Source organism: Folsomia candida, unplaced genomic scaffold, assembly GCF_002217175.1.
Source record: "Folsomia candida strain VU population unplaced genomic scaffold, ASM221717v1 Fcan01_Sc068, whole genome shotgun sequence".
In the NCBI taxonomy this organism is placed as follows: domain Eukaryota; kingdom Metazoa; phylum Arthropoda; class Collembola; order Entomobryomorpha; family Isotomidae; genus Folsomia; species Folsomia candida.
Window position 1 is genome coordinate 1,243 of NW_019091260.1, and position 72,089 is coordinate 73,331.

Here is a 72,089-nt window from a genome sequence, read left to right on the forward strand (position 1 = left end):
TTAAAAGAGGAGGAGAGGAGAGGCAAAAACTTCAACAAAAACACAAATTGAGGAAGATAAAATGTGCACAAAACTCAATTATCTGTAGACTGACTGGAGCCGGGTTCAAATTTCCCTACCGGACTCCAGTCTCAAAACCATACAAAAATCTCATATTGCCATGTCATGAAAATATTCATTATCATTATCTAGTCAATTTTTATAAAAATCATGATCATCATAATCTAGTCAATAGTCATAAAAATAATTATTCTAATCGACCAGTATAAATACCCCAGAATTATTTATGGGGTTCCTGCTTTTTAGAGGCTATTAGTTGTTTTGCTATAAGTTGTTTTTACTAATCTTATGCAGCCACTCTCACCATCGTCCGTGAAAGACATTATGCCAAGTTTTATAGCATTTGGGAATAGGTTTTTGAGTTAGGTATGTATGCTTCTCATAAAGAATTATTTAGCGATCTACATACAACATAGCGTAGCAGTAAAATTATCTGGGTGGCGGAGATGTGGGGAGCTTGTTTAGTACTTTTAAGTGCACTTCCTCACCTTAGAATTAGAACCATTTACTTTTTCAAGCTATATTTTTATTAAATATGAATTCCTACGGTATATCAATATTTTTTATTAATTGAGAACTCTGTCTTGAGGAGTTGAATGCACAGTGTGCTAAAACTAGCTAGAGGCTTTCAGATCGTTGGAGATAATAAAAATTTGACAAATGCATTTCAAATTTGAATAAATACCGCAAGTCAATTTTTAAATATTATAAGGCAAATTAGTGTGTAAAATCTTGAAAGGAAGCGGGGGTTTCTAACATCCGAAATGGAAATTTGAATGGCGAAACATAAAATTGTTAAGGGAGTTGAAAGTAAGATTCAGTCTAGTCTCCAATAAAATAAACCCGAAAAAACGAGATTCTTATGTGAGAGCAAGTGTAACGGAAAGTTTAAAACAAAACTATTAAAATGATAATCCATTATTTGCATCACCACCCGCTGTATGTTTGATACCACTAAAAAGTTTTAGAAGTTTTTCGTCACATTTTTCGAATTCGTAACAATCTGAAATTATTCGTCGAAATGTGTTTCACCCGATGAGCGGATTTGCGGCCCGTGTTGAACTTAGAGAGCCAAAACCTGTAAAGTGTTGTGCTTTGTATATTAACTAAGTTTTAATTGAATTTATTATTGAGTAGTTGTTGCAATGTCCGGAAAAGATAATCCTATAATTTTGACATAAAGTATATGGCACTTGGTCTCTCATGCTGCGCAGGTGGTGCATACTAATTCGGCCTTTTCCTCCTTTTCCCTTTATTTTGCACCCTTGGTGCAAGAATATATGACAATTATGATCTCTTTTGTCGGCTTATTCCGCACCTTTGGTGCAAAGTTATGTCCAAATCATTATGAACCTTATTTTGCGCCTTATTCTACACTATTGATGCAAAAAATCTCAAAATTCTACACCTACATATTTCGATTATAATGCACCATTGGAACCAAATTATAGAGTTTTATACTTTTGTTGTGCACTTATTCGGCACCATTGGTGAAAAATTATATACATCCTTATTTATATTGCAGGGTGAGGTACTTCTAACGTTACTACGGTTTATTTTATTTTGCAACTTTTTTAATTTTTTTTTAATTCATCAATTAACAGGGGTGCATGGCATAATGATTTGCTGGCATTATTACCACAACAGCGCCCAATGCTGGGAAACTTCCAACCGACTTATCTCAGCCATTTGATTACCGATTTTTTTACTCGCGGAAGCAAAAATATAGCAATAAATATACGAAAGAATATTTTTTATGTTTGAATATTGTCAGAGTTCTGGTTCACAAAATTACTCTATCGAAATTGTTTTGGGAGGAATCCTCTAAGAAACATCCTTCTGGAGGGTGTTTTTGGCCCATAAGTCAGAAAAAAATCATCTACTTAAAAATGGAGTCGTCAAAAATTGCGTACTCCCTATCCCCAATAGTGTGCAAAATTTGAGCAAAATCAGTTGGAAATTGACAAAGTTTTTCTTGTGACATATTTTTCGAGGTGACCTGTAAATGCACACTTCTGCAGGTTATTTATACCTTGGCCACAGCCAAGAGATTAATTTGCATGACCTTAAAAAAGGATTCCTGGAGACTATTTAGATTGTCAAGGAACAGTCGAAAAAGACATTTTTGAAACCCACAAAACCCAGTCAAGTAGAATGCCCTGAAGGCTTCAATTCGAAGCAATCCACGAAGAACTTTCGAAACCTAGCTACATATTGGTTAATGTGTCAAGGGAGACGCTCAAATCGAACATTTTGTTGAAGACTTTGCAACATGACACTGTAATACTAATTATTCCCTGAAAGATAGCCATTTTTAACAAATGTACGACTCCCCGATGCTACGGGTCGCTAGAAAGCAAATGACCTATTTCTGTGGTTGTTTTGGCCCGCGTGAGCTGGTTGGCTATAGTTCACATAAATCTACTTCATCGAAAAGAGGTAGAAGATAAATGCGTCAAATAACTTATGCATTACATTACGTATGCTATAAGATTCTTGAATTCAGTGGGTGCTTTCACCGAGAACTGGCTCTGTGGGTCTCGCCTTCAACGATGCATAAATGGGGGAAAGCACTTTCGAAAAATTGATTTCAAATCGGAAGCTAACTGGTCCTCAAGATCAACAAGAAATTTGTAACATGAGAACTCTTGCAGTTACGCAGTTCATTCCTCGTATATACAGTTAGCTCTGCCATACTGACTACAAAATACTTCTTATCAAAAATACTGAAAGCATTAGTTTGGTAGTAGTTTCTACTCTTTACTACACTCAATTAAATTCTAAAATCTCCTATCTATGTACATGCAGTGTTGATCTGCTCTTTCGCGGGACTGAAGATCAACGCTGAGAAATATAACAAAACTTGCTGCTTCTTATTCCCACAAATCAATATACGTAGCATCAAATGCAGTGTAATAATAGAAGCGCATGGTAATTACAATTAGTAAACCAACCACCAAGTAATTAGCTAAGTACTATTGTATTGTCCAAAGCGTTTGTGAGAATAATTACTATAAAGGTCACTAAATCGGGAAATTTTTGGGACCGGGAAATTTTTTGGCAATGTTGGATACCGGGAAGAAAAAGTTTTTTCCACCAGCGCTTTCTTGTCCGAATCATTAGCCTGCGAAGTTTTTGCCATATGCATATTGGACGATGTAGGAAACAAGTTCAAGGGTAGGCTACATCGGTCATCTAGTTGACCTGTTGGGGTCATATTGGTGGATTGGGGGAGCAAAGTGTAGTGAGTGTAACCATAGAGAAGGCGACCCATACCAATTTTTACAAAATACTAGTTTCATCTGAAATGAAGTCTGCACTGTAGAAATTTAACTTTTAATTTTAAAACTTATAAAATTGTTGAAATTCTGGAAAAAGTAGAAAAATACCCGTTATTTTAAATATATAAATATTACCCGGTACCCGGCCGGGTAGCCGGGTACCCGGCCAAAATTTCGGGCCGAGTACCGGGTAGCCGGGTACCGGGTAGTACCACTACCCGGGGCAACCCTAGACTTATTGCTTATCTGGAAATACAAAATCAAGAAATTTGTCTTCGTTTAATTTTTTTTTACAGATTTTTCATCCACCATGTCCTGCCTTATCTGTTTACGCGTTATCCACGACGACGACGACACGGCACAAAATTCTATCCAGAAAATGAGCATTTCAACCCTTTGCAAACTCAAACTCTTAGCACCCATCAATAAATCTGAATTTGACGATGATGACGAAACGTGTAACCTTTGCACCGACTGTTACCCTCTTTTCGCCAGAATGGAAGAAATTAAGACCCAAATTTCTCTCCTGGAGGAAGAAATCTTGTCAAAAGTTGGTCAAATCCAGGCCACAATTTTCCACACTGCCACCCAACTAGAAAATTATGGGGATAACGATGAAAGGCAAAAAATTACTCAAATTCGTGCCATGCTCCTTCGTGTGGCAGGTGAACAGTCAATTAATTAATCCCTTATTTTATTTACATTACAAAATAACTATTATTTTAATTAGGAGCGAATGCAGAGCCACATGACGAAAATTGCATGTCTGACGAGGTCCAAGTCAAAATAGAACATGATGACCCTGCTGATGCTGATGATGTTGATCCCCTCGGCGACGTGGTCGACCAATTCGCGTGCGACGATAATTTCGCCTCCCAGGGAATTAGTGTCGAAAAATTAGTGACGAAGAGATGGATGGTCAAAATACCGATGACGATGTCGACAGTGCCTTTTGTATTACTCCTACTATCCTAAAGAGACCTAAAAGCACAGCAAAAGTCATGACAAGAACGCTCGGGTATTTTGGTGTATTTTTAGTCCGTCATACTTTTTTGCAGTAATATTTATAAATTTTAGCACAATTAAGACTAATCTTTGTATTAAATTTGCAAATATATTCTAGCACTAAACGAAAGCGGGAAGATTCTCCCTCTTCTGAAGAAGAAGAATCAAACATAATTTGGACGCCATCCTCCCCCCGCATCGAAACCGCACTAACCGCTCCACCCACAGGGGTCGAACTCGAAGAAACTTTTTCACCGAATCCTTCAATCGAAAAAAAATCTTCTTTAACATCAAGCTCAGACGAGGATACAAGCTCTGATGACGACGACAACGATTCGACCCCCAAAATCGAGCCCGACGCCGACATCAGCAAACCTTCAGACGATAATCAAACTGACATAGTTTACACATATGACATCACTCGTCCCCACAAGTGCACCTTTTGTCTTAAATACTTTCCCACCGAGGTCATGGTCAGCGGTCATATCAAACATTACCACAGCGTAGTCTGCACCGTGCCCTTATGCCCGGCCCGGTTTAGCAACATAAAATCGAGGAATGACCACTTGAAGCAGACTCACGACGGGCTCACCCCGTATCAGTGCCAAATTTGCAAGAAAAGGTTTCTTTTCGAGGGCAAGCTCGCTGCGCACAAGGTGATAAAATTGGTCCTACAAGAATATACTGGTCGTGCCCAAATTCAGACGATATTAATTATTAATCAAAAATTAATTTGACAGGTGATGCGCCATGAAGAAGGCGAGAAGAAGTTTTTCTGCGCCAAATGCGGGAAAGGTTTCTGCCTCGAGGATAATTATGCGAGACATGTCAAGCTTCATGAAGTCGAGGGGATAAAACCGCTAGTTTGTGACGTGTGTGACGACCGATTTGAAAATGAGGCCCGTTTACAGCGACACTTGAAGACACTGACGCATTTTAACCCGTTCGAGTGTAGTTTTTGTCCTAAGCGGTGCATCAGTAAGACAGCCCTGGAGAGGTAATAATTATTTATCTGTATTATTATTAAGGGTACTGCAAACTGGTATTGCAAAATTTATTTACAAAGAATTTGCAGAAAAAATCATTCTTCACAAAATGTAAAAAATGAAAAACCGCCACTTCAATGGGTAAATTTGTGAATACAAGTCTTTCCTAAATAATTTAGTGAAGTAAATTTGCGAACAAAAATCGTACATTTATCTAGAGAGTTTTGCGAAATTTTGCAAAAGATTTGCAAGAGTTGCAATTAATGACGTGAATACGCCCAGAGTTTTGGAATTAATCCCTAAAAACTAACTAATCCGAAGAATCAATTATTCTTTCTCCAGACATTTACATACCCACAGTAAAGAAAAAAGGGAAAAATGTCCCCACTGCGACTACACCGTGGGCGATAAGGTCACCTTGGAGCGCCACATCGCCCGCGCCCACACCGCCGGCCCTTCCACGCATATTTGTCCCCACTGTGGAAAAGGGTACTACCACCGCTACGATCTTACGGACCACGTGAGAGAGCGCCATGTCGATGGACCGCCACGACCTGCGCCAATGCGACAATGTGACCTTTGTGGCGAAACATTTTCAGCATTTTCCACCTTCCAAGCCCATCTTGTCAAGGAGCACGGCGGCGACCCGTTTGTTTGTGATCAATGGTAAAGACGATTAGATTTGTTGAAAATATATAAATATTTATGGTAACAATAAGTTTTTGACAATTTTGCAACAGCGGAGCCAGACTCGTATCGAAGGCAGGGTTGGACCGACACAAGCAGATCCACGAGGGCGACAAAAAGCATAAATGCCAGGTAAAAAAATTACGCTTTTCGCACATTTGTGTTGAAAGTCTTGCAAAATGTGATTTCACAAAAATTTGCAAAATTCACTACAAACAGTCCTCTTATTCTGTTTTGATTTACTTTCTATCCATTTTTTTTGGCTTTTAATGGAAAGGATGAGCTTGCGAAATTTAAAAAATGTAAATTGGATAATGCTAAGAAATGACAATTTGAAAAAAATGAAATGATAAAAATCACACATGTTTCTAGAAAAAGTTTACAAATTTATCAAACCTTCAATTCTATTGTTATGCTCAATTTGCGTACATATGATAAGTACATACTTATCTAATCAACGAATTCTATTGTCCTTATCTGTAGACTTGCGGCGTCTGTTTCGTCCGCAAGATTGAACTAGCGGCGCACATGGGAACCCACCGCACAGAGCGACCATTCCCCTGCCCCCACTGCGCAAGAGCTTTCAAAACAGGTGGAAGATTGGGTCAGCACGTGAGAGATAGTCACACTCCGGGCTACGTCATCCCCACCCACAAATGCCCCCAGTGTAGGAAAGAATTTCGATTTCGTAACAAGCTGGACGCCCACATTCGCGCAATTCACACGGGAGAGCGACCCTTCACCTGCGACCAGTGCGGAAAAGGGTTCGTGATTAATTCGGCGCTAAGACTGCATTTGAGAGGAGCACATGGCGTCGCTTTGGAGTCGAAAGATAGACTGCGAAGGTCGAAAAAGCGTGTGGTCCAGAGAGGAGATGAAGAAGTGACTACTTGAATATTACAGAGTATTGTTAAATTTTGATTTTATGATGATATTTATCGTTAATTTTATATAATTACGCAACCGTGATTAATATTATCTCCGTTACATTGTTACTGATGTACATATATTAATATGGAAATTATGAAATGTACATACATATATCTATGCAAAATTGAATTGCGTATTTCTGCATATATGTACTTGCCAATTTTGTATACAAATATATTAGTGCAAATTATGTGGAATTATGTGTGTATTTACATACAGGGTTTGGCACTTTGGTGGATACGAATTTGACCTTGAATAACCCCGGAACGGTTTGTCGTAACGGTTCAAAATTTTGAACAGACGAGCATGTTATCCTCAGATAGTTGTGTGCAAAAATTCAACTCTCTACTTTCAAAAATGCCTCCCCCACAGCCCCCAGAAGCTGAGACAGTCATTTCAACTTCAGAAAAAATCTCCCCGTGTTTGCAAAAAATGTTATTTAAATTTTCTGTTCAGGAATAAGAGTGCGTTATTGGTGGCAATTGACGAAGAACTATTTTCCCTACAAGTTACTAATTGGGTTCGAAGAGCTTAGTACACGACAAATGCCGAAAAAAATTCAAGAAATTTGGTGGTTTTCAGTGAGGAGAACTTTTTCAAACATTTTATGGTTGTGGGTGCAATGTCCGGTCGTGGTATCCTCCCACTTATCAAAGTCCCCCAAAAAGTGAACGTATCTGCAAAGTATTATGTGGACCGTGTTTTGAAATCACTTTTAGAATAACATTTTCCTAAATTACACGGTGAAAAAATAAATAAGGTGATTTTTCATAATGACTCAGCGACTTCGAAAACGACAACGTTGACTCAAGATAATGCAAACGACCTTGAACCTAGAATGGGGATAAAAATCATTTCGAATAGTGAAATACCTGTAAAATGCCCTGACATAAGTCAAATAGACTTTTTTGGGTTCGAAGACTTGAAAATAAATTTTTTTCTATGGAGACCAAATTTTTGAGACGGAGTTTGGAAAAAGTTAAAATGACTCTCTCAACTTCTGGGGGCTGTGGGGGAGGCATTTTTGAAAGTAGAGAGTTGAATTTTTGCACACAACTATTTGAGGATAACGTGCTCGTCTGTTCAAAATGTTGACCCGCTACGACAAACTGTTCCGGGGTTATTCAAGGTCAAATTCGTATCCACCAAAATGCCAAACCCTTCTGTATTTGTGCTAGTCACTTCGTTTGCATATTTTGACGCAGTCGCGAAAGACATGAATTTTTTTCGTTTTGCAATATTTTATTTCATTTCACCCAGTACATTTTAATGATAACAGTTTAGTGATGGATATGATAAGAGATTTAATGGTCAAGCCTCTTATCATACTAGTCCCCTTCAAAACAATGCATTACAACGACACCGAAATATCGGCACAGTTTAGCACGACTTCTTGCGGTCCGCAACACATGGCGCCAGGGGGATTTGGACAATCACAGACACCGTCACACTCTCCCCAATCCTTACCTATTTATACACAAATTTTAATAATTCTCTCAAATTTTCGCCAAAAAGCTACCTCACTACCAGTGACCGCGGAAGCGATGGGGACATTAACATTACAGGATAGTTGAGGGAGGGAGGGGTTTGTATATGAAACATGGGAAAATGATGGGGACTTTAAATAATCGTGGGAACATTGTCCCTCTATCCCCACCCTTCCGCGGCCACTGATTAAATAAATACTTACATGATCTATAGTACAATCTGAGCACGCAGTACTGACAACTCAAATCCGGCGGTAACTGGACCGTCGTATTCACGAAACCTTGCCTGTTCGTAACATCAATTTTCGTCGTAGTTCCTCCCGCCAGGGGAAGGAAGCCGCGTCGCTGAAAGCATTCGTGCGACTCGAGCGTCAAATCGTCACAAATTTGTACGGAAAAGTAGCCATTATGTTGCGCCGTTAGTTCGAATGCGATCGGGATTTCTTCACCGCGTCGATACCGTCCGGTAATAATGCCATTCGCGTACGTTCCCCCGTTCTCGTTGGGTCGGGGTCGCGCCACGGAAAATCCGTCGCCACAGACGCCACACGCCTCCGCTGCGTAGTCCTGCTTCTCACCGGCGCACCATAACCCGCCGTCATCGTAGTTTGGGGTGGGATTTAAGGAGGCGAAACGCTCATCCCGCCAGACCGACGACCTAGCGGAAAGTTTAAAATGGTCACTGGTCAAAACCTGGTTATGTGTGTTTCAGCTAGCCCAATTTTTTATAAAAACCAACAAAAAGCTTCAGCAACCAACGCATTTGGATTCCGAACCCTGACAAAAACCTGGTATGAAATTGGACTCGCTATGTTTACGAATTTTGATGTAAAATACGGAAATAATGAGTATATTCACAATTGTCTGTATACATATTCTTCGTATCGTAAAATAGTTTAAGAAAATAAAATAAGGGGTCAAGTTTCGTAAAAAAATCGTAACCCTAGTAACGTGTGTTTTACCAAATCATACCACATTTACAAACTCTTGCAACCGCTGTAACTTATTTTACGATAGTAAGAATATGGTAGGAAGGACACGAAAGAGTCATGAATTACCTTCGTTCAAAATTTCAGAAACATTTACATAAAATTTGATTACAAAAATTAAAACGGACTTTTTTCACAACTTTTTCTGTATTTATCAAACTGGATAACATTCTATTTCAGAATTTTTAGCTGTGTATCTATGTAGAGCATCAATTACGTAATTTATCTACCTTTGCGGAGGTTCCCTTAAGGTGCCATGTCCCTCCACGTAAAAAAACCCGGCCGAGCAGACGACCCCAAAAATTAGCAGAATCTTCATAATTACAAGTTATCAATAACTCGAGGGAAGGACGAATGAGACAAATTTGCTCCTTTTTCGACTTATAAATCACCAACTAATCAGAGGACACCAGATAAATAATGCACTCGAACAAACAATCGATAGGAATGTTGCCGATCTGTTGGTCGAGTTCCACATCGAAGCTTTACAAATATTAACATTTTATAAATAGTAAATTGTTGCATTCTTTCCATGTATATGTAAGATGTTGCCAAATCGTTAACTCTACAGAGATGACATCATCATAATAAATCGGTGCAGTACTGTTTCACCATCTGCGATTTATTATTGATTGACTTCTTATATTTTATTTGTCTGATTTCTATTTTACTTTATAATTTTTGTGTACAATTCTATCTATTTATTTACATATTCATATTCATACGTACATTGCAATTACGTTGCAATACTTTTATGTATGTAAATTACATACATAAAAGTATGATTTACATGCACAACATATGGTATTTGATGAGACAAAGTTTTGGTGCGAGTTTCCATTCCATGTGATCTTTGTAAATATTTCTGATTTCGGAAATTCGGAGACTGAAATTTGAAATTCCATGTTTGGTTCCAGGTAGAATATTTAGCAGATGTCATACAATTATGAAATTTCGTCGCGGTGGACATTAACATCAGCGGTGGACGGCATCTAAAGATTGGTACAATTTGCTAGGTATTTATTTTATATATACATACACTTAAATGTGTAATACACAATAATTGTGTATTAAACTATTAAAACTATTTTATATGCCACAATAATTTTATATTTTGCACTATAAAACGTTTAATGAAATGCTCGTTGTAGCATAATATTATCTGACTTATTTAGGGTTGCCCCGGGTACCGGGTAGTTACCCGGTACCCGGCATACCCGGCCTGTTTTGGGATACCCGGTACCCGGCCGGGTAGACTTAAGTACCCGGTCTACCCGACCGGGTAATTTAAATATTCAATTTTCTTACTTAAAATGCAAAATCTTAAAAAAATACAAAAAATACCGATGGGTTTCATTTTTGTACTTGGTATCAAATAATATGTTTGGAACGAATAAGTACAACTTTGGCTAACACTTATTTGGAAGTTATCATACAAATTTTAAAATTACTTTGAGTGCACTCGCGTCAACGAATTTTAAATTAGTCAATTAGCATATCTCGCACATTACGCATAACTTGCGAAGTTTTTAGAAGGTTTCAAAATTTCTCAAAGCTTTTGCTAAACAGCTATTGTTTTTTTGTAAAATTATTTCGCAGATTCATCCTCGCGATCATCAGCGAGAGAAATAGCGAACGTCCATGACAAAAAGACCAGGACAGACCTCTTTCGTTCATTTGCAAGACTTTCGAAATGCTATCTTGCTAATAGATTCGCAGGATAGCACCTCGAAAGTCTCGCAAAATTTGTTCTGTGCGGGGATTCGAATCCCCTCAACAATTAACTTTTTTAAGCCTCACATCACAAGTTTGTTAAATGATTGCTATGATAAATAAGGATGATTCTTTCATTTATGTAATATCCACTTTCTTGCGCTGGTGGAAAAAATACAAGCGGGAAGAAAAAAAAGGGAAGGAGGGAGAAAAATTAAAGAAAAAAATACGAAGCGGGATGGAAAAACGGGAAGGAGGGAGAAAAAAGGCAAAAAAATACGAAGCGGGAAGAAAAAAAACGGGAAGAAGGAAGAAAAAAGGGTGAAGAGATACGAAGCGGGAAGGAAATAAACGGGAAGGAGGGAGAAAAAAGGGCGAAAAAATACAAGCGGGAAGGAGGGAGAAAAATTAAAGAAAAAAAATACGAAGCGGGAAGGAAAAAACGGGGAAGAGGGAAAAAAAATTAAAGAAAAAAATACGACCGAAAAAAATACGAAGCGGGAAGAAAAAAATTGCGAGGGAGAAAAACCACCGATAAAAAGACGACGCGGGCAGAAAAAAATTGAGAGGGAGGAAAAACGGACGAAAAAGAGGAAGCCGGAAGGAAGATGAGAGAAAATGGAAGACAGAAATACAAAGCGGGAATCGAAAACCTACCGAAAAATTTGAAGCGGGTAGAAGAAATCAATTGAAAAATTTGAAGCGTAAAGGAAACCCCGTTTTTCTCTCTCGTTTCTTTTAGGTAAGTTTTTAACAAATCTAGGAAAAAATGGAAAGCTGAATGGAGAAGCGCATGGAGTTGAACAACCGATGAAAAATACGAGGCAGGAGGATAAAATATGAATTCGCAATTTTTCAGTTGACGGGAAAGAAAAAAACGGGTGAGGATCCAGTATTGTAAAGATTTGGCGTGATGGGACTGTATATATTTGTATGTGTGACTGTGTGTAACTGATGGTGGCGTAAATGTGACCGTTAAAACTGTGCAAATGAGGGCGACGTGGTCACAAATAGTTGCTCTTCAGTGTCGTATTTATTATCACACATAAACCAACTATTACAAAATTTAAGAGTGTAAATGAGACGAGGGGACAATTTAGAGGTACGGTGTTCTCCCTCGGAATGGTGAGCCGACACTGGGCAATTTTCACAAATGGTCGGGATTATCACACACAAGAAAAGATGCTACTTTTACAAAAGGAACCTCCTCCTCTCCTCCTCTTGACCAATGACAAAAGGAGACCTTCAAGTTAATTTAATTAAAAGAGGAGGAGAGGAGAGGCAAAAACTTCAACAAAAACACAAATTGAGGAAGATAAAATGTGCACAAAACTCAATTATCTGTAGACTGACTGGAGCCGGGTTCAAATTTCCCTACCGGACTCCAGTCTCAAAACCATACAAAAATCTCATATTGCCATGTCATGAAAATATTCATTATCATTATCTAGTCAATTTTTATAAAAATCATGATCATCATAATCTAGTCAATAGTCATAAAAATAATTATTCTAATCGACCAGTATAAATACCCCAGAATTATTTATGGGGTTCCTGCTTTTTAGAGGCTATTAGTTGTTTTGCTATAAGTTGTTTTTACTAATCTTATGCAGCCACTCTCACCATCGTCCGTGAAAGACATTATGCCAAGTTTTATAGCATTTGGGAATAGGTTTTTGAGTTAGGTATGTATGCTTCTCATAAAGAATTATTTAGCGATCTACATACAACATAGCGTAGCAGTAAAATTATCTGGGTGGCGGAGATGTGGGGAGCTTGTTTAGTACTTTTAAGTGCACTTCCTCACCTTAGAATTAGAACCATTTACTTTTTCAAGCTATATTTTTATTAAATATGAATTCCTACGGTATATCAATATTTTTTATTAATTGAGAACTCTGTCTTGAGGAGTTGAATGCACAGTGTGCTAAAACTAGCTAGAGGCTTTCAGATCGTTGGAGATAATAAAAATTTGACAAATGCATTTCAAATTTGAATAAATACCGCAAGTCAATTTTTAAATATTATAAGGCAAATTAGTGTGTAAAATCTTGAAAGGAAGCGGGGGTTTCTAACATCCGAAATGGAAATTTGAATGGCGAAACATAAAATTGTTAAGGGAGTTGAAAGTAAGATTCAGTCTAGTCTCCAATAAAATAAACCCGAAAAAACGAGATTCTTATGTGAGAGCAAGTGTAACGGAAAGTTTAAAACAAAACTATTAAAATGATAATCCATTATTTGCATCACCACCCGCTGTATGTTTGATACCACTAAAAAGTTTTAGAAGTTTTTCGTCACATTTTTCGAATTCGTAACAATCTGAAATTATTCGTCGAAATGTGTTTCACCCGATGAGCGGATTTGCGGCCCGTGTTGAACTTAGAGAGCCAAAACCTGTAAAGTGTTGTGCTTTGTATATTAACTAAGTTTTAATTGAATTTATTATTGAGTAGTTGTTGCAATGTCCGGAAAAGATAATCCTATAATTTTGACATAAAGTATATGGCACTTGGTCTCTCATGCTGCGCAGGTGGTGCATACTAATTCGGCCTTTTCCTCCTTTTCCCTTTATTTTGCACCCTTGGTGCAAGAATATATGACAATTATGATCTCTTTTGTCGGCTTATTCCGCACCTTTGGTGCAAAGTTATGTCCAAATCATTATGAACCTTATTTTGCGCCTTATTCTACACTATTGATGCAAAAAATCTCAAAATTCTACACCTACATATTTCGATTATAATGCACCATTGGAACCAAATTATAGAGTTTTATACTTTTGTTGTGCACTTATTCGGCACCATTGGTGAAAAATTATATACATCCTTATTTATATTGCAGGGTGAGGTACTTCTAACGTTACTACGGTTTATTTTATTTTGCAACTTTTTTAATTTTTTTTTAATTCATCAATTAACAGGGGTGCATGGCATAATGATTTGCTGGCATTATTACCACAACAGCGCCCAATGCTGGGAAACTTCCAACCGACTTATCTCAGCCATTTGATTACCGATTTTTTTACTCGCGGAAGCAAAAATATAGCAATAAATATACGAAAGAATATTTTTTATGTTTGAATATTGTCAGAGTTCTGGTTCACAAAATTACTCTATCGAAATTGTTTTGGGAGGAATCCTCTAAGAAACATCCTTCTGGAGGGTGTTTTTGGCCCATAAGTCAGAAAAAAATCATCTACTTAAAAATGGAGTCGTCAAAAATTGCGTACTCCCTATCCCCAATAGTGTGCAAAATTTGAGCAAAATCAGTTGGAAATTGACAAAGTTTTTCTTGTGACATATTTTTCGAGGTGACCTGTAAATGCACACTTCTGCAGGTTATTTATACCTTGGCCACAGCCAAGAGATTAATTTGCATGACCTTAAAAAAGGATTCCTGGAGACTATTTAGATTGTCAAGGAACAGTCGAAAAAGACATTTTTGAAACCCACAAAACCCAGTCAAGTAGAATGCCCTGAAGGCTTCAATTCGAAGCAATCCACGAAGAACTTTCGAAACCTAGCTACATATTGGTTAATGTGTCAAGGGAGACGCTCAAATCGAACATTTTGTTGAAGACTTTGCAACATGACACTGTAATACTAATTATTCCCTGAAAGATAGCCATTTTTAACAAATGTACGACTCCCCGATGCTACGGGTCGCTAGAAAGCAAATGACCTATTTCTGTGGTTGTTTTGGCCCGCGTGAGCTGGTTGGCTATAGTTCACATAAATCTACTTCATCGAAAAGAGGTAGAAGATAAATGCGTCAAATAACTTATGCATTACATTACGTATGCTATAAGATTCTTGAATTCAGTGGGTGCTTTCACCGAGAACTGGCTCTGTGGGTCTCGCCTTCAACGATGCATAAATGGGGGAAAGCACTTTCGAAAAATTGATTTCAAATCGGAAGCTAACTGGTCCTCAAGATCAACAAGAAATTTGTAACATGAGAACTCTTGCAGTTACGCAGTTCATTCCTCGTATATACAGTTAGCTCTGCCATACTGACTACAAAATACTTCTTATCAAAAATACTGAAAGCATTAGTTTGGTAGTAGTTTCTACTCTTTACTACACTCAATTAAATTCTAAAATCTCCTATCTATGTACATGCAGTGTTGATCTGCTCTTTCGCGGGACTGAAGATCAACGCTGAGAAATATAACAAAACTTGCTGCTTCTTATTCCCACAAATCAATATACGTAGCATCAAATGCAGTGTAATAATAGAAGCGCATGGTAATTACAATTAGTAAACCAACCACCAAGTAATTAGCTAAGTACTATTGTATTGTCCAAAGCGTTTGTGAGAATAATTACTATAAAGGTCACTAAATCGGGAAATTTTTGGGACCGGGAAATTTTTTGGCAATGTTGGATACCGGGAAGAAAAAGTTTTTTCCACCAGCGCTTTCTTGTCCGAATCATTAGCCTGCGAAGTTTTTGCCATATGCATATTGGACGATGTAGGAAACAAGTTCAAGGGTAGGCTACATCGGTCATCTAGTTGACCTGTTGGGGTCATATTGGTGGATTGGGGGAGCAAAGTGTAGTGAGTGTAACCATAGAGAAGGCGACCCATACCAATTTTTACAAAATACTAGTTTCATCTGAAATGAAGTCTGCACTGTAGAAATTTAACTTTTAATTTTAAAACTTATAAAATTGTTGAAATTCTGGAAAAAGTAGAAAAATACCCGTTATTTTAAATATATAAATATTACCCGGTACCCGGCCGGGTAGCCGGGTACCCGGCCAAAATTTCGGGCCGAGTACCGGGTAGCCGGGTACCGGGTAGTACCACTACCCGGGGCAACCCTAGACTTATTGCTTATCTGGAAATACAAAATCAAGAAATTTGTCTTCGTTTAATTTTTTTTTTACAGATTTTTCATCCACCATGTCCTGCCTTATCTGTTTACGCGTTATCCACGACGACGACGACACGGCACAAAATTCTATCCAGAAAATGAGCATTTCAACCCTTTGCAAACTCAAACTCTTAGCACCCATCAATAAATCTGAATTTGACGATGATGACGAAACGTGTAACCTTTGCACCGACTGTTACCCTCTTTTCGCCAGAATGGAAGAAATTAAGACCCAAATTTCTCTCCTGGAGGAAGAAATCTTGTCAAAAGTTGGTCAAATCCAGGCCACAATTTTCCACACTGCCACCCAACTAGAAAATTATGGGGATAACGATGAAAGGCAAAAAATTACTCAAATTCGTGCCATGCTCCTTCGTGTGGCAGGTGAACAGTCAATTAATTAATCCCTTATTTTATTTACATTACAAAATAACTATTATTTTAATTAGGAGCGAATGCAGAGCCACATGACGAAAATTGCATGTCTGACGAGGTCCAAGTCAAAATAGAACATGATGACCCTGCTGATGCTGATGATGTTGATCCCCTCGGCGACGTGGTCGACCAATTCGCGTGCGACGATAATTTCGCCTCCCAGGGAATTAGTGTCGAAAAAATTAGTGACGAAGAGATGGATGGTCAAAATACCGATGACGATGTCGACAGTGCCTTTTGTATTACTCCTACTATCCTAAAGAGACCTAAAAGCACAGCAAAAGTCATGACAAGAACGCTCGGGTATTTTGGTGTATTTTTAGTCCGTCATACTTTTTTGCAGTAATATTTATAAATTTTAGCACAATTAAGACTAATCTTTGTATTAAATTTGCAAATATATTCTAGCACTAAACGAAAGCGGGAAGATTCTCCCTCTTCTGAAGAAGAAGAATCAAACATAATTTGGACGCCATCCTCCCCCCGCATCGAAACCGCACTAACCGCTCCACCCACAGGGGTCGAACTCGAAGAAACTTTTTCACCGAATCCTTCAATCGAAAAAAAATCTTCTTTAACATCAAGCTCAGACGAGGATACAAGCTCTGATGACGACGACAACGATTCGACCCCCAAAATCGAGCCCGACGCCGACATCAGCAAACCTTCAGACGATAATCAAACTGACATAGTTTACACATATGACATCACTCGTCCCCACAAGTGCACCTTTTGTCTTAAATACTTTCCCACCGAGGTCATGGTCAGCGGTCATATCAAACATTACCACAGCGTAGTCTGCACCGTGCCCTTATGCCCGGCCCGGTTTAGCAACATAAAATCGAGGAATGACCACTTGAAGCAGACTCACGACGGGCTCACCCCGTATCAGTGCCAAATTTGCAAGAAAAGGTTTCTTTTCGAGGGCAAGCTCGCTGCGCACAAGGTGATAAAATTGGTCCTACAAGAATATACTGGTCGTGCCCAAATTCAGACGATATTAATTATTAATCAAAAATTAATTTGACAGGTGATGCGCCATGAAGAAGGCGAGAAGAAGTTTTTCTGCGCCAAATGCGGGAAAGGTTTCTGCCTCGAGGATAATTATGCGAGACATGTCAAGCTTCATGAAGTCGAGGGGATAAAACCGCTAGTTTGTGACGTGTGTGACGACCGATTTGAAAATGAGGCCCGTTTACAGCGACACTTGAAGACACTGACGCATTTTAACCCGTTCGAGTGTAGTTTTTGTCCTAAGCGGTGCATCAGTAAGACAGCCCTGGAGAGGTAATAATTATTTATCTGTATTATTATTAAGGGTACTGCAAACTGGTATTGCAAAATTTATTTACAAAGAATTTGCAGAAAAAATCATTCTTCACAAAATGTAAAAAATGAAAAACCGCCACTTCAATGGGTAAATTTGTGAATACAAGTCTTTCCTAAATAATTTAGTGAAGTAAATTTGCGAACAAAAATCGTACATTTATCTAGAGAGTTTTGCGAAATTTTGCAAAAGATTTGCAAGAGTTGCAATTAATGACGTGAATACGCCCAGAGTTTTGGAATTAATCCCTAAAAACTAACTAATCCGAAGAATCAATTATTCTTTCTCCAGACATTTACATACCCACAGTAAAGAAAAAAGGGAAAAATGTCCCCACTGCGACTACACCGTGGGCGATAAGGTCACCTTGGAGCGCCACATCGCCCGCGCCCACACCGCCGGCCCTTCCACGCATATTTGTCCCCACTGTGGAAAAGGGTACTACCACCGCTACGATCTTACGGACCACGTGAGAGAGCGCCATGTCGATGGACCGCCACGACCTGCGCCAATGCGACAATGTGACCTTTGTGGCGAAACATTTTCAGCATTTTCCACCTTCCAAGCCCATCTTGTCAAGGAGCACGGCGGCGACCCGTTTGTTTGTGATCAATGGTAAAGACGATTAGATTTGTTGAAAATATATAAATATTTATGGTAACAATAAGTTTTTGACAATTTTGCAACAGCGGAGCCAGACTCGTATCGAAGGCAGGGTTGGACCGACACAAGCAGATCCACGAGGGCGACAAAAAGCATAAATGCCAGGTAAAAAAATTACGCTTTTCGCACATTTGTGTTGAAAGTCTTGCAAAATGTGATTTCACAAAAATTTGCAAAATTCACTACAAACAGTCCTCTTATTCTGTTTTGATTTACTTTCTATCCATTTTTTTTGGCTTTTAATGGAAAGGATGAGCTTGCGAAATTTAAAAAATGTAAATTGGATAATGCTAAGAAATGACAATTTGAAAAAAATGAAATGATAAAAATCACACATGTTTCTAGAAAAAGTTTACAAATTTATCAAACCTTCAATTCTATTGTTATGCTCAATTTGCGTACATATGATAAGTACATACTTATCTAATCAACGAATTCTATTGTCCTTATCTGTAGACTTGCGGCGTCTGTTTCGTCCGCAAGATTGAACTAGCGGCGCACATGGGAACCCACCGCACAGAGCGACCATTCCCCTGCCCCCACTGCGCAAGAGCTTTCAAAACAGGTGGAAGATTGGGTCAGCACGTGAGAGATAGTCACACTCCGGGCTACGTCATCCCCACCCACAAATGCCCCCAGTGTAGGAAAGAATTTCGATTTCGTAACAAGCTGGACGCCCACATTCGCGCAATTCACACGGGAGAGCGACCCTTCACCTGCGACCAGTGCGGAAAAGGGTTCGTGATTAATTCGGCGCTAAGACTGCATTTGAGAGGAGCACATGGCGTCGCTTTGGAGTCGAAAGATAGACTGCGAAGGTCGAAAAAGCGTGTGGTCCAGAGAGGAGATGAAGAAGTGACTACTTGAATATTACAGAGTATTGTTAAATTTTGATTTTATGATGATATTTATCGTTAATTTTATATAATTACGCAACCGTGATTAATATTATCTCCGTTACATTGTTACTGATGTACATATATTAATATGGAAATTATGAAATGTACATACATATATCTATGCAAAATTGAATTGCGTATTTCTGCATATATGTACTTGCCAATTTTGTATACAAATATATTAGTGCAAATTATGTGGAATTATGTGTGTATTTACATACAGGGTTTGGCACTTTGGTGGATACGAATTTGACCTTGAATAACCCCGGAACGGTTTGTCGTAACGGTTCAAAATTTTGAACAGACGAGCATGTTATCCTCAGATAGTTGTGTGCAAAAATTCAACTCTCTACTTTCAAAAATGCCTCCCCCACAGCCCCCAGAAGCTGAGACAGTCATTTCAACTTCAGAAAAAATCTCCCCGTGTTTGCAAAAAATGTTATTTAAATTTTCTGTTCAGGAATAAGAGTGCGTTATTGGTGGCAATTGACGAAGAACTATTTTCCCTACAAGTTACTAATTGGGTTCGAAGAGCTTAGTACACGACAAATGCCGAAAAAAATTCAAGAAATTTGGTGGTTTTCAGTGAGGAGAACTTTTTCAAACATTTTATGGTTGTGGGTGCAATGTCCGGTCGTGGTATCCTCCCACTTATCAAAGTCCCCCAAAAAGTGAACGTATCTGCAAAGTATTATGTGGACCGTGTTTTGAAATCACTTTTAGAATAACATTTTCCTAAATTACACGGTGAAAAAATAAATAAGGTGATTTTTCATAATGACTCAGCGACTTCGAAAACGACAACGTTGACTCAAGATAATGCAAACGACCTTGAACCTAGAATGGGGATAAAAATCATTTCGAATAGTGAAATACCTGTAAAATGCCCTGACATAAGTCAAATAGACTTTTTTGGGTTCGAAGACTTGAAAATAAATTTTTTTCTATGGAGACCAAATTTTTGAGACGGAGTTTGGAAAAAGTTAAAATGACTCTCTCAACTTCTGGGGGCTGTGGGGGAGGCATTTTTGAAAGTAGAGAGTTGAATTTTTGCACACAACTATTTGAGGATAACGTGCTCGTCTGTTCAAAATGTTGACCCGCTACGACAAACTGTTCCGGGGTTATTCAAGGTCAAATTCGTATCCACCAAAATGCCAAACCCTTCTGTATTTGTGCTAGTCACTTCGTTTGCATATTTTGACGCAGTCGCGAAAGACATGAATTTTTTTCGTTTTGCAATATTTTATTTCATTTCACCCAGTACATTTTAATGATAACAGTTTAGTGATGGATATGATAAGAGATTTAATGGTCAAGCCTCTTATCATACTAGTCCCCTTCAAAACAATGCATTACAACGACACCGAAATATCGGCACAGTTTAGCACGACTTCTTGCGGTCCGCAACACATGGCGCCAGGGGGATTTGGACAATCACAGACACCGTCACACTCTCCCCAATCCTTACCTATTTATACACAAATTTTAATAATTCTCTCAAATTTTCGCCAAAAAGCTACCTCACTACCAGTGACCGCGGAAGCGATGGGGACATTAACATTACAGGATAGTTGAGGGAGGGAGGGGTTTGTATATGAAACATGGGAAAATGATGGGGACTTTAAATAATCGTGGGAACATTGTCCCTCTATCCCCACCCTTCCGCGGCCACTGATTAAATAAATACTTACATGATCTATAGTACAATCTGAGCACGCAGTACTGACAACTCAAATCCGGCGGTAACTGGACCGTCGTATTCACGAAACCTTGCCTGTTCGTAACATCAATTTTCGTCGTAGTTCCTCCCGCCAGGGGAAGGAAGCCGCGTCGCTGAAAGCATTCGTGCGACTCGAGCGTCAAATCGTCACAAATTTGTACGGAAAAGTAGCCATTATGTTGCGCCGTTAGTTCGAATGCGATCGGGATTTCTTCACCGCGTCGATACCGTCCGGTAATAATGCCATTCGCGTACGTTCCCCCGTTCTCGTTGGGTCGGGGTCGCGCCACGGAAAATCCGTCGCCACAGACGCCACACGCCTCCGCTGCGTAGTCCTGCTTCTCACCGGCGCACCATAACCCGCCGTCATCGTAGTTTGGGGTGGGATTTAAGGAGGCGAAACGCTCATCCCGCCAGACCGACGACCTAGCGGAAAGTTTAAAATGGTCACTGGTCAAAACCTGGTTATGTGTGTTTCAGCTAGCCCAATTTTTTATAAAAACCAACAAAAAGCTTCAGCAACCAACGCATTTGGATTCCGAACCCTGACAAAAACCTGGTATGAAATTGGACTCGCTATGTTTACGAATTTTGATGTAAAATACGGAAATAATGAGTATATTCACAATTGTCTGTATACATATTCTTCGTATCGTAAAATAGTTTAAGAAAATAAAATAAGGGGTCAAGTTTCGTAAAAAAATCGTAACCCTAGTAACGTGTGTTTTACCAAATCATACCACATTTACAAACTCTTGCAACCGCTGTAACTTATTTTACGATAGTAAGAATATGGTAGGAAGGACACGAAAGAGTCATGAATTACCTTCGTTCAAAATTTCAGAAACATTTACATAAAATTTGATTACAAAAATTAAAACGGACTTTTTTCACAACTTTTTCTGTATTTATCAAACTGGATAACATTCTATTTCAGAATTTTTAGCTGTGTATCTATGTAGAGCATCAATTACGTAATTTATCTACCTTTGCGGAGGTTCCCTTAAGGTGCCATGTCCCTCCACGTAAAAAAACCCGGCCGAGCAGACGACCCCAAAAATTAGCAGAATCTTCATAATTACAAGTTATCAATAACTCGAGGGAAGGACGAATGAGACAAATTTGCTCCTTTTTCGACTTATAAATCACCAACTAATCAGAGGACACCAGATAAATAATGCACTCGAACAAACAATCGATAGGAATGTTGCCGATCTGTTGGTCGAGTTCCACATCGAAGCTTTACAAATATTAACATTTTATAAATAGTAAATTGTTGCATTCTTTCCATGTATATGTAAGATGTTGCCAAATCGTTAACTCTACAGAGATGACATCATCATAATAAATCGGTGCAGTACTGTTTCACCCCGTTTTTGAAAGTTTTTGAAGACAAATTTTGTTAAAATATTCCATTGTTTAAGCATTTTTAAGATTTCACATTGTCAAATATTAAAGTTCCTGAAATTTCACAGATTACCTATGTAAATTCGTACCATATTCAGATTCACTTAAAGCTCTTGTCAAATTTGCAATTCCGAAATTTCGTGGATATCTTATTACGACATGGGTACATAAATTCGCCATGATTATTTCGGATTTATTTTAAGGTTCTGACAAGAAATGTAACACTATTTATATAAATAAATACAAATCTAATTCGTATGCAGTATTTCTTTTAAAACTCAACAAACAATTTGGTAGGTTCTCTAGTCAGCCGAAATATGTGTGCTGCACAATGTCGCGTGCAAAATTGTTATCTAAAACACGCAGACAGGCGAACCATACATGATCATTGCAAATGCTTAAGGGTCGTGTGCACTATTTTTCTCCAAGTGCAACACTTATCAACTCCAAGTGCGAGGTGATCAATAACCAAACAGAGACACGTACAACACATACATAAATACGTACACGCCAGAAATAAATCATATAGGTTACGCAATGAACAGCTGAAGTATGCATGCATTGTACATTCTTAAAAGTAATGTTACCCAGTTGAAACGTAAATGCACTATGAATTTTAAGTTAAGCATTTGGGTTTTGTATACTTAATGCAGCATTGAGTGCATTTACCATAAAAAAGCAGTATTGTTTTTAAGAGTGTAATTCTTCTCAATGTTCGTGCATTTGCAGAGTTGATTAAGGGAGATTATCCACATAATATATATTTTGATTTTAGTACAAGTTTGTTGACATGGTTTATTTAATCAACCCTTCAAAATTTGGAAAACATTCGGAATTCAAGAATTTGCGCGTACAAGTTAACCTATGATAGTCATGTGCATTGTTGGAGATATTTATACATACATGTATTTATGTATTGACGTGGCTGCAATTTTGCAGTTTTTACCGAAGGTTCCTCCAGGTGTGGCTCACATTAAGCATACATCATTCAAAACCACGCATACATATGTAATTCTAAATACTTATCTGTAATGTCGGCATTTGCAGTATTTATAGAAACGTTCTTCAGGTTATTTAAATGTAATATTTATGTACATAAGTATACATATGAATGACTCCTAATTTCGAAAAAACTTTTATATGTCATTGACAAGATTCGAAGAACAAAAAAGATCGTGGAAATTTCTGATGAATATACCATCGCCAGTTGCGGAAAACTGCATACACACATACGATTACTTGCATACATACCCGTCTCAATTAAGTATGTACCTGTTCGAGGGGTGCCACAATCCAAAATTTTTACTACGGAACCACTCCTTTCTTATTTTATCTTATATTGTACATTACAGTGTGATGAGATTCTTTAACTTTTTACATACTCAAAACATATGAGCATATTGTACCTGTTTGTATGTACATATGTAGGGAAGATTAACCTTGCAGCGTGGAAACATTGCTGCAATTTTGGGATCTCTTCCAGCCGGACGAGAGCTGGATGAGATTTTCTTACTATAAGACTACGAAATAGGTTAAGGGTTTTTTTATTATTAAATTTCGGATAGGGCAATTTTGTGAAGCGCTGGGCGTTTAGACTTTTCTAAAAAAAGTAATAATTGTACACATACATAAGGGTTGATTCATAATTGATGGCACTGTTTTTTCGTGTACTCCAGCTTTAACAGAGATTCAAATTCTTATGAATGAATTGTTGCATATGATAGCCAAACCGATGTAGTGTTAGGGTTTTAGTTCAAAAAGGTTGCCAATTAAACAAGAACATCGTCAGACAAAAAGAAAAACAAGTCCAAGCAAAAGCTCCAAGCGTGGTGCACTTTCACAAAAACGCTGCCGAATTGGACAAGAAAATTCCGCACTACTACCTCAAAAATAAGAATATTCCCAATATCTCATTTTACCGTTACATACCAAAGTATGGTTCAATAAAATCAGCCGACTTCAAAAAAATTATTCATCACCATGTGTGGCAGACAACCTCCAAAGTCATCAAAGCAGTGTAAATAATTTTGAGGGGATGCCATCCACGTTGGATCACCTAGCAGCCCAACGGGTGAAGATATCAAAACCAACTCTTCGCCGAATTAAAGCATAATGATTGGGGATTAGAACATCAAAACAACTACGTCCTCAAGATCCACTGAAGATAAAAAATTAAGAGCCAAAATGGGATGCAACTAAATTTACGAAAAACTGTAATCCAGAATACTTGCCAGTTGTGACGAAGCGCACATCACAATAACGCCACGAAAAGTTTGCAACTAGCAATTTTTTATTGCTACAAGTCGTAAGGATGTGAAGCATGAGGTTAATGTATTAAAGTCAAACTCGCAAAAACTGAGAGATTTGGTTAGCCGTTGACGGAATTGGAGCAATTTCAAAGCCCTCAATTATGCATTGGACCATGACTCCATCTCTTTATTTATCAAAATGTATTAAACACCGATTCATTCCTTACATAAATGGTCGTCAGGAGACCCAGTCAGATTTTGGTCGGATGAAGCCACCTGCCATTACAGTTGAATTGTAACCGACTACCTCAATGAGAAAAAAAATGTTTCTTTGGCAATATTGGAACATGCCAACAATGTTCTCCTAACAAGTGGGATTGAAAGCTTTTAGGCTTGATACGAAAGAGAACATCCATGAGGACCGAATGTGATGAAAATCATGCGTTGAATTCGATTCGTAATGAGTCAAACCTGAAGATTGTGGGGAGAAAGTTAGGAAAAGCAACAATTAACAGGCTTGGAAAAACTTGTCAGAAATTTTTTTTAGAGGGTCGACGGGACCGAAGTGATTTTGGTCAATGTTGTGCATCGCATTTGTAACAATTATTAACAAAGTTTTCAACATTTCAACTTATCGTTTTGTGATGAACGACTTTTCAACTCGTGCCATCAACCCTTACATCTCTGCGAATATAATCTATACTCAACTGTTTCATTTCTGGTGATATCAGCGGGAAAGTCACGTGCCCATGTTAAGTAAATGGGCACATGACTTTCCCGCTGATATCACCAGAAATGAAACAGAGTTTACAATGAATAAATGCATTTCACTCTTAAAAAAATTAACCTTGCAATTCAATGCCACTGATGGGTTTGAGAACATTTCAAGTAATAAAAATATAACAGCAATCCCGCATTCTATTCTATACACATACCGTCGTATTTTTTACGACTAATTACTTAAAGCTCTTAAACTCTAAAATCAGACTTATTGCGTAGTTAACATTATAAATAGTTGAAATTTTTGCTTGTTCGAATTGTATGTACCCGCAAAAGAACTGTTATAAGAAAAACTCATTGTAGCGAACTCAGTTTATTGAATTTCGAAAAAATAAGTACATAACTGAAAAGCCAATGAAATTTTGTAGAAGAAACACGATTCACTTTTTAGAATGTCAATCAATGTTAAATTATACAGTGACAGCCCTTATGACTTGGAAAAGAGTTTAGAAACATTTAAAAATTGTTTCAACGGATACAGACTATATCCTTTTCACCGCTTAATCGCTCTCTTGCCACCTCATTAATAAGCAAGCTTGTCCGCGAAGTCACTCACATTTAAGATAAACTTTCACACAGCAGTAATTTGGACGAACGAACGCAATTTACTCGAATCGATAGAATAAATACATATCCCCCTTCAGAAGGTTGCCTCAAATTAACTAGTGTCTCGAACCTCGCAGCACGAGAAAATCAAGATTTCTTCTTGATGGAACAGCATATTCTACTCACAATTCATTCATTCATACAAGTCTGCCGTCACCATTTATAGCTACCATACCTATACTATATGTCACAATTTAAGCAAAATATATTCTCATATTTGCAGTCTGGATGAATCAAAATTTGTCCATGATCTTTATATTCTAATATAAACTTAAACAATACAAATTATGGCATAATGATCTTTATTAAAATTACCTGGATTATCTGCAATACCAATGCAGCAAGTCTGCAGTAAAGTTAAAAATAACGAAGAATAACATAAAACATGCGTTGGCATCATTTTTGCACATAGTACATACGTATTTACATACTTAGGTAAGGTGCATACATCAGGCACATAATTTATGTAGCATAAACTAATCCAAACTAAGTAATTTACCTTGCTATAAATATATAGGTATATACTTTACAAACTACTTTAGCGGAAGTTAAAAGGGGTCTTAGTGAGTAATTATCATACCCCGGACAAATATTTTTTTATCCTACCCTACTCGTGTTGAGCTCAACATGAGTAGGGTAGGATAAAAAAATATTTTTGCGGGGTATGGTAATTATAATGGTGCACAGTGTAACTCCTTTATTACGTCGACCTGAGTTCATACTACTTATGATATTCTTGGCAGACGGGCCTAGTTTGCTGGTTGACGGCTCCAACTAACTTATGTATCACATGCTTAAAAATATCCCACCGCAATTCACATAGCTTAATATACATGTCCCAGGAAATTACTGTATCTTGAATATTAGTTTTTTAAATTTAATTTTAGAATTAATCAACCCGTTTCGAATGTCGACCAATTGTATAAGAATAAGTAGAAGCACCCAGAATTAAAAATAATCGAATACAACCTTCACCCTAATTTCCGCACAAAAAGTTCCAGTCTGGTTTGTACTTGTACATAAATACAACTCTGTATTGCTGCAGCGAACCTACATAGATGCAAAGTGGGACGATCAAGTTCTGTTCAACGTATTCAAGTTCCTAAAAAAATGATTGTCACTAATTTAATGTGGTCTTCGCTTGATTTGTTTTCAAAATACTACGCCCACTTCTGGCCCCACCCGTTCGAATGGGATCCATCGAAAAAACAATTTGTAGCAAATCCGAAATCGACAAAGTTGCTTCTCTACTTTATATCTATGACGAACCTGGGGTTTGCCCCCCTGACATGCGCTACACTCTTGACTGCTGCAGCATTGGGTCATACCAGCCTCGAGCTTTTCGAAATACTTGTAACCATCCTGCTCTTATTGTTTGTAACACTTGCATTTGTTATGGAATTATCAATTACAACCTGTGGCGAGGATTTGGAACTTTGCAGTAACCACTTGAAACGACTTGATGCCAAAATTCAATCACGTAAGTTGACAGATGTGTACTAGTAGTGATCTGGGTTGGCGTCAAATGTGGATTACCGTTAAATTCGCAATTGACTTGTGGATTTAAACGGTATATACAAAGCGACCCGAAATGTAGTCTAATAACAAAACCATAAGTGGCCGTGTAGAATTTTAGTCTTAAATTAATCAAAAAGTTTCTTTATCCCAGTGATTTAATATTCACGCCATGATATGCAGGTACCTGTGACCTACTGCAATAGGGATAAAATAGGTATAATTAATAATGTCGTTCACCGATACTTTTTCTTAAATGCATTGCATTTTCCAATTTTTACGAACTTTAATTTTGATATAGTTCATAATATGCACTATACATCATATGTAATCGCATATAATCTAGCATTACTTTCAATTAGAGAATCCGCTTATGTAATTTCACCTATTACCGACCACATATATATGTCTCGAACAAGTTGCGAAACAATTTATTTTGCTTACAGAGTTACATTCCATTGGTTGTATTTTTGAATTTGCATTTTCTCAGGTGTGCGTCCTTCACCGCATTCCACCACGACGTTGGATTATTTGGGAATATTTGGACACATTGTACTTATCACTTATACAGCATCGCCATGGGCGGTTACCACATTCGTTCTTGCTCTCGACATTAGGTTGGATCCTGTATTTCTAATTATAAAGCATTGCACACCTGCCTATTGGAATGCATCCTTGCTGCAGGTATATTTCTTATGTCGCCCAGTATATATGTTCCCAATAATGCAAGTAGCCCGTAGTTTGTGCTTTGCCATCCTCATCGGCACATTGACTGGCCCCTTAATCATTAACTTTTGTGAGCATATGGATACAACCGCTTTTCGAGTATCCAGCCATTTACGCTCACGGACTGTCAAGTATTTTAGGGATTACGATACCTTGAGAATTTGCACTACTGGCATATTCAAAGCATTTGGTGCGATTATATTCTTCTCGTTGACAACGGTCTTCATGCTCACGGTAATAGCAAATTTCATCTCGATCCGGTTAAGGAAGGAAATTCCCATGTCGATTTACATATATTTTCCATCAATGGGATTACTGGGGCCGATAACGATGCAGGTCATATTGTCGTTCGTTGTAGCCATCAACGACAAAACAAACACGATTTTGGCTAACTGTAAATTAAATATAATCAGAAGCAATGAAATGAAATATGTGAGGCGCAGAATCCGCGCCATGCAACCGATTTGTATATACGGGGAGATGGGTGGCTTTAAGCTGTTCAAATGTAGGAGATCAACCAGGGCCGAATATTTTTCGTTAATGCTAAATTACACTGTGACTGCTCTGATGACTTGGGAGAGAGTTTAAATAAAATATTATTTGTATTTTGCAATCAAATTTAGTCATGTCGTTTTAATTCCGACCGCCTGCAAGGTCTGCATACTCGGTATTGAAATTGCACCAGGTACAGATACCTGAGCGAAGATCGACAACACCAAAGTTAAATCAAATCAAGTAACACTCATCGGCCCAACGAATTTCCCGTTCTTATTCTCCTAACAAAGTTCCAGTTCGTGTAGTTCGCGACATCTACATACGCAAAGAAAATAGTTTGTTCCTCAGAATCCACAGTTTACCCAAGATGTTACTTGAAAGACAAAACAGCGAAATTTGCAATAATATGTAATGATACATAATTTTGTGCATACAGTTACGATTTACGTATCCCTAAAGGTTTTATAAAAATCTTCTATTCAGGCGGCACTCAGAAGACTGTGGGTCCTAGTCTAACTTAATACTGGACATACTATATTTGAGTAACTCAAATTGAGTTAAATAATTTACCCTGCCACATACTATTAAATAATCCATCTTGCTACAAAACCATGTTGTAGACTAATAACACATACCTATCTTAGTTATCCACTGCAAAATATTAGTCTTACGTATATCATAAATAAAATTGTGTAAGTTTAATTGGTTTCTGTTCTTTTATGGGGCGTGAAATATCAATTTTTGTTATTATTAGTCATCCTGCCTTCTGACGAAATTGGTCCCAAATATAACCAGCCTGGTAATATAAATACAATCGCAATTAGTTCAATCTACGTTACTGAAGAATTAACGAGAATCTTCCGTGGAATTTAATCTCATGCTATAAATACATACTGGGCAAACTATTTTCAAGTGTCGACCATTTTTATTAAGAATACCTATGAGCCTCCAGGCAAGAATTTAATTAAATATGAAATAACCTTCACCTTATTATGGCGTATAAATGGTTTTGGTTTAAACCAGCTTATACATGGCTCGATATTAGAAAAACTGTCCGTAAACCTATCCAGCCAAGCAGAAGCGTCACATGTATATGCATATATGTATTAATCACATGTACTAAATAAGTAGCCAGCTCAAGTTATCCACAGGTAAGCAGAATTGTTCATCTTCGTAATATGAGTATACTGCTCTGGCGAACCTTAAATTTATAATAACTGTCAATTTGATGTGGTCTTCGCTTAATTTATTTTCCAATTTCTACGCCCACTTCTGGTCCCACCCATTCGAGTGGGACCCATCGAGAAAGAAATTTGCAGCAAATCCAAAGTCGAGAAAGTTGCTTTCTTACTTTATATCCATGGCGATCATGGGATTCGTCCCTCTGACATGCGCCACACTATTGACTGCTCAATCGCTCGGTTACATCAATCTTGATCTCCTCCAAGTACTAGTAACCATCTTGACCTTACTGTCTGTAACGATAACTCTTGCAACAGAATGGTCATTGGCACGTAATGCGGCTGATTTGGAACTTTGCAGCAACTACCTCACAAGACTTGAAGCACAGATTAAATCGCGTAAGTTCAAGACTATATAAGATATATAAAAGTACAGTTATGTAGTGACAAATGTGTATTGATGTGCATCTCAAGTGGTGCCATTCAAGTAGTGCAGCAATGCAAATTAAAATTCATAAAACAACTTTGATCGGTTATCTACATTTATCAGGTCTACGCTTCTCTCCACATTTCACCCCGGCCTGGGATCACTTGGGAATATTTGGACACATTATACTAATCACGTACACTGCATCGCCGTGGTTACTTATTACAGTTTGCCTTACTCTCCACATTACCCTGGACCCTATATTTCTACTAACAAAATATTGCACACCTACCACCTGGAAGACATCAATGCTGCAAGTTTACTATATTTGCCGTCCCGCATACATCATCCCCATGATGGGAGTAGCCCGTAGTTTGGGCTTTATCATCCTCACGGGCACCGGAATTAGTCAATTATTCCAAAACTGTTTTGAGTATATGAGCACCACCGCTTTTCGAGTATCTAGCCATCTACGTCCAAGAGTGGCCAAATATTTTAAGGATTATGACACCTTGAGAATAATTACTACCTTCATATTCAAAGCGTTTGGTGGGATCATATTCACCGCTTTGACGACGGTATTCATATTCACTGTAGTAGCGAATAACACCTGGATCCGGCTAAGGAAGGAAATTCCGATGCCGATTTACATATATTTCCCAACGATGGGATTACTCGCCCCGGTAATTATGCAGGTCATATTGTTATCCCTTGTTGCCATCAACGACGCGACAAATAAGATTTTTATGAAGTGTAAATTTAATATTGTTAGAAGTAATGAGATGAAATATGTGAGACGCAGGTTGCGCTCGATGCAACCGATTTGTGTATACGGGGGGATTATGGGGTCTAACTTATTCAAATGTTGCAATTCAAATAGTTTTGAATATTTATCATTTTATTTTATCATATTCATATATCATATTCATATCATATTCATATATCATTTTATCATATTTATTATTTTAGTTAATGTTAGACTACACTGTGACAGCTCTCATAACTTGGAAGAGAGTTTAAAGAAATTAGAACATTTTCAAAGAGGATTAGTTAGAAATGAAAAATCCGCGAACTCGTCTTCAAGCATTCTGGGGTTACAGAAACGTACACTTGCCGACACGAAAAACAGCAGATTGAAATTAAATCAAGTAAATGATAATAATCCATCGTATTCGTATGGCATTACTACATGATTGTCACCAAAATTACCGATAAACCCTCTTTCCCCTTCTTCGCCTGCTTTGTAATACGCCCATACGCCCGCAACAAGCTCATCTTCATGAATATGCAGTTTGAGCGACCAATTCATATTTACGATCCCTGTGATAGAAATCCTCAAACTGTGGCAAATGATGCTATTTACAAATGTAAATAGATCGAACCATTTGGACCGGAATGTCCTGTGGAAGATTGTCCATGCTGAGCTATTCAAATTCATGGACTAATGGGATCATGCGTCATCAGAAATATTTTACCAGGATTAAACAAATAGCAAAACTAAAAGCAGCAAGAAAACGAGCACGCACGTTGACAACATGTCCTCGTGTATTCGTTTAATTAAGACCCAAATATAAGGTACCTAATTTACCTAAGTAATTTACAACGCTATATAAATATTTTCAAAATAATTTCAGCTTAATTAGTCAGTTTAAAATTAGTCTGTCCTAATAATAAAGCTGCAAGTTCAACTGCTTAGTTCCTTCTGAGACGTGACCGTGTTGAAATGATTAAAAGTCATCATGCTTTCCTTTTGCTGATGGAATTGGTTCCAACCATTCCCAGTCTTGTAATATGCAATGTAATATGCACGAGACTCTAATGTCCGCATAATTTAACTTTATTTAGATTTTATAAATGGCAAATTTCTTTCAAATTTCTAGCGATTCTGTATAAGGAGGCAGCATGCTTTTCGAAGTTTAATTAAATCGTAGAAAACCTTCACTTATCATAATTGTCACATGAAAACGGCTCTAGTTTAAATAAGCTGGTACAACAGTCGGCATTTGAAAAACTACTGTATGTGCTAAACAAGTAACCAGGATTATACTTCAGAAGATCTATATATTTTCGCACTATATTATTTTATCCAGCCTTCATACTTGGTTAGATGGTCAAGCTCTATTAACATTTTTAAATAAGAAAATAATCCCCAAACATGATTGTCACAAATTTAATGTGGTCCTCGCTTGATTTGTTTTCAAAATACTATGCCCACTTCTGGACCCACCCATTCGAGTGGGATCCATCGAAAAAACAATTTGTAGCAAATCCGAAAGCGAAAAAGTTGCTTTCTTACTTTGTATCCATGACGATCTTAGGATTTGCCCCATTCATATGCGGCACACTATTGACTACTCAATCGTTCGGGTACAGCAATCTTGATCTTCTCGAAGTACTAGTAACCATCTTTATCTTATTGCTTGTAACGCTAACTGTTGCATCGGAATGGTCGTTTTCAAGCCACGGCGATGATTTAGCATTTTGCAGCAACTACTTGAAACAACTTTACGCCCAGAGACTAGCATGTAAGTTTGTAAATATTATATATACTTACATGTACAGTAGTGTTCTGTATGAATAATGAGTCAATTCTACCATTGACTAATTTACAAATATTTAAATACATATGTAACCTGCAAACTTTCGAGTAATTGTCATTGTTTATACGCATTTTCTCAGGCTTACATTCCTCTCCACATTCGACCACGACCTGGTATTTTTGGGTATTTTTGGGCACATTACCCTAATCACTTACACCGCATCGCCATGGGTAGTTACTACAGTCGTCCTCGCTCTCGACATTAAGCTGGACCCTGTATTTCTAATCATAAAACATTGCACCTACCCACGGGAATGTATCGTTGCTGCAATTCTTCTACTCTTTCCGTCCCTTATACATTCTCCCCTTACTGCAAGTAGGGCGTACTTTGGGCTTCATCATCCTCACTTTCACAACAATTGGTCAATTAGCTCTAAACTGTTTTGACTATATGAGCACTACGGCTTTCCGAGCATCTAGCCACCTACGTCTGAGAGTGGCAAAATATTTCCTGGATTACGATACCTTGAGAATTTGCGCTAACATGGTACGCAAGGCTTTTAGTGGGGTCATATTCTTCGCGTTGGGGACCGTATTTATGCTCACTGTCGTGGCGAATTATACCTCGATCAGGTTAAGGAAGGACATTCCTGCGTCGATCTACATATATTTCCCAGCGACAGGGTTACTCGCACCTATAACGATGCAGGTCATATTGTCGTTCCTTGTTGCTATAAATGACACGACAAACAAGATTTTGGATAAATGTAAATTCAATATTAGCAGAAGTAACGAGATGAAATATTTGAAACGGAGGATCGGTTTCAGATTTGAAACGTTCGATACAACCGATTTGTTTTTACGGGGGGTTGATGGGCTTTAACCTGTTCAAATGTTGCAGGTCGAACAGGTCGGAATATTTATCTTTAATGTTAAATTACACGGTGACTGCACTCATGGCGCGGAGGAAAGTTTAAGGACGTACGATTATCGTTATAATTGAGAAGAATAAGTCTGATTTGGCCAAGGAATTAATAATTTATGCGGAATGGAATGCAACGCAAAATTAAAGTAAATAATTAGAGTAATTAGAGTAAATTATGGCGTCATACTGCAGTCATATATAATAATGTATGCATTCCTTTTCGCATTCATTTAATCAACAACTTCATAAAGAGTGAAAAATACAATTCACGCATAAAGAATTAGTCAGTATTTTTTCCCACAATGAATTTTGTTTGAAAAAATATTTTTCTAACAAATATGACTGTATAGGTATGTATGTCTTTATATATTATTAATTTCGAAAACCGATCTATCTGTATCTGATTCATCAATAAAATCATTTATATGTACATATAGAAAAAAACTCTTGTAATCATATGACATTTCTTAAAACTTGTGCTGCAAGACCATGCAAGTTTATTCTTCACAAATGTATTTATCCACTGTGAATCTGGGTTTTGAGTACAACATGTGGTACAACTTTGGGTACAACTTTTGGTACAAAGTAGGGTACAACTTCCTTAGCAACGTTAGTAGAATTCCCTAGCAACGTTAAAAAATTACCTAGCAAGGTTAATAAAATTACATAGCAAAGTTATAAAATCCTCAGGAACGTTAACCCCGTCTTGAAGATGGGCTTATTGGCTAGTTAATAGATACCAATATGGATATTCTGTAGTTCTGATTTGATGAAATTACCAAACCTGTTGAGGTGTGGCACACTAGCGATCATGTACGATATGAATTTTATTACCGGATTTTTAAAAGTGTAAATTACAGAACTAATTACATACATACAAATGTATGACTATTTAAGTTTGGATTAAAAAAAAACTAGTTTCACCATACATTAACTAACTGGTACACTAACATATCACATCACACGCAAAACTAAATTATTACTGGAATTATGAGATTCCACATTATTTATTCTTAGGTACCTACGTACATACATACTTATTTAGGTATGCATGCATGATACCCAATTATTTACAAATTGCTAAGCTGTCTTTCTAACAAATAATGAAACAAATTTCCTGTCGTACTTATGCATATAATTACGAGTCCTTATGCATATGTATTCTAAACTCATTTATTCATGGAAAGACAATCTCATCAACAAGACTACAATTTGTTGATGCATGGTAAAACCCATCTAAATATCGGGTGCCAGTATAACCGCCCAACTAAAATTTTATTTCTTCCAACCAAAATAAATAATTTTCGCAACACTAACATTTGCAACCAATCGATTTTTTAAATCCAACCAAAATGTCAAATATTACAACCAAAAAATTTTAAATTTAAGCAGCAGCATAATTAAGTTTAGACAGTAAAAATGTTCAAATGCAACAACATTTTTAAGAAATTTCATAAGTTAGGGGACGTTCATAAACTCCGTAACGCAAATGTGCAAGTTTTTAACACCCACGCTCCCTTACGCGCTGTATGTCACGCTGGTGAATTGAACGCTCCCCGCCTATATCACTTAACGTAAGTGTCAAATTATGAATAAACATTAATTAGTTAAGATATAAATAAGCGGGATTGTCATCCCCTGCAAAGTTTCAGCCCCACAAAAAGTTATCGCGTACCGCTTTTCGAAAATCGACGCCCTGACTGTAAAAACCAAGCTATCACCTACCCGGAGTATAGTGTCTTTACGAATATTTAATTGTGCCTTGCTCGTTGGAATTAAAGAAAGTGACTGAGTGAATATACGATTATTTTATCTACTTAAACTGGATTTTATTTCCAACAAATTACTAATTGTCAACACAATTCAGAGCTCTGCACTAACACGAGTTGATTGGCGACTAACTATAACGACAAATTAATCGTGGACATCAATAACAAAGAATTAACAATTCTTACTCTTGATTTCCTACCACGACGACTAAAATCCAAAATGTCTGACTTTGACAACGACTAAAACTCGACTGTGTAGAATTCTTCTACCTACTTACTTACTACGACTTATAACAAAGACGCGCACTCAAAATCCCACTCTGACGTCACCATGGCAACCACCACCACGTCACGGGGCAATCTTGCACGCATTTTCAACAATTTACAAAAATACATAAAACAATTTCATAAATACATCATTTTACATTTAACACTGACAATCCTGAGACCCATACTCAAAGTGGTAAAGTTGTTAAAATATGTCAGCTGCATGTGAGTTGTGTCATCCAGAACAAACTGCAAAAAAGGGTCTCAAAAAGGACCAAAGTTCACATGTCAAATAACTTTTTCTCGAAAATCACTAGAAAAACGACCCAGTACGCAGCCGAGTTAAAACAAAATCTAGGAATTTCACTCATTTGTAATACTCAGTTAACTATGAAAACCCCTGATGCCACTGGTCTGAATTTTTTATGGATTGTCAGACTAGCTGCAGTTTTAATGTTGTTTTGGGAAATTCTTCAGGAATAGTGTAAGAAAAATACCTTCGAAAGTATATGCAGGAACAGTAATGAATTCGCGAAAATTGCGATATAGGCTGTTTAGCTAAAAGCCTGGGGAACACGTTGAAGAAACAAAACAAATTCATTGATGCCGGCTACAGTCTTTAAAATTTAATTTTAAAATCCAATTTTAAAATCAGTCCAAATAGGATAAATGATCCTCTGTATAAGGCTTTAGGTGCAAAAAGTAGGAAGGTGGAAAGACTTCCTGCCTATACTGTATTTCATTCATAAGCTAATTCTCGAAATTTATCTGTGGATAATTTTTTTCAACTCACCCTGTCACTCAGCGTTTAAGGGAGAGTGGGTGTTAAAAAAATACACATTTGCGTTATGGAGTTTATGAACGTCCTTTAACTTTTGAAATGTCTTAAAAATTCTGTTGCATTTGAACATTTTTACTGTCTAAACTTAATTATTCTGCTGCTTAAATATAAAATTTTTTGGTTGTAATATTTGACATTTTGGTTGGATTAAAAAAATCGATTGGTTGCAAATTTTAGTCTTGCGAAAATTATTTATTTTGGTTGGAAGAAAAAAAATTTTAGTTGGGCACTATAAATTTGACCCCTAAATATCATACTAGACCAGGCGAATATTTTCTTTCTCCAGTCCATAAAACGTATATGTACATATATCTTCTATAAATCATTATTAAACAAGGATAAACTTGACACAATGTGAGCAAAACATTTGTACATAAAACGCTCTCCTCATTTTCTGTTAGTACTGAAACTTATTATTTTGACTTTTCAGGAAATCAGGACGAAAGATGTTTTTTTGTTAGTTTTGGCAAACTTATTTCCTTTCTTGGCGGCCGAATCTTTCTGGTCGATTCTGGATATATTTGGCGACTACAACATTCACATTTCCTCCTGCAATAATAACTTATTTCTCAATCTTAATAGGGCATACGATAGTCCCCCGGTCATCTTAAGTTTTCCAAATTGTTACAACTCCTCTCACACTTATTATCCATCCCGAAATCCTCGTTTTGCACGTTCTTCTAACAAGTTCACCTCCATCGGTTAAAGACTCGGTTAAAGACTTCGTCAAATTATATTCATTGGCTAAACCACTTGCGCCGAGATACGTCCTTATACACGTTCAAAACTCTGCCGTGTTCTCTCGTTCCCTAACAAATTGGGATGATCCGTTATATTCGTCAACCAATCAACCAGACCTTTTCCACATGCCATTCAGTCAACCCCACACCCCTTTCTCCATCATAATCCAGATAGACGGGGAACTATCCCCAAATATTCTGGACAAGGCGAGGCAATCCTATGCCAACTCTTTGCAAAGCAAAATCCTAAGTGATGAAGGAGCTCTAATTTGGAAAGCGTTCGAACCTGTGGGATGTAACCCAATAACCGAAGGATACCACGCCCTTCCAAGATTCTGCCTATATGAAATTCTTCATCATAAATACAACCTTACGACTTTGCATGCCTCAAAAATAAATCCAAATCGGCGCCATGATGTCGTTGGTACGATCGTTTTTGACGTAGCAGTAGTCTACAATTCAGAATACTATAATTTGTTCGCCATTTATCGGGTCGAGTTTGTTCAATTCTTCTTCCAAGTAACGACACAAAATCCGAACATGTACATTGGTAGCAGTTTTGCCTCGTTATTTTCACCTTTTGATTTTGTGACTTGGCTATTCATACTTTTTACCTGCCTTGCTATCTCACTGTTTAGCTCTTGGGGCAATACGAAACCTAGCCGCGTGACTAATTTTATTCACTTCGTAACGCAATTTATTGCTATGATTTCAATCCTTCTCGGCCAATTTGGACCAGGTTTAGGTAGAATTTTCACGACAAAATACACAGTTCCTTTATTTCTGACGTTTTACTTTTTTGGAAGTTACATTCTCATGGAAAATTTGTACAAGGGATACATCTTTGCTGGGTTGACGGTTCAAAGTACGCCCCACGTGCCAGACACATTTCCCGCCTTGGTTGACTCAAATATTCCTGTGATATCGTATCATAGGTTCGCAAGAGGTGTTAGGCTCCCATCGAGACAGCGGCCATGCGTCCTCAGCCATAAAATTATTCCAGAAATATTACCAAATATCGATTCCAAGTTTGCCGGCATCTTGGCCAAGTTTAATCTAGGCTGAATTGTATTTCAAAATTTGATTACGAATTTTTCTCCAATGTCTCGAAAACAAGGGCTTTATCCGTACAAATTAATAGGTCCGTGCAAAGCGACACATTCGCATTTGCGGAGACATTCACAGTTCTTCAGATATATTCTGACATGATGAATGTTCTCGGGGGACGATACGTCGTCCAGAAGCGAGTCGAAACTCCTTTTCATGAAAACGTACTAATCGCCGGGAAACGAGGTATTGTTCAGAGTAAAATCTACCATGTTTTTAAGGGGCTAGTGGAAAGCGGAATTTTTAAGAGGTGGGAGACATTACAACTATTGGGGAAACGGTTGGAATTCATAGATGACCACGTAGAGCCAGGCTCGGCGGGAAGGAGGAAGCTTCTCACGGGGTCTTGGGCGGTGGAGGTTGACATATTTAATGAGACGAACGCGGTACCTTTTGATATTGTAAAACACATTTTTGCACTTTTTGCTATTTGTTGTGCAATTGGGGGAATTTCGTTCGTCTTGGAGGGGAGAGATTTAGTACGTCTTAACATTCGCTTTATCATAAAACTCATTATGGAGTTGAGATTTCTGAAGAAGCACGTCTGTACTTTGAACGTGGGCAATTCGAAAGCCCCCTCTTGTCATAAAAAGGTCAAACTGTAAAAAAAATATAAAATTGAAGATGAAAACATTGAAATGAATTTTTGAGTTTGTAAGTTACAAATTGTAACCCCAAAATTTTATAAACATTTACCCATATAAATAATTTTGATTAATACATATCACGTTTAAATTTAGAAATTAATTTTAAAATTGCACTGCTATGTATGAATATAAGTTGTATTCCCATAAATCTAAGAAACTGATACATGCATGTAGGTCATAAGTTCCTGATTAAAGTAATTAATTTTATGTAGTTTTTGTTGATCCGCCTTCATTTTGGAGCTTATTTTAGAGGGTTTGCAAGTGGGAGGTGCCTGTATTTAAGACATGTTTTATGAGTTTTGTGCTGAAGGCTACATTGGATGGCTAAGGAGTAGGGTATCACATGTTGTCAGACTCAGTTTTAATGTCCTTTAGATATGTTGTAGTACTATATGAGTGCGCAAAAAGCGAAGGAGGGAGTCTTGTAAGACTCCATGAGCCCATTTACGCCCGCCACACCCGCTCAAAGGCGCCAAAACCCTCAAAGTTGCCGCACTAAAACCATCGCTAAAAATCGAGTTTAATCTATCTGTATCCGATGTAACAATAAAATTATATGTAGAAAGAACTTTTGTAATTATATGACATTTCTTAAAACTTGTGCTGGAAGACCAAGCAAGTTTATTCTTCACAAATGTATGTATCCACTGGATAGACAAGCTTACAAGAGGTGTGAGATGGTTATCTCCCTCCGATGTTCATGGACTAATTTTAAACCGCTCACGCTCAGAACTTGATCCATATCTTTGTGTTTTCTAATCATATTTGACCGTAAAACTTTAATAAAGTTAATAAATTTAATCGTAAAACTTTCATAAAAGCCGAACTAGGTAGAAAAAAAATATCATGAAACTCAACAAAGTTCATAAACTTTTTGGCTGGAAGCGATTCTCAGAATACCCCTTTGCATGCGGCGAACTTAATTTCTCACTCGAGAACAGCATTAAGTTTGAAATTTGAAAGTTGAAATTTAATTGTAATTACACCAATTGTGCAAGTTTATTAGCAGGATCGAGTTCTGCTCGTGTCTTAGAAGAGCAAAATGGTTTGAATTTATTTATAAAATATTTGCATTAAATACATATGACGAGAAATACAAAATATTTATAAAAACTGATCTCTGAAGTTAGTTTCAAATTATTATGCACTTTATTTTTTACAGGAAGGTGACAGCCAGGGTGACGAAATGGAGGTCGACATTGACGAGTCGACGACAAGACTTGACCTTGCCGGAGGAGAAAAAGTGGACAACGTGTCGTTTAAACTTTGGATCTGCGGTAATTACATAGCTTAATTAATACAAGATTTATTGCCACCCACGGCTTTATCTATGCTAATTTATATAGCTAAAATCATTTAGCTACTGGTCCCATTCTTACTGCACAATTTTTTCTCAATGTCACCTTGTATGAAACTGACCATGTATTGTTGTATACTAATTCACGCGGCGAACCCAACTGGCATTTGAGATTTGGAGGAACCAGAAAGGGTTCGCGGAAAGTGCATAAGGAAAAACGCATCCATAGAGGGTTCATTTTTCCCCCTTAATCCGTAGTATTCACGCAGCGCGTGGTGACTGCTTCCGGACCAAGCAGTGCGTGCTTCGCTCCACGACAGTGGTGCACCACCCTGCCTCACCGCCACCACCACCAATCCACATATATCCTCGCATCAAAAAATGACGTTGGAAGCACCTAGGTGGGTCGGCACCGCCATTTGAACATTTTCTCTCCAATTTTGGAGTCACGTCTCCGCAAATTTGATGCTCTAAATGGCGGTACCGACGCCACCTAGGTGCTTCCAACGTCATTTTTTGATGCGAGGATATATGTGGATTGATGGTGGTGGCAGTGAGAGTTGCAGCCACCAGTTTTGCAGCTGCAACGAAATCGTGTGTGCTCCCAAAATCTCACTTTTTCATCTCTTTTGCGGTGGCTGTTTTTCAAATACACTTTCCAGGAACTCTAACTGTGGATCAGTTAGAGGCCTCGCAGGAACTAGTTGTATACTAAGCGTCTCTTGTAAAATTTTGAATGTACTTGCAACAACTGTACCCTCATGGGCCCGAAGTGGCCTCAATAGGGATTGAATAAAAATCTTATCTTATCTTATCTAAAATCATTTAGCTACACAAATTGGCAAAGATTATCAATTATATTATAGATTATCAATTTAAACATTAATTAATTAATGGGTAATGTTTGTTACTGTTCAAAAACTGACAATTTGGTTTTTATTATTAATTTATTTCAGATTTTGTCTGTTTGCTCCTTGGACGCGAAGTCTTTGAAGTCCGCCCGACTCGTCTGCACCTTTTGGGCCGACGTGGGCGCAACTCTGCTCGGAAGACAGAGGAACCTTAACTTTTCGACAATACCTGAAACCCCCAGCGCCTTGGCGTTGGAGCTTGGAGACTTCCCCCTCCCAATCGTGCAGAATTGACCTCATTCAACCCCGAACTGGTCAGAAACGTGACATTGGACATGCAATGCACCTGCCCTGAAATTTGTACCTGTTCCCTGCACGATCTCCGCCTGCCAGCCAACTTTGCAATCCGCCTCCCCGAAATTTGCGGAACGTTGGAAAAACTCCTCTTCTACGTGGGACGGACATTCAAACCGTGCTTGGATGAAATGTGGACCACTTCTCATTTTCCGAACCTCGCCCGCATCTCGATCGTCGCCAGAGAACCGGATGTCGATAATCTTTTTGCTGAATGATACGAAATTCCGGACTATCAACCCCTCGAAAATCTGAAACTGTTCAATTTGACCATAATTCCCAGCTCGACACACTGCTCTTCTGGGGGTCCTGGCTTGTCCCCTTTGGTCCAAGGGTTGCTCAATGCTGCCCCCAACTTGGAAGTTGTCTTCCTCAAGACGACGTTCTACCCGGATTTTACACCATGTAAAAAACTGAAAGAGTTGAGCTTTGATTGTCAACAATATGTGGACTATGGTACGAAGAAAGTTGTGCAAATTGATCAGACCGCGATGAACTGGATGCTGCAAAATTGCAAGTCTTTAGAGAATTTGACGTTGGATTATTGCATGTATCGTTTAACGTTGGTGGAGCCGGTCCAGGTAAAAAAAATCACGCAAAATTGGCAGGCTTGGGCAAGATACTTTGTTTTAAGATACAAGATAAAGATACTTTTAGAAAAAAATCCAAGATACTAGATAAAGATACTTTATTCTCTGTTTTTTTCAAGATACTTAGATACTAAGTAAAAGATACTTTTTAGTATTTGTAAAGATACAAGATAAGATATAGTATCTTAATTATTCCACAAGATACTTTTGATTTTTTTTATTAAAAAAAGATAAAATTTCACTTTTTTGCTATTTAGGCATCGCTAGTAAGATGAAAGTCTTACTTCTGAGTAGTTAGGCATTGAAAAATACCTTCCACTAGCAAAAAAACGCATATTTTCTTAAAAATTACAATTACTACCTCATAAATCTAAGAAAATAGATGTCGCGGGTAACATATTTCGCAAAAAGTATCTTGTATCTTAAAAAGTATCTTAGATACTTTCCTCTTGATGGAAAATATCAGATACAAGATACAAATACAAGATACTCATTGAGGATTTTCCAGATACAAGATACAAGATACTTTGAGCTGAGGCGGCTGGAAGATACAAGATACGAGTAGTATCTTGTATCTTGTATCTAGTATCTTAAAGTATCTATCTTGTCCAAGCCTGAAAATTGGGTTAATTTGCAGAGCTGGGAAAATCTTGATTAAACTAGTCAAGATTAAGATTAAGATTAAGATTAATTAATCTTAATCCATAATCTTAATCAAGAAATTTGATCGTATTAATCAATAATTTTAATCTTAATCTCACACGTCAATTTAATTTAATTTAATTTAAATTTTTAATCTTTGAATCTTCGAGTTTAATTTTAATCAGGATTAATATTATCATTAAAATCACACCATCTGTTACTCATCCTTGTAAATCTCTAAATTTCAACGCACGACCGTCTCTCAAGACTGGAACCATTTCTAAAAAATCAAAACAATTCTAAATTTCTGACAGGTTCCCTCTTGAAAGGAACGTTATTTAAAATTGTATTTCTTAAAAGGATTTAAAAAATTGGTTCTCATCATACCTGTTCAATAATTTAGTTTTCATTCGAAGTTCAGTCATCCCTATTTCTGACTGAAGATTTTCATTCACCTTCAATCATTTTCTTTCAAATTCATTTCATTTCACTTCATCCGACTTCATTTCTTACTTCACTCCATGTATTAAGCATAGGGTGAAAAATGAAATGAGTGAAAAATCTTTCATTCACAGTCATTCATCTGAAATGACGAAATCTTTCAATCATTTTCACTCAAATCATAGGAAATTCATTTTCATTCACTATCACTCACCATCATAATCACTCAAATGAATGAAAGTGAACAGGTATGGTTCTCATTAAAAAAATAAAAAAAATAAAAATAAAAATAAAAATAAAAAGTAAAAAAAAAAAAAAGAAGACTGTTTTTTACTCATATTACAAGTTATTGTATTCGCCTTAATTTACCCAATAAAACTTCAATAATTTTGGACAACACTTTTGAAGCGCTGATACTTCCTCATGCTTTTCTCAAATTTTAGAATTTATGATATAATATCGATGTAAACAATAAACAACGGAGAAAAAATAAAATTATTGTTAATTTATATTATTAATCTAGATTAATTAATCTTTAATCTTTAATCTTCGTCATAAAAATAGATTAATTTAATCTTAAATAATTTAATTTAGTAGCAGACGTATAATTTTAATCTTAATCTTAATCTCTGATTCGGGGATTTTTAATCTCAAATCTTAATTTTTAATCTCGAAACTCATTAATTTCCCAGCTCTGTTAATTTGCCACGTACGTTGGACACGTGGTGCAAAATTTGAAACATGTTTGTCGGGAAAGTGGGGGGAAAACTGGCAAATGAATCTATGTAGAAATAATAATGAAAACGGTCTCAATAAATGGGGAATTTTTCCCGTTTTTGAACCTTTTTCTTAAAAACGGACCCTAAAAAAGTTTTCTAGAGCCCGTTTTTTGCAGGCCGTGGAAATTCTCGGGGGTTTTCTTCCCACCATTTTCCCCCAAAAAAACAGAAACCAAATTTGAACTATATAATTTTTAATTAATTAAATTTCTAAGATGAATCTCCACCTGCCGAACCTCACCCACCTCAAGGTCAAAGCTGTCGACGTGTACAACACCCCGGATCTCACCCGCCTTCCAAAATTGTCCTCTTTCTCCATAGATTTTTCTATCTTTGGGGATGGCGACATTTCCGAATTGATTGGCCCACTTGGTCACCCTGGGATAACCTCGCTCGACCTAGCGTGCACCCATGATTCTGCCAAAATCGGTGGACGTGTACCCGCTTCTCTCAATTTGGTCAGCCTCTTCCCCTCTGTTATGGAACTCAAGTTGATATTAGTCGTTAAAATTGGGGCTGGACCCGACCAAGATTTTCTCGCTTTGACCGCAATGCTGCAATCGTTGCGTGACTGGGACTTGGCCGAGGGACAGGTGGACATTCATCATGACGGATCGGATTCGATCAGTGAGTTTTATCGGGGCGTGTTTTATTCACGCGTGGTCATTGCCGTGCTGGAAGGACTGGCGGGATGGAAAGGTTTGAATGCAATTTGATATATAAATTCGGAATAAATCAAGTTACAAAATTTTCATAAAAGTTGTTATCAAATTACGAATTTTTAAAAATTTTTTTCGTAAATTTTTTTTAGGTTTGAGTCAAACTTCCCTGGAATTTTATGGGTATCATGCCGAGCAAGGTTTTCAATTGTCGGACCGGATGCGAGCGGGCCTTTTGTCATGTAGGATGATGCGACGCGTGGATGTGGGAGATCTTGAGGTACGTTACTTATCTTGAGTGTATGTACTATTGGTAAAATGTGTAATTTTTTATTATGCTAATTTGTTTCATATTTACGCATTTATGTAGATGAACGAGGAAGCTGTGAACGCTTTTCGTGCATTTATTGAAGAAAATAATTTGCCAATCGTTACTTATTATGACGCTTCAGCAGAAGGTGAAGATTTTGACCGGGTTGATGACTAAACTGGTTTCTGATAAAAATGTTGTTTTTTTACTATGTATTTCTTTAACAATTTTCAAAAATATTGCTATCCTATACTTTAAGGCTGGAAGTTGGAGTTTGATTTTTTTATCCACTTAATTATTATTTATTATATGTACATGTAAATTTAATTGCAGCCGTTAATAAAATGGATTGAGCATTTTCCCAATTTCAAAATTATGAAGATCGCTTTAAGAAGTATAGGCTGCTAGATTTCAGAAAAATTGCACACGACAGATATCAATCTAACCATCCGCCATTACGTATTTCAAAAAATCTCCATTCCTATTCCCATCTATAAATTATTACTAAATTCAGCTCAGTTATACCCACGAAAATTTAAAACATGACTAACTCAATTAAAAAACCAAGAAAATTAATTCGATTTTCATACTCTGGGAATTCTGTAACTCAATTAATTTACGTGCATGCAATGCAAGTGCATAATTTTGTCTTACTGAGAATTCCAACAAACTGATCAGACAAATGTGTAATCAATCGCGATAAAAATGCAAAATTTGCATACATACATACATACGGCATGCAAATGAACTTGCGTGCCTCCTTACCTCCAAGACATGCTTAAATCTCACCTTTCATATTTACCTAATACAAAACTGGGATTCCTGACAGCAAACCTGTCGAAATTTTCCATGCAATGGGTGTGGCAGGTATGCACGTGTCTACCGTAATAAAAATCCGCTTCATCATATTAAAACGCAGGTACATACTTGAGTCTAAAGTTTAAACCAGTTCCAGTTTAAACAACTTAGGAGATCATATGCTTATGTATTTACATTTATTGCTTTAGCGTCGCTTGAACAGGGTTTCTAAAATTTAACATTCTTAAGCTTGTAGTGGAATACAAAGTTTTGTTTGTGACTTATAAATATAACGCAACGGATTTCAGCAAATACATAAATTACGTTTTTTTAAATAAAAGTACGCATTTATTGATAAATTATGTACGTTCAAAAACATAATTTGTCACAAATGTGTCGATATAAAAATCAGCGAGTCATAAATGCACATAGAAATTATCTAAAAAAAAGTCTGAAAACACATGAAAATACGAAAAGAGCGTAAAAACTATATAGTCTATAGATGTAAGGAATCTTGAAAAAACTTTGCTACATAGGTTATCCTATTTATTATTGGCCATGTGCCAGGTCAGTAAAAAAATCCAATTCGACCTACTACATACATACATACATATATTATTACATTCAAAATAAAATCATAAAACGTTGTGGCCAGAAATACATACACCCCTACTTAATTTACCCAGTCGTTCAGAGACTTGCATTAATATATTTTTTGCATGCATTTTATGTATGTACATATATACAAAAAAACATGGTAATACATATATATGTGACCCAAAAGCACCTTGTTATTAACCCTGCACCCTCGTAAGAAACCTTATTTAATATATAACAAACATGTACATACCCATTACATAAGTTCGCTCATCAAGTTTTATTATCAGCTTTACATAAAATGTGCCTCATTACATATTTTTATTGGGACAAAACCCAAGAAAATAAAAATATGCTGACCTGACTCTAAACAACTTTGTTATATATACCAAAAAAATCAGTGCTTATAAAATCAATACGCTTTTTTTGCATTTTACTTATTAGCAACTCGTGAAATAAAACAGTGGCCGCAGAAGTATCGGGGACATCTGGGGAAATTATCACTATAGGAAAGCGAGGGCCGGGTTTACATAGACGATGGGGACATTGTCCCTTTGTCCCCATGCTTCTGAGGCCACTGGTGACATAAAGTAAAATACATACATACACGAGCACAAGATACCGACACGCCTGACCGCACCTGCTCAATAAGTCAGTTTACCGATACAAAAATTATGCTGATTGATACATATGAATTAATTAAATTGCTATGTATGTATGTACGCTGTTCTTATTTTGCTGTTTTATCGTGCACATCGCAGTCAACTTTTTTTGCATATTTGATTTTATACGACGTAATTCATTACCTGCACAATTTTCCTCGTCCAGTACTCGTCTGACCGGTAGCTAAACAAGTCATCTAAATATTTAATCTGTTATATATTTCCATAAAAAAACAAATCGTATTTCTTGCTCCTCAAAAAAAGTAAAATGTTGCTTAATAAGTTCCTCAAGTTGTTTCTGGTACATGTTTTCTTCACATTTTGCATGGTGGGGGACTCTTCGCAGGAAAATCTGAGTTTGACAAAGAGTGAGAAGCAGAAACTGGACAAGGTAAGTATTTAAATAATACTTAATTTGCATATTGTCAAATTTAAATATGCATTTAAACCTGAATTAAATTCACAGTTCAAAAAGTCCGTCTCAACCATTAAATTTCCGCAACCTTGGATGAAAGAGGATTTAAATCTACTCAGATATTTGAGAGGTAAGTTAAAGATGTTTGCAAAAAACGTGCAATTATGTAAATTAATTTCCTTGTTAATTTTTATGTATATATTTATTTATGCAGCGAGAGTATGGGATTCTCAACGTGCAAAGGATATGTTAACGGAGGTGAGGAGCACTTTTTTAAGGAAATATTCCAAATTTCCAGTAATATATGTAAATTTATTCTTTTTTATAGACGGTAAAGTGGTGGCGAGATTACGGAATGGACAATATTCATAAGGAAGACTGGTCCAAGTATGAAAAGGAGTTTCCTATTTATCTCGACGGCGTCGATACAAATGGACAGCCTTGTAAGTTCATTTGTCGCAATTTTTTGGGAACAAAATTTTGCAAGGTCAATATGATTTCGATGTACAGTGCTGGCTGAAATTACGATAGCTACACTGTAAATAAAGTTGAGTAAAATTGCCACCAAAGCAACTGTTGAGCAAAATTTACCCTGACAAAGGTAAAATTTACTCAAGGTTGAAAGATTTTTGCTCAACCTTGAGTAAATTTTACCTTTCTCAGGGTAAATTTTACTCAATAGTTACTTTGGTGGCAATTTTACTCAAAAATTGAGTAAATTTTAATCAAATTTATTTAGGGTGTAATACAGATATATTTACATATCCAATAAGACTCACAATTTGTATTTCCCTATTTTCATAAATATGTAAGTATTAATCGTCAAGTTCGCATGCATGTCTCGCGTCTCTCGAAAATTGAGCATTTCAATATAAGTTTGAAAAATTTTTTAAATTTTTGCAAAGCTTTCGCTAGAAAACTGTAGGATACATACATATTTCTCTTAATTTTATACGTTGTAATAAATACGTACGCCAATTAAGATCGAATTTGTCTATTGACTTCTCAAAAATTTAGTTGTCTCACTTTTTCAAACATTGCAACAAATGATTTTTGTAGTATTTGCCTTCACCTTTGGAGAATGGGACCTTCGCAAGGCTGTTGTGCAAGGGAGGCTGAAGGGCGTGATCCGATGGCTGTTCAAACGCCGAGACGAAGTGCACAAAAAGGTTCGGGATTTGCAAAGAGAAGGAAAAATTAACGGGACGCAGTGGAATTTTATCCTGAACTTGGACAACTTCAACTCGCACCAGCACCTCTGCGCCCAGTGCCTCCAACTCTACACCGAGTGGACAGGAACGTACGAAACGCACTATCCCGCCGGCGCGGATAAAATTATCATCATCAATTGTGAGAAAGATTTTGAACAATTTTGATTATTATAATCTGAAAAACATATTTACGTTGTAAGAAATTTTTAGGTTGAACTTTTTAAAGTCTAAAAATGTGCAAAATATGTATTTACAAGCTCATTTCCACATTTGTCAGTGTTTGGCTCATTTGGTTTCTCAGTTTCATAAATTTTGCAATATGTATTTTAATTATGTAATTAATTTAAAGTCTTTAATTTTTATAATATTGATTTTTCAATTGTTTTTTTTAAGTTTTACAAAACTGCAAAATACATATCTTTCACAATTTTTAATTTCCAAAAGTAAAGTTAGAAATTGCAATACATTTTTTAAGAATTTAATTTAATTATATATTTCTGACTTTTTGCATGACAAATGTCAAATTTGCTAAAAAATGTGTCTATAATTTCAGCTCCGGCCTCTTTCGAGATAGTCCTTAATCTGGTGCGTCCCTTGTTCTCTCCGTCCACCCGTCAAGCTCTTAAAGTCCTCGGACCAAATAAGAGCGAATGGTCGCCCATCCTTTTTTCAGGAATTGACAAGGACCAACTTCCCGAAAATTTTGGAGGGACGAGACACTACAACTAGAATTAATTTCAAAATTGTTCATGTAAATATATATAATAAATACTTGAAAAAAATAGTTTACATGTTTACTATTTTTTGACAATAAATTTCCTGAGCTTATACATTACATACCATCAAAAGTTAAGTTTACATCGAACTATCAAAAGTCGTATTTATTTCAAAACCCATGAAATTGAAAATCCATTTTGGAAATTTTCATTTGAAGACATGGAATATGTACAATGAGACAATTATAGTTATCTATGTACATATGTATATTTGCATACATATGACGCCGTAAACATATTTACATATGTAAGAGTTCGCCCTAACCCTAAGCTAGCTCATTGTTCACGCTGGGTTTGATTTATTGAGACTTATATAACACTCGGAAAACCATGTTAACACGGAAAACCTTAATTGATTTGATAACGCACATCTCGACGTATTTACCAAACAGACACGAGAAGGAGTAAATGCATACACATTAAAAATTTGTATTGGACTTCAAGGCCACTTCGGTGCTGAGATAAAATCTGTACATCCCCAAAACTCAGGCCAGACCAGGGCCAGAAATCCCAGCCAAGTCAAGCCAAAGTTGGAAACATAGTAGGGTTCCCAACACCCCGTGCGTTTGAAGAAATTTTTATAATACACCGGGCTTTTTTACATATGAGTACATTACATAAACATATGTTACGCAACATGTATTGATCATGCAAATTAGCAGATGATGTTCTTATTAAAAACTTCAATTGTATTGGCAGTTGTTACATATCCAGCAAAACTAGTCGGTTATGTAACAAACGAGTTTTTGAAACATGTATGGGTTGTGTCCTGATTTTTTGAGACGCATGATAACCCGTAATATGGTATCGAGTTTTTCCCGAATTTTAATCAGGCAACCAATGTTTCCGACTGGTTTCAAGGGGGACAATGTTTGCATGAATATAGACATGGTGCGTCCAAATAATACATAAAATACAGTACAATACAATATAACGAATAAAATCCAGTTTATCGATAACCACATACACATGCACTTTCAGAAATGTTGTACACAATTTTGAAATTATATAAATACCCAGTTAGTTTGCAGCTATAAATTCCGTCCAAATGTACATAAATATGTACAGTATGTAACTTATTTAATGCACAAGATTTTTTCGCCTTGTACAGATTTGAGGTCTAAAATCACCTCCGCGGAGAAAAGTCGAAAACTGAAATATGCATTTGCATAGCCAGACTGTCCATGTATATGCAAACGTCTGTTACTTTAAAAATTCCCGACGAAGTAATTGTCCGCAGATGCTATTGACATTTATGTACGGAGTTACGAAGTTTGAAAAATGCGGCATCAAATCAAGCCGATATAAACATTTTGTCATCGTAGCATGAAATATGTTAGATACTATATTTTATTTTAGAAAGCATATTTTCTTGACTTGTTATTTGGACAAAATTTTGCCGGATAAACCAATTTAAAAACACCAGCGGAATTTCTAGCAGAAAAAGCATGGTGCAATTTAAACCCTGACAACTGTAATTTTAATTAATGACGAATGCCACGAAATGATGTCAGCTCAATGAAAAATTCCACCTGGAAAAACTAAAACAATTGTATAATTTGTTGATAAGCAGTTATCTAATTGCATAAGCATTTTTACCATGTTTTTACAAATCTATTTAAGCCGTGTTTTGAGGCCTGGATTTGATCATATTTACTGAAATAACTGACACATCCAGAATTAACAAAATAACGAAAATATGTAGGAACAATAAGTATTTCGATTTTTTAAATTTAACTAACTAAATAAAAACTAATTTTGAAAAACGCGTAAAAAACAATAATGTAAAACTTTTCCTTAACTAAACCCGACATCTGCACGAATCTCCTTGGCACGAGTCCTTTCCGGTATTTTGTCCCCCACGTCCATTGCCAAGTTTGTCGAGTTGTTTAACATACCTACTCGACAAATATTTTGACATGGTTTTTGGGGGACAAAATGTTTCATCGCTTTGATCCCAGTTCCTTGACGTAATTAATTTTCCCGAGGTAACTATATTCATATAATAGTAGTAAATACACTCTTAAATTGCGATGGTGTGAGGTGGTTATCGCCGATATCCACCGGACTAATTTTAAATTGCTCACGTTCAAAAATAAGTGGACCCGTATTTTTTCGTTTTCCTGAATGGGCATGTTTACGCCCTTGGCGGAATTTTCAAAAAAAAATTAGCCAAAATTCTGATTTTTAAAAACGCTGTAACTTTTCGAATTTAAACCCAATTTCAAAAAATAAACCCAATTTGTGCTCAGAATTACATCCCTGAAAATATATAAATTCATTTTTAAAAAACTTGTAATTTTCAAAAAATTATCGTTTTTTGGGTTTCTAAAAATTCAGAAATATCATGAAAATATCAAATTTTTTAAATTTTTTAAAATGAATTTTTATATTTTCAGGGATGTAATTCTGAACACAAATTGGGTTTATTTTTTTTTAAATCGGGTTTAAATTCAAAAAGTTACAGCGTTTTTAAAAATCCGAATTGTGGCTGAATTTTTTTTGAAAATTCCGCCAAGGGAGTAAACATGCCCATTCAGAAAAACGAAAAAATACGGGTCCACTTATTTTTGAGCGTGAACAATTTAAAATTAGTCCGGTGGATATCGGCGATAACCACCTCACACCTTCTCATTGTTAGAAATCCAGTATTAATACAATACCAGACGGTACGAAACGGTATTCATATATCACTGTACCAAAGTAGTTTTGGTAGATAGTACTATGAAGTATTTATATGGTTAGTAGCTCAGTATTAAAGTTTTACCAGATCGGTAGCAAATTTTTACAGACCGGTATATGTAATTTTAGTCCCAAGCGGTAGCAACTTTATACGAAAAAATCTATGTCTACATATGTATCGGATTTCTAGCAGTGTGCATAAATACATACATATTTCAATAATTATTTTAAAAATTTGGATAACCAATTAATTTGTGGATTTTAATTTTATTTCAGACTTCTTACTGCATGTCCATACCTATGCAATTTACGAGACTGGCTTTTATCAAACCCACAGTTTGGGAAATTATCTAGCTGCCATGACACTACCGGGAAATTTATCTGGGATACCACCACTGGAAAGCGTCACCCTTCATTCGGAAAGGAACCATGTCAAGGGGATTCGTACATTTGGCGGGTTATCGTTGATAACTACGTATATCTACATGTTTCAATTTAACGTGTGTATTGACAATTCATAATAAAGTATTCAAGTATTTATGTATGTAACGGAGCTTGATATTTCGAATTTCTCATGTTTAATAATTTCTGTAAGTTATACAGATGTTAATGAATCAACAAATTTTTGTTTGGAAACTGGTTATTGGGTTAATCGAATATTTACTTAATTATTTACTCATAGTTAATAAGTACATACGCACAGATCTTATCCACCGGCACGTTTTACGAAATGAATCATTTCTACGGGTAATCATTTCCCATTCCTTCAGAGCAAGGGAAGGTTAGCTTAGAACTGGAAACTCACTTATCTGATATTGCTTAGGAAAGTTATTGTATATTAAAGAAAGTAATTATTGAAATAGAAAATTGAGAGTGGGCGATGAGCTGTATTTATACAATATAAGGACACGTGCAAACTGTACCAAACGTATTCATGATAAGGTTTCTGAGCTCTAAGGAAAAAGGTTAAGAAAGAATATTAAAAATTAGTAATGAAACGCTTAAAGTCAACAATTTACCAGGGGTGGGCAAGATACTTTGGTCGTAAGATACAAGATACAAGATAAGATACTCTCTAAGACAAGATATAAGATACAAGATAAAAGATACATCTTGTTTAAGTACACAAGATACAAGATACAAGATACTTTTCTAAAAATTGAGTAGTCAAGATACAAGATACAAGATATGTATCTTAAGATACTTTTATACTAGATAAGATACTTTCTTTTTTAGCTTGGTATTCATGCCCAATTAGTCATGTTTAATCATTTAACCGAAAAAATCTAGTGAGTACAAAATTTAAAATCATTCTAGAATCATTTTACAAATTTTGTTGCCAGTGCTTATACATCGAAAAAGGTCTAAATTTCGAAAAACTAGAACTCTACCTAACATACGTATATTCTTAAGAAGCTGGTATTATTTTTACAATATTCCCTGCTTATTCAAACTAAACCCTATAAGATCTATACATTAGTTCAGCGTAGATGTAATGTGCAACGTATGTATCAGTATGTACGTACGAGTACACATGTACATATATATATATATATGTGCATATATGTACAAGTTTGTTACGAATTGGCAAAACATAAACTAAAAATTCACCAAATTCTGGTTACGACAAATTCATGGTCAAATTGACTGACTTTAGTAAGAAATTGACGTAATTTGACGGAATTTTGAGAAAAAGTATCTTGTATCTTGTCAAAAGTATCTTAAGATACTTTTCTGCCATGCATATCTAGATAAGATACTTACACAAGATACTTTCGACTTTCTAAAAGATAGAAGATACAAGATACAAGATACTTCTCTGATCAGGCGACGAAGATACAAGATAAAGATACTATCTTGTATCTTGTATCTTTTATCTTGTATCTTGACCAAGTATCTTGCCCACCCCTGCAATTTACTGACTGTTTACGCTTTTCAACAGAGCACAAAAGCGGTCAATCAATAGTATTTACATACATACATATAGCAGCTAATCATGTAAGCTTTGCAAATCCATATAGACATGTTTTCTTCTTGAAGTTTCTTCTCGAGTTATGTTATTGTCTTTTGAGTTCGTCCTTAACGACTTCATATATATTTGTTTTCCATTATATTTCACATGTTTATACATTACATACGTACATATGCATGCATACGTGACTATAAATATTAACATTCATACGAAAATTAGTTGACAATTTAAAAGGAAATAAAAACTCTTGCAACTCATTCTATATGTAAATTCAGATTGGCTGGTTGCTTTGGCCAAAATGTTTTTTATTTATATATAAATACAAAGTATAGAGTGCAAAAGCTATCTAGTTTGGCTTCATGTTTAGCCACTGTGACTCACAACTTGCAAGTAAAATATGAACTTGACTAAGAAACAATGTGGGAAGATCAAGCTGTCCGCCATCTCCGTCGCGCTGTTGCCACAATGCATCGAAATTCCGCCTGGTTCGCGTACTGCTTCGAATTTGATACAAAGTCTCAATCTATCCAGGCATTGAAGGGCACCCGACGGGAATATAGACGATTCAAATTGGTCGGTCTTTTCATTACATTTCCCGTCTTCCCCGCCTTCATGGCGCGGTGCGTTCATCTAGCGACGATGCAGGGCCGGGACACCGCCTTGCAGTTCGTAACGTACATTGGCACCATGCTGATTGCAGGATTTTTACCGTATTCTTGGTTTCTAATGAAGCCGTCAGAAGCGGAGAAATACGTCACATTTTACAAGGCTACGGCTTCTTTGGAGAGAACGTTGCACGGTGAGCAAAGTAAATTTAAACCCTCGTTTAGTATAAATTAGCCGCTAATTTTGACCAAATTCGTACTATTTTAGTTTTCTGTATTTCTCAGACCTGCTACAACAGATTGACATTCTATATCCCAACATTCGGAACGTCCTCAGTACAATAACAACATTCATGCGCCACCTTTTCAACACGATTGATAACATCATACCTTGTTTATTATTTTTCGCTTGCTTCTTACCATCAACAAATCCGGTTTACGTTGCCTATAATGACATCCGGCATATAGAAGAGCGTTACCATCCCGCCGTGTGTGTGCTATTCCTGATAGTGCTCGGTTTCCCTACTTTCGCCGGGGTACTCATTGTTCTCGCGAGTATTGCGATTTGTCTATTAATTTCGGGCTATGGCGTGGCTTGCCTCTATCTGTGGACTTTGGTTATTATCCCGCCTGATAGGGAAGCCTGGGGCAGAGTGAGAAGAACGATAGTGTTGAATAGTCATGCCAGTAAGAGGAACAACGAATCACTGAGCAATTGGGGGAAAGTTAGAAATGCTGTGGTAACAAAACCCCGCCTCAAGTTCGAAAAGGACAGAGAAACGAGAAATCCTCAGGGTAAAATGAGACTCCCATTCCCCATTAGCATCCACAGTTACAAATGTCTCCGGATCTTGAGTATAATTCATTCCGAAATAGCGCACGATTTAGTGACCACATGTCTCCACCATTTTTTCTGTGCTACGGCATCTACGCTGGCCCTGTATTTTCTTGTGGTCGATTTGAGCAACGATTTCTCAAGTTCGCAAAGCCTTTTTCTTCGGTTTTTATGCATTGTGCTGCTCATCATTTGCGTTCTTGTGGAATGGTTCACTATTTCTTTCGTTTCGAAAGGTTCGTCTGCATCCCGTCTGTTTTTGCAAAGAATGTATAAATTACATGCGGGAGGGAAGTATGAAAGGAAGATTTTACATTCTTTGACGCCAAATTCAATAAATCTTGAATTTATGGAATCCGTTGAGACGATTCGTGATGGCATTCAAGCGAAATACTTGCTCAACTATTTTTCCATAGTTAGTCAAAATACGGTGTCATTATTGCTTGGAATAGACTGATCTCAGGGTCTGTAAAACAATTATGTGGTATACGAAAGAAGGGTTTGGCTACTGAATATATGAAATTATTATCAGAATTGAGAGTTTGTTTGTTTGTTTGTTTGTGCATTTGTTTTTTAATAGGATAAAATATCACTTGAGTAACTGAAATCCGAACAATTCTTGTAATATTTTAACCTTTTTTTTCAAGATTGAGATATACTGGAAGTGGTTAATCCATTAGAATGAGATATGCATATACATATTTATGTATTTGCCCACAAAATAAATAAAATTATGCATTATTAATTATTTACCAAGATATGTAATACGAATTTTAACAAGTGTAACATTTTTTATTTCAAACTGTTTAAGCACATAATTATAAATACGAATATTTATTATTTGCACAAGGATTCTCGTGGAAATGATCATTAACCAGATTTTAGTCAAGTTATATGACAATAATGCACAAATTTACCAGTCTCGTACATACAACAATACATATTTATACTTACATTAAATACAGATTCGTACATAGAATTGAAATATGATTTATACACACTATGTACGTATGTATTACGCATTATACTTGACAAATTTATGTCCAATCAATGCTAATTGGCATAACATATATCGTTATATTAACAAATTGGAACATACATACATAATTGCGAAAAGTTAAAAAAAATACAAAAGGCCAAAGGCTTCAAGTTATTTATAAGAATGATATACAACAGCCAAGACCAATTGTTGCTGTTAAACCACATTAACGGGATGGGCCTGTCATCTCAAGTAATATAAGGACATTGTAGACACATATATAAACCGACATTTTTCTTCTCTTAGTCAATTTAAATAAATACAAAGTATACACTGTCAAAATGTACACTATGATTTTAACTGGGCAATAACTAAAATTCTGAAACCGAGCATCATTTCCCGTCAATATTGCATTATGCAACTCAAATATCACAAGAGTTCTGTTACACATAGTTTTCATCTCCTAGTATAATATTTATATTGCAAATTACCATTACAAATAAATAATTTACTACATACATATTTGTATAAGCATCATAAGGTAAATGATTATCATTAATATTATAACATGTTATGTAAGTAACAGGCACGCACGAATTTACCAATTTCGTACATATTTATACCTACACAAAATACAAGTTCGTGCATAGTATTGAAATATTAAAGTATACAAGATTAGATGTCCTAATAACCATTACATGTTGTACGTGACAAATTTGTTCTCAATCAATCTTGAATTATACATATTTAGTTATATGTAACTTGGAACAAAATTGCTAAACACTTAGGACAATATTAAAAGCAAGAACTATGCCATCCTGAGCAATGGAAAGACAATACAAATTTTTTAATTCTCCCACGATTAGTCAATTTAACTTGCATTATTAAAATTGAATTAATTTGTAGCTGCAAATAAATTTGGGGAGAGTTATGTAGAGCGTTCAAATTTTATTAACCCCGAAAGTTGAACTTTGCTTCTTTAACAGGGAATCACATAATGCATAACTAAACTTATTTTTTAGCCTTGCACTAATCCTAAGTTTCGGAATATCACTACTGATGCAATATCAATGCCACCCAGGGTGTTGATTTTAACATTGATTTTTACCGTTTAGATATGTTGGCCATAGTCAATTTATTGCAATCGATGGTGTTAGAAGCTTAGGACTCAAGATGCCCAAACACTATCAAACAATTCAATTCCACTTTGTTGGGAACGTTGTTTCTTCTTATTCTTATTCTTCTTACTATTAAAAATTAAGCAAAGTCTACATATATTAAGCGAAATGTTTGCATTTCTAAATACCAGAAAGAAATGCACCATTGGATTTAATTGAATCTCTGAAGCAAACATGAGGCTCAGAAAGCAATTTTCATGCAATTTTCTGTGATAGCAGCAATTGGAGAAGTGTTAATTTTTAGCACGAGTTATTGTCGACGAGGGTATGTATTGCCAGGCATTCAAAGATGAAAAATAAGAAAGTCATGATGGAGCTAATAAATGCAATCGTTATGCTTACGAAGGTAAATACGTGGTGGCCGTAAGTTATCCATTTGTAGCTGTGGCTTCAATCGGAGAAACTGGATCAACCGTTATGCATGTAAATTTGTTTGCTTATAATGTGGCAGATGTTTGTGTGTTTGAACCAATATAGACAGGGGTCCTCCAATTCACCCTCTGTATATGTGATTATGATTTTTGTTCATGGTCCGCGAAAGACTTAGTATTACCTACCAGAGGTTAATACCCTCATAACTGTCCTTAACAAACGAAATAAAATTGAGGAGCGGTAAATTCTCCCAAGAATTTTTCTATCTGCAAAATGAAAACCTAAGAAGAAGAGAGCCTCCCACTCAACGGAGAGCCAAACTCGCCAAAAAAAGGTTATGAGCAGACTACATTCATTTTAAAACATCGCCTTAGGCATTCTGCATTTGTACACGTTCTTACAAGATTATTTTGGATTTTTTAATTAATTTTTTTGAAGTTGACGTATGTATACAAGATGCGCCAGGACTCTCAGCTCCCGTATATAAATAGAATTCCATAAATTTTCAGATGGTCAGATGGTCAGATGTCACGTGACATGAGTAAAGTTTTTTTAACTTTTGTAATAAATGTCATGGGAGTTATATATAAACTCTCTTGGTATACCACACGCACGTTACAGGTATATAAATTTGATTTTCATTGTGCATAATTAGAAACTTTCTTTGACTTAAAATGCTTATAAGCATTCAGACATACATATATGTATGTCTGACTGACATATTAAATAGTTATTTGCACATTTTTAAAAAAATATTGTTATTCCGGATAACATGATTTAATTTGAGCATCATCTTCTGTCACGTGACCGGTGGGGGGGGTAGTAGATAAATTATCACCACTGGTCACCAAGGGGGGGGGATGGGGTCAAAATTGTCCAAAAATCGATCACGTGATTTATGGACGCTCCCTAAAACTGTGTAAACTTTAGGCAAAATTGAGTACATAAAATGAAAGCGCAGGAGAAAATCGGAAAGCGGAGAGATGAACTCCGTATAGTTTCGCATGGTGAAAATTCGTGATTTTGCCAACTTAAAACCTTCGTCATTTCGCGAATTCTGCAGAAGTGCTCAAATGTCATACTAACTATTGTTTGTGTTTAGTTTCTTGATATTTTAGTGCTGGTTTCAAGAAGATCCGTGCGAAACATGTCTGACATGTGCATTGTAAGTTTTAATTGCTCTCTCACAGAAACAAGCTGACCCATGGTTTGGCAATTTACTGAACTGCATTGAGTTTTGTCGCTCGTAGTGGATTTTATGGATACATAAGTATTCAGCCTAAAGTCTAGTATCCAAGTGAGAGATTTCACAGAAGGAAAATTCGAGTGTAATTTTTTCATTCATGCGAAATTCCACACGAGTTAAATAACGGTGAAAGAGAGAATTCCACTCAATTTTCATCTCGGCATATCTAGGTCAAAGTGTGATGAAAATATCTCGAAGTGGACTTACAGTCCGCGAAAATCATATTTATTATTCAAAAAATAACCATCAACAGTTATTAAATTACAAAGAAGTAATAAATATTGACTTCGTTTTGTGTCATAAAATCTACAACTTTTTCTAAATTTCATTGTTAAAAGTTCATTTCAATTATGTAAGCCTGTTCAGTGGAATGTAAAATTGTGGAAGAAATTGCACTAGAACCTGCATCGTATCAAGAAAACAATTATAAATGGAGAAAATAAAGTCAAAACTTTTTTCTTTGAATTTCCATTAAATACTCCGTGTACGCATATTCAAATTATAGTTTATGAATATTGTTGATAGTCGGAACCGATAAACTTAATCAGCAGGGGCGAATTGCAAAAAATTTGAACCTCGCGGCATGACTTTTCACGATAATTTCATTTCATTCGCGTGGAATAATACCCCTCCGTTTCATTACTTTTTCACTCGCAAATCTGTGAAATTTTCACGCGAGTAAAATTCCACCACTTTTTCATCGCTCACCTGGATACGTTCAAGTGGAATTCGCGTGGAATTTTCACAGAAGTCGATATCACGCGTGAAAAGCCCACTTGGATACTTAGCTTAAATTATAATTTTTCAAGACGCTTCGTAACTTTTAAAATTTATACCCGACTTCAAAAATAAACGAACATGTTTGTTAAAAATTACTTACATGTACATATATAATCATAATAATAAACGAAGTCCAAAAAAATGGAAATCTTATAATGGAGGTCTCCCAACAACGTATATCATTGATTTTGACCAAACTAGTGCTAATGGAGCATATATTAATTTGTATGAAATTTGCAAATGGCACTATCTGCCAATGAGCCCTAATCCCTAATCAATTAATTGGGATTATTTAATCTTCATCCTCCTGAGGAGGACCCCCTCTAAAATATGTAACTAATCCTGGAAACATGACTACCAATGCGATGGTGTGTACCCGGGGTACAGTACCCCTATGATTTGGTAGAAATTTAAAAATTATGTAGTGCAGGTCAAAACAACCAACGTTTCTTGAGGAAGTTTGTGCGATGAAAATATTTGAGGTAAATTTAGAAAATGGGCGATTTTTGCCATTCCTGCAGGTCGCCGAAGGCGACCTGCAGGTCTAATTCCAATTTTTTCCGTATGCAGGTCTACGCTTGCTGTGCGGGTGGGTGGTGGGAAAGTATGGTGACATATATCGATGGAAAGCTTATACTTTATTATATTCAAAAATAATTTTTTCGAAATTTAATTTCGCTGTGTTCCCGCCTAGCGCACACTTTACGGGGCAGTCCGATACCATCGTGACCGATCTTTAAAGCTACACGAGTTTATTACATTCATCGTAATATACATATTTTCATATGACCAATATTCATCTTATTAAATACATAGGCATACTCACAATTCATATTTATAATTCTTCTAAAAATTGCGTCTAACCTATAACCCTGGGTCGAACCCAGATCACTGATTTCTCATTACTTTCCCGCCAATAACAAACTCACCGTGTGATACCCAACTCGTTCTACATATCGTAAAAAGTAATCCATCCCCACCCCATTCTCCATAGTATCGGCAGACTGTATAAACTCTATATTTATGTAGAGTGGTTGCATCCCCGCTATCACAGCCCTCTTAACCTTATCGTGCCCATACAATTTCCAAACCTTTTCTCTAAACTGCTTCGACAGTGTAGTCCCCTCTGCAATATAACGAACCGCGACAAATTCAACGATCGTTGACAAAAGCAGTATTAATAAGGAGACTGCAATTGTTACTAGGGAAATTCTACCACCTGGTAAAAATTGTAGGAGAAAATAATACAGTGAAATGGTTGATAATACAACAGTATGAAAATGATGCAGACAAGGGACAATTAAATCTCGAGCAAAATCAGATTGAATGACGGCTAATATGCGAAGCTTATTGTATATATTGATCCCCATTTCGAATCCAACTCCAAGCTGGAACTGTTTGTCGACATAGTTGATCCCAATCGATGAATTAAGGTCCTTTATAGCCACGTAGATGACAAGAACTCCGTTCAGCATGGATAATAAGCAGAGTACGAGGATACAAACGAGAACATTGCAGCCGATGCAAGAGATTACTTGGATAAAGATTTTAATCGGTGTGGGGTAATACTGGACGAATGAGTATAGAGGATTCAGGTATGGTTCTAAGAAGCTGAGGTAGATTAGGAGTGGCGGAAACAAGTAGGTCACACAGAAGTAATAAGCGTAGACTAGTTTCTCCACAATAACGTCCGATTCAGTAACAGGATTCTTCCTCAATGAAAGTTGTTCTAAATAAAATAAAATAAATGAGAACAGAAAATCGAGTAATAGGTATATATTTACATATATGTATGAAGTTAGCAGAGTCCGTAATTCATTCGAAATTCATTCATAGAAACAATTGGAAAGTCATTCATTCATTTTTGATGTATTCAAAATTTGAGAGTAAATATTTTTTCGTTGTTCATTTTTTTCTCAGTTAATCTCAAATTTACCCTATAAGATGAAGTTTAGCCCATGTGCTAATCGTAAGGTGAAAAATGAATGGGGGATTCATTCACTGTTCATTATATATATATATAATTTTATATATGTATATATAAACTTAATTCCTTATATATGTAATGACTTATCTTAGGTAAAGATTCATGCACTCAAATGCATATACCGATACACTCAATACAAAAAATTATTCATTCGTTTTGCATAAATTCATTCAGTGATTTTTTTTGTTTTAAACCAATGAATAAGTGTGAACAGGTACAGACTTGCATATATATAACCAAATAAAATGTATCTAACCTCGTATCTGTGAATTCAAAACGAGTGCACTTTCATAACAATTGACCAGCTTCCTGGGGCTCGAAGGTTTCCGTCCGTCGCCAATCCGTCGCCAAGAACGTTCCAAACAAAACCTTCACGTCGCCGACTTCACCTTGGTTTATGGATTTTATGAGTTGAAATGTTTTGAAGATACAGAGAGGTAAAACAATCAGGGTAGCGATGCTTGTATAAATCTGGAAGTTCCGAAACTGCCAAGCATTTGGGCGACAAGCCTCTGCTCTTCCAGCTTGCTTGTTCCATTTTATGGTGTAACACGCGAAGCAGGCGCTGCGTTGGGTGGCGCGAAGGGCAAGCCTAAAATATCGAATAGCTCCGTGGTTCCACATGGTTTTAAATATTTATGATTAACAAAAGCCGGGATGTCTATCTATGAGTTATATTGCTATATTAATGCAGAATCTGGCAAACTGTCTCTTTTAAAGTTACTTTGAATGACACTAAAATTCCCGGTTTAGTAATGGAATAAAACCTTTTCCAGTTGGTTTAAAGACCTAAATAAATACTGCGTTCAGCACCATTTTGATTTTGTCAAGTATACTAAATTAGGTGGTGACGCATGTCGGAATATGTCGTTGCCTCGTGTTCTAAGAAGTATGTAGAAGGCTCTAACAATTCTTCATTAAGTCGCGTTTTAATAACTAAATATGCCTAATTGGTCATTGGCGTATTTCTAATCAAGCGTAATTGCTCATCCGTAGGAAATTCGTTTAGAAAATCAGTCAAGCCAAATATACTAGAAATTGTCGGATGCGTACAGTATGGGCACCGGGGTTTTCTATTCCATCATTAAAATGAAGGCTAGCGAAGTACTGAACCTCATTCTAATTCATTCATCCTATTGTCGAGGACACAGTTATTCAAGGTTTAGTCAAGAATTATTTAGAACTTCGAGTTAATTTGCCGAGAAATTATATGTATGCATCGGGAGACCCTGTTGTGCTCCAAATTATTATCGAAACAAAATTTCGCAGGGCTTCCATATTTAATAATCTGTGAAATCAGGTTTTTTGCCCGGGCTATAATTAGAATATTTATGGTGTGTATATTCATATGTATTTACATATGAAACAATATCTTCACGAGATATGTAGATATCTGAGAGATACTTATATGCGGCGCAGGCCATTTAGCTTTATTGGAATACACATGTATGTACCCACATATTTGGGGTTTCTATTTAGAACGATAATAAACATTGTCTGCAAACACAAGTTATACTCAAATCTTATACAGACACATGATAATTCATACATATGTATGCATATCGTTTCAAATAACTGTCAACAGGAAATGAACATTCAAGTGAAATGGACAAGGGCAATTTTATCCTTCGGTTATAATCTGCATTCGATGTATGTATGCAAGGTATACTACATAAATATTTGTCCATCCTATATTGTAGTACATACATATGAATACATGTCTTGAACAATTAACTTCACTTTAACCTTACCAACTATATATTTATGTAAACATACACGATAACATGAAAATGTATGTAAGTATGTGAAACTTATCATGAATGGTACTCATTAATAAGTACATATGTATTTATTTCTATATAACTCAGCATAGGTGCATCATGATTATCGACAAAATTATCCTTCCTAAACTTAATTGCTTTCCGTCGATGGACTTAGTTCTACTTCAAATTCAAACTGAACAGCAAATTATATATTATCTATCCTTCGCAAGTGCAATTGTATTAATTTTTAGTTCTGTAGAATTTTTCGTTTTACATCACTCAAAGTAATTTAGACAGCAATAATCAAGGCCAAATTTCCATCGATCGGCGCACAATGGGCCAGGACGTATGATTTTGTGGCCAATAACTGAAGGTGAACTAAGGGGTAAATTTTGTACTGAATCAATAGAGTACTAGTCCATTATCATTGTTGAAAAATTCTATCAATTATTGAACTCTGGCTTTGAAGTAACAAGACTTTAGAAATCTACACTCTTAGAAAAATCAATACCAGATCAATACCACGCGGTATTCATATGTGACTCTACCGTTTTGGTATTGATTTAATACCAAGCGGTATTATTTTGGATTTATACCGTGACGGTATAAAAACGTCACTTGCGGTATTGATTTTTTTTCCTGGTGGTATTGTTTATTAATACCGAATGGTATAAATCTAGGATGCAGCGGTATTAAAAGACTAAATACGGTATTGATGATTGATACCATGCAGTAAGAAAAATAACGGTTTAGTACTGCTTGGTATTGATTTTAACGTTATTTATTTGATAAAATTACAAGTCGCAACATTATAAATGACATACATATTTTAAAAAAAATGGAAATCAACCTAATGCAATATAGTTAACTTAATTATAAAACTGGCTTACACACCATAATGTTGAAAAGTTGAGCTGACTGGATCTAAAAGCCTATGTAATTTAAAAAATAAATTATGTAAACAATTCACACATTGAGGCAGTTATTTTTATATATTTTTCCATTTAAAATTATCTTACCTCTTAATTCCATAGGAAATGTCCCACTGAAATAAGTGAAAAACAATTTGTCAATTAGTTGAAATTTGAAATCTTAGAATATGTACACACGTCTAATTTAATTTAAACTGTCGATCTGATTTGTAAATGTTATCACAAACCTAAAATTATCCTGAATCCTATATTCACGACCGGAACTAGGAATTGGTTAAGTCGATGATCTCGCGCAAAATAAAAAAAATTAAGTTAATTAATATAATGCAGAAAATATAACGAAATTGGTGGTTTAAAATCCTCCCTATTAATGTAATACACAGCAAAAGATAAAACGAAAAGAAAGAATAAATTTATGCTTACCCTTTAACAAGAATCAAATTTAACCAGTCAAAGTTTCCATTGGATGTAGTCAATTTCTTCCCCTCAATTAATTCACCAGCCGAAATAATTTAGAAGAACTTACTTTTAAAAAGAGGACGATTTGCAACTGCAAGTGAGTAGTTTGCAAATCCCGCACACGAGTCTATACCGGACAGATTTTAGACTGGGTAAACGTGGTATAAAATCTGTACCAGTAAGTATTGATGTTTTACCAACTCGGTATTACAAATTAATACTATCCAAGTACAAGCTCGTGGTATTGATTTTTCGCAACATCTTAATACCGAATCGTGACTGAGTGATGATACCAGCACGACGGTATTAAAAATTTTCAAGGATCAATACCCAGTTTCTAAGAGTGTAAGAAACCATTGGGATGAGTTAACACAAGTTTCAATGGGCGCCACCACTCGCCACCGGCTGTTCCGGCGGATCTTTTTATATCATAGGTTACTTCTGGCCTTGTTGTATACGAAACTGACCCGACATCGTCCACCTTTTTGACGTTTGAAAATTTACGGGGTCATATAATGCATCAGATTGTCCGTCTTTTTTGTTCAAAGGATTTGTTAAACCCGTGAGGGTAAAAGTTACTAAATACAACCAACACCGGCATCATACATGTGACCCCAGGGGGAGGATCCTATCAACTTTTGAGGTCAATCGGACCACCCCCATTGGCGCCAGGGGGTGTGGTCGGGGCAAAATGAGATTCTTAGTGCAATTTAATGCATAGATGAGATAGGGTAAAATTAAGTGTTCCCGAGTTGTGCCACACCCCCTAGCTCGTGGGGGTGTGGTATCGGGGAAAATGAGATTTTCACTGAACTTGAATCTATCGATGAAATACAGTGAAATAGAGTGTTCCTGCGATGGGAGAGGTTGGGGTAAAGTGAGTTTGAAGGTACTTTGGTATGCACGTTTGCGACGATTTATTTACAGTGAGGGGGGACGTGAAGGTCGACGATTTAGGTTGAATTATTTTTATTCAAGTATATATTCCTTTAGTATACTCAGTCACTGGACTTTCTCAGCAAACTGAGGTGGTAGCAGGAAAGTATTTTAAAACCACCTCTATGGTAGAGGAGTCTAAATTAAAGACCTATCTGGTTGAGAGGTTTCACGACCGATCGTGATATGCTTAACAACATTGTTAGTTGAAATTGCTCGGATTACTTTTCAAATTGTTGATCGATTTTCAAATTTGTGGAGGTTTTGGAAACCTTAGATCAATCGGCGAACCAAATATTTCCAGACTTTTTAAAAATTCGTCAACACCCCCTTGAAATTAGTCACAAAGTCAAAGAAATTATAAAATATAATTAATGAATACCGCTAAATTTCAAAAACTAAAAATCAAAGTCAATGTCGGAAAAATCTCGACACCGTGGGCACCACCACCAATGTTCAGTTCACACGCCACACCCCCAGTGGGTGTGACCCTCGGATACTTTGAGATTTTAACGGAACCATTTTCTCAGCTCGACAAGGGGGACTCGACAGAATACCTAAAATTGTCACACCGCGCCCCCAGTGGGTGTGGTTCTCAGAAAATGTTCGACTTTAACAAAACAATCCCATCTGTTATATCATGTTTCTCAGCTCGGCGAGGGAATCTCGACAGAATAACTAAAACTTATGAACCACACCACCAGTGACTGTGGCGTTCAGCGACTTAAAGTTGTTTTCCCTGATATTAAATTTCCCTCACACCGAAATAGCACTACCCGTAATTTTGCGTTTCCATGAAGGCCCGTGTTTTCGGTTGTGGCGGTCTTGAGTGCATTTTCAGCTCAAATTTAAATTTGTCAAATAGTTGTATTTTATAAGTTTAACGCTATATCAAAAACGAAGAACAAAAACGTTTTTTCTCAAAAATCACTAAAAATAAATTTATAAAAATACGTTCTTAAAAATTTGAAACGTTGTACAGTACAACTTGTACTCTATTTCGCAATATTGAAAAGCGTAACAATAAATTGTGAAAAATTAAAATTTTTGGAAGCGGGTTTTTCTTATTCTACGTCATGCAATTCTAATCATTTTGTCGAAATTTCCTCGTTGAGTTAAGAGAAATGATGTATTACATTACATAACGTAGTTTAGTTAAAATCGAAAAGTCTCTATTTTAGGTGCTCCGTCGAAACACACTTGTCAAGCTGAGAAAAATGATGTAACACACGATATGGTTTCGTTAAAATCGATAGTATGCTTACAGCCACACCCACTGGAGGTGTGGTTTCAAAATTTTAATGATTCTGTCGAGATCCCTTCGTCGAGCTGAGAAAAATGATATAACACATGACATGGTTCATTAAAATAACTAAGGTTCGCTTAGGAACACACGCACTGGGGGTGTGGCTCGTAAAGTTTAAGCATTCAATCGAATTCCCCTCGTCGAGCTGAGAAAAATGATGTGTCACACGACATGGTGTCGCTAAAATCCAAGGTTCGCTTAGGACCACCCACACGGGGGGTGTGGTTCGTAATTTTTAAGCATTCAATCGAATTCCCCTCGTCGAGCTGAGAAAAATGATATGTCACACGACATGGTTTCGTTAAAATATAAGTCACCAAGGGCCACACCCACTGGGGGTGTGGCATGTGACTATTAGAAATTTCCTCATATAGTATATGCTTTAGGTTGTTGTTGCACACCAAAATCTAATTCTTGTTTCTTCAACTGCGGCTCATATACATTTTTGGCCAACATTTATTAAATCTGGCCCACTGTGCGGCGTATGTACAAATCCATACATATATATATGAATGTCCCCAAAGATTTCTCATTTAATTTTGCATTGTATGACTTGATGTACATCCTATTTTTTTAAATCTTGTACCTCAATTCAAATTTATTTTCAACAAGCATATTTAATATCACTTTACTTCAAATCTAAGAACTCCACCATGAACAAAGTACACATGGATTTAATCAAGCAGGACTTTACCGTTATCCAGACTGTACAGCTGATATTGATGTATGGATTAACAGGAAGTGTATCTTCAAGCTTCTTATCAATCCCCAATTATTTAGGAGATTGTAACATCCAATTCATGCAGCGAGAGAATATAGGGGAAGATCAACCCGCATATTGTGAACTAATTCTGGCAAGAAATCCTACCTCTCCATTTTCCTTGAATCAAATCCGAGTTAGCAAAACCTATACAAGTTTACCTGGCTGGACGAATTCACTTATCAACCGACAAGCTCGATCGTATCAAATATCAGTTGCATTCATTCACGTCAATGCCAATTTATTAAACGGTATACCAGGTGGTCTTCCCGTGTCCTATTTGCTACAGCAACACATACTTTATTACTACAACCCCACCTATTTATTTCAACACTCCTATAAACCAAAGAATCCTAAACATTTCAAAAACTATGCCATTCACCTTGGTACTTCCAAACTAATCCTTTTTAATTTCTATTCCCCTGATGAATTATACATCCCATGTTTAGCGTGTTACGACTCGCCACCCAACCCCATTGAGACAATACCGCTTTCAAAACTGGAGATCGACTGGTGGTCACATAACCGTAATTTACAACAACGCTTAGTCAACGGGCAGTATTACGATGACACCAAGGCAATCAATTGTGGCGTTAATTATGTCGGGGCCGACAAGCAAACTTTACCCGATTACTGCAAATGTATCCTCCTTTCTCAAAATTTGAACTTCTCTGTAAGTAATGGGAACAATAATCCAGTATCATTTCTAGGTTTTGGATATATTCTTTCCGACATAATTCTTCGTCGTATCGTACAACCTCCGTATAAATTCATACCTTCAATAGTTCAATTCCAGCCTGTAAAATTTACTGTTATAGCAAAATATCCATCAGCTATGGAAGGCATGAATGCCTTTTTGTTACCGTTTAGTTACAATGTCTGGGGAGTTTTATTACTTAATTGTTTTACCTTATGTGTGATTGCACAGCTCGGAAATGCAGAGAGGAATCTGATACAAATCGTGAAAAAAATTTCGGAGAATATAATCAATATAATCGCAATTCTGCTGGGTCAAGTGAGCGGACAAAGTTTGCAAGTATTTGCGGGACTCAGTTTCGGTGCTCCGTTTATTTGGCTATTTTTTGGGCGATACATTATCATGGACAATTTGTACACGAGATCAATATTTTCATACTTGAGTGCTATCAAGGCACCAGTTGTTCCAGAAACTTTGTCAGAATTGTTGGACTCAAGTATTCCAATTATTACTAGAGGAGTTTACATTTCAAATCGGGGAAGTTACGAGTCAACCTTAAAAACAAACATTATTCCGGGATATGTCGCCTCTTTTAAAAGTATGGATGCAACTAAATCTGTCGAAATGTACTTAGCATTAAATGATAGACTAGTTTATGCATATTCACATTCAAAAAGAACGTATCAAAATTTATTGACTAGCCTGTTGGAATCAAAATCTCTTAATGAGTTTGATTTGCCGATCGACTCACGCCAAATGTATGCCATTTTGGATATAAAAGATGAATTAAACGTTCTGACAACGTTATTTAGAAGAAACCAAACTCGTTTAGTGATTGATGCAAGGGATGATATCCCGTTCGTTGCAGTATCTGTCGACCGAATTTTCAGAAACTATTTGTGTCCATTATTTTCTAGAAAGTTTGGTCAGTTAGCAACCGCCGGTATTGAGTTTCGATGGGCTAAACTTCTGAACTTAGCTGTCGCAATATCAAATCTAATTCTTCTTGGGACTCTGGGTATAAAAGGTATGCAGTACAGTATGCGTCGCAGGAAAAATATTCGGAAGCATCAAGCAGTAAGGAAGAACCAACTCGGCTCAAAATGGTTGAACCCATTTTTATGGTATACTTATTACTGCTTTTGTCTGCACTGATTTGTGTTACAGTGGAAAGTAGAAGGGCATTTAAGTATTGGGTATGCTATCAATTCTATAAAAAGTTCCGTAGGTCCATAATTTATTTTAGGTACAACTTTGCTATTCATTTTAAACGCATGATACAAAATTTAAATTATCTGTGCATGTTTCTGGTACGTCTTAAGTCTTAAGAAGTGAAAGAAACAGTCTTAAGAAGTGGCAAATTAATATAACTAAATAAATATGTTTATACGTAAATATGTATGTTTATATTGTATTCTCTGAACTCTTGCATGATATCCCTAGTCGCCAATAATATCGGGCCTCAGGATATTTTCGAGTGGCCAGCGACGTTGGCCTGAGGTACGATCCTGGCCACGCGTTTGAAGATGGGCCGTTGGTGGCCAAAAACTATCGGCCCGACAGTGTGTAAAAATTTTCCCAACCGCGAGCCACCAGTCCCCCAACATGTTTCTGATCACTTGCCACTGTCCCTACCATTCCCCAATCATTTCCAAAACACTCCAATTTCGCACTCAGAATTTATTTTATTCTTTATTTAATATCATGTAAGAGTGGAAAACAAACAAAATTGTCTTTAAAAGGTAACATAATGCATCTATGCGCAATTTCTAAACAATTCAGTTCACAAGATTTCTTTATAGAATTTTCTAGAACAAAAATTCCCAATACACAACTATTTATAGGCTTTTCATACAATGGATTTTTGTTGATAAATGTGTCATATTCAACTATTTTAATATTATTACATTTATTTAGCTTAATTCTACGAACTATAATAATTTCACCAGAGATCAAAGAGTAACCGTTATGTAATAATTTTGTCTTATCATCAACGCATTTTTCGGATAAATTTATTTTAAGTCCGTTACATTTTTCATTTTCTACTATTCTTTTTGCAACCTGTTGTAGATAAAACGTTTTTGCCCTGGTCATTTTCTTTAGTTGCTGCATAAAATTTTCAAAGTCAAACGCACTAATATTGTCCAATCGCCCGAAGTTTATAGCATCTTCATTAATATGTAGCAATCCGTGTACGTTATAAACCATAAAATTTACGTCATAAACTACTTTTGATTGTGATACAAAACTTACTAACAATCGTTTGGCTAAAGCATTCCACTCAGGATCATCAGCATTGGCTGACAAAAGAATGAACATGGCACAATGGAAATAGAGGAAATGATTATAATACTCCGTAGGAAGGATATTTTTTAGTGCTACAGGCCCTGTGTATAGCATGATTGTCCTAAACTCGGTTGCCTTAAAATTGTCTACTTCATTTAGACTTCGTGGTTTTCGCTGAAAATCACGTGGCATGAAAGTTTTAAAACTTGCAAATCTATCAGAAATTTGGTGTATAATTTTACTTTGCATCCTATGGGGCAATTTCCCTTTAGTCCATTGCCGAAGGAGCTTACGCATGATACCTAGGCAGCACATGTGCATATAATCGTAGGGAACCTGTGTCACTAAACCTATTTTTAATTTTGATAAAGGGGTAAAAAATTTATGGTGATCGTCGTGCAATTGTGTACGAAATGATTCATCTGTACGAGAAGCTGAGTCTAATTCTGTATAAATCACACTTTTCCCAAATTCACCATGTTGAACACATTTCTCGCACCCTGAATAACTATTGTGATTTTTAATTCCTTTAATAAAACTCCTAGCTGGAGCATCCGCAATAATACTTGAAACTCTAAAATGAAATTTTTTACCTAAATGATTTAGCCCATCTTTCTCTAATATTATTGCTTCGTTTACAAAAT

At 36.5% G+C, this 72,089-nt stretch overlaps 5 protein-coding genes and 1 long non-coding RNA gene across 6 annotated transcripts; 3 read left to right on the forward strand and 3 right to left on the reverse strand.

Moving 5' to 3' along the window:
* Window positions 1-3,616: 3,616 nt before the first annotated feature.
* LOC110862768 (gastrula zinc finger protein XlCGF57.1) lies at window positions 3,617-7,139 on the forward strand. The gene is made up of 7 exons (XM_022111978.2): window positions 3,617-4,006; window positions 4,072-4,359; window positions 4,465-5,002; window positions 5,087-5,343; window positions 5,675-5,998; window positions 6,073-6,151; window positions 6,503-7,139. The coding sequence occupies exons 2-7, from the start codon at window positions 4,253-4,255 to the stop codon at window positions 6,911-6,913; spliced, it is 1,716 nt and encodes a 571-aa protein (XP_021967670.2). The 5' UTR covers window positions 3,617-4,006; window positions 4,072-4,252; the 3' UTR covers window positions 6,914-7,139.
* A 1,031-nt stretch (window positions 7,140-8,170) lies between these two features.
* Window positions 8,171-9,809, reverse strand: LOC110862787. Its single transcript, XM_022111995.2, has 3 exons — window positions 9,656-9,809; window positions 8,640-9,094; window positions 8,171-8,416 (listed from the first exon to the last, which is right to left on the reverse strand). The coding sequence occupies exons 1-3, from the start codon at window positions 9,742-9,744 to the stop codon at window positions 8,301-8,303; spliced, it is 660 nt and encodes a 219-aa protein (XP_021967687.1). The 5' UTR covers window positions 9,745-9,809; the 3' UTR covers window positions 8,171-8,300.
* Window positions 9,810-10,091: 282 nt separating this feature from the next.
* LOC110862769 (zinc finger and SCAN domain-containing protein 2) lies at window positions 10,092-19,545 on the forward strand. Its single transcript, XM_022111979.2, has 8 exons — window positions 10,092-10,441; window positions 16,036-16,404; window positions 16,470-16,758; window positions 16,864-17,401; window positions 17,486-17,742; window positions 18,074-18,397; window positions 18,472-18,550; window positions 18,902-19,545. Exons 2-8 carry the CDS (start codon window positions 16,050-16,052, stop codon window positions 19,310-19,312), a joined length of 2,253 nt encoding a protein of 750 aa, XP_021967671.1. The 5' UTR covers window positions 10,092-10,441; window positions 16,036-16,049; the 3' UTR covers window positions 19,313-19,545.
* A 1,024-nt stretch (window positions 19,546-20,569) lies between these two features.
* On the reverse strand, window positions 20,570-22,208 carry LOC110862788. Its single transcript, XM_022111996.2, has 3 exons — window positions 22,055-22,208; window positions 21,039-21,493; window positions 20,570-20,815 (listed from the first exon to the last, which is right to left on the reverse strand). The coding sequence occupies exons 1-3, from the start codon at window positions 22,141-22,143 to the stop codon at window positions 20,700-20,702; spliced, it is 660 nt and encodes a 219-aa protein (XP_021967688.1). The 5' UTR covers window positions 22,144-22,208; the 3' UTR covers window positions 20,570-20,699.
* A 25,214-nt stretch (window positions 22,209-47,422) lies between these two features.
* LOC110862783 (SEC14-like protein 2) lies at window positions 47,423-49,742 on the forward strand. Its single transcript, XM_022111991.2, has 6 exons — window positions 47,423-47,659; window positions 47,735-47,813; window positions 47,898-47,941; window positions 48,012-48,126; window positions 48,743-49,033; window positions 49,448-49,742. The coding sequence occupies exons 1-6, from the start codon at window positions 47,537-47,539 to the stop codon at window positions 49,621-49,623; spliced, it is 828 nt and encodes a 275-aa protein (XP_021967683.1). The 5' UTR covers window positions 47,423-47,536; the 3' UTR covers window positions 49,624-49,742.
* Window positions 49,743-64,922: 15,180 nt separating this feature from the next.
* Window positions 64,923-65,436, reverse strand: LOC118433677. The gene is made up of 3 exons (XR_004833510.1): window positions 65,229-65,436; window positions 65,089-65,114; window positions 64,923-65,001 (listed from the first exon to the last, which is right to left on the reverse strand). It is a non-coding gene; the product is annotated as an uncharacterized LOC118433677 (long non-coding RNA).
* Between the last annotated feature and the right edge of the window lie 6,653 nt (window positions 65,437-72,089).

Excerpts from the sequence above, each read along its gene's own strand:
- LOC110862768 (XM_022111978.2), top strand. The coding sequence starts at position 4,253 with ATGGATGGTCAAAATACCGATGACGATGTCGACAGTGCCTTTTGTATT. Across the intron at positions 5,003-5,086 it reads GCAAGCTCGCTGCGCACAAG|GTGATGCGCCATGAAGAAGG; the intron begins GTGATAAAATTG and ends TTAATTTGACAG. Across the intron at positions 5,344-5,674 it reads AGTAAGACAGCCCTGGAGAG|ACATTTACATACCCACAGTA; the intron begins GTAATAATTATT and ends TTCTTTCTCCAG.
- LOC110862787 (XM_022111995.2), bottom strand. The coding sequence starts at position 9,744 with ATGAAGATTCTGCTAATTTTTGGGGTCGTCTGCTCGGCCGGGTTTTTT. Across the intron at positions 9,095-9,655 it reads TTAAGGGAACCTCCGCAAAG|GTCGTCGGTCTGGCGGGATG; the intron begins GTAGATAAATTA and ends ACTTTCCGCTAG. Across the intron at positions 8,417-8,639 it reads CAGATTGTACTATAGATCAT|GTAAGGATTGGGGAGAGTGT; the intron begins GTAAGTATTTAT and ends GTGTATAAATAG.
- LOC110862769 (XM_022111979.2), top strand. The coding sequence starts at position 16,050 with ATGTCCTGCCTTATCTGTTTACGCGTTATCCACGACGACGACGACACG. Across the intron at positions 17,402-17,485 it reads GCAAGCTCGCTGCGCACAAG|GTGATGCGCCATGAAGAAGG; the intron begins GTGATAAAATTG and ends TTAATTTGACAG. Across the intron at positions 18,551-18,901 it reads ACAAAAAGCATAAATGCCAG|ACTTGCGGCGTCTGTTTCGT; the intron begins GTAAAAAAATTA and ends CCTTATCTGTAG.
- LOC110862788 (XM_022111996.2), bottom strand. The coding sequence starts at position 22,143 with ATGAAGATTCTGCTAATTTTTGGGGTCGTCTGCTCGGCCGGGTTTTTT. Across the intron at positions 21,494-22,054 it reads TTAAGGGAACCTCCGCAAAG|GTCGTCGGTCTGGCGGGATG; the intron begins GTAGATAAATTA and ends ACTTTCCGCTAG. Across the intron at positions 20,816-21,038 it reads CAGATTGTACTATAGATCAT|GTAAGGATTGGGGAGAGTGT; the intron begins GTAAGTATTTAT and ends GTGTATAAATAG.
- LOC110862783 (XM_022111991.2), top strand. The coding sequence starts at position 47,537 with ATGTTGCTTAATAAGTTCCTCAAGTTGTTTCTGGTACATGTTTTCTTC. Across the intron at positions 47,814-47,897 it reads TCTACTCAGATATTTGAGAG|CGAGAGTATGGGATTCTCAA; the intron begins GTAAGTTAAAGA and ends TTATTTATGCAG. Across the intron at positions 47,942-48,011 it reads CAAAGGATATGTTAACGGAG|ACGGTAAAGTGGTGGCGAGA; the intron begins GTGAGGAGCACT and ends TCTTTTTTATAG.